Source organism: Oncorhynchus mykiss, chromosome 27 (assembly GCF_013265735.2).
Source record: "Oncorhynchus mykiss isolate Arlee chromosome 27, USDA_OmykA_1.1, whole genome shotgun sequence".
Classification (NCBI taxonomy): domain Eukaryota; kingdom Metazoa; phylum Chordata; class Actinopteri; order Salmoniformes; family Salmonidae; genus Oncorhynchus; species Oncorhynchus mykiss.
The window spans coordinates 7,511,578-7,571,046 of record NC_048591.1 but is presented as its reverse complement, the minus strand read 5'-3'; the positions used below and the strand labels follow the sequence as shown (position 1 = coordinate 7,571,046).

The 59,469-nt window shown below is 44.4% G+C and overlaps 2 protein-coding genes across 8 annotated transcripts; one reads left to right on the top strand and one right to left on the bottom strand.

Annotated features, from left to right (window-relative positions):
* Positions 1-3,201: 3,201 nt before the first annotated feature.
* On the top strand, positions 3,202-39,466 carry LOC110507447 (sodium channel subunit beta-4). 2 transcript variants are annotated; one of them, XM_021587448.2, is made up of 6 exons: positions 3,897-4,057; positions 31,740-31,903; positions 32,127-32,346; positions 33,004-33,133; positions 33,357-33,423; positions 33,797-39,466. In XM_021587448.2, exons 1-5 carry the CDS (start codon positions 3,964-3,966, stop codon positions 33,403-33,405), a joined length of 657 nt encoding a protein of 218 aa, XP_021443123.1. In that variant the 5' UTR covers positions 3,897-3,963; the 3' UTR covers positions 33,406-33,423; positions 33,797-39,466. The 2 variants fall into 2 exon arrangements, with proteins under 2 accessions (XP_021443122.1, XP_021443123.1); XM_021587447.2 differs by lacking the exon at positions 33,357-33,423 and having other exon boundaries at positions 3,202-4,057.
* A 137-nt stretch (positions 39,467-39,603) lies between these two features.
* On the bottom strand, positions 39,604-55,223 carry LOC110507446 (transmembrane protease serine 4). Of its 6 annotated transcripts, none has more exons than XM_036964695.1 (13): positions 54,934-55,223; positions 48,598-48,652; positions 48,298-48,441; positions 47,771-47,923; positions 46,655-46,781; positions 46,375-46,494; positions 45,453-45,496; positions 44,504-44,666; positions 44,120-44,286; positions 43,622-43,717; positions 43,337-43,479; positions 40,872-41,021; positions 39,604-40,698 (listed from the first exon to the last, which is right to left on the bottom strand). In XM_036964695.1, the coding sequence occupies exons 3-13, from the start codon at positions 48,422-48,424 to the stop codon at positions 40,687-40,689; spliced, it is 1,302 nt and encodes a 433-aa protein (XP_036820590.1). In that variant the 5' UTR covers positions 48,425-48,441; positions 48,598-48,652; positions 54,934-55,223; the 3' UTR covers positions 39,604-40,686. The 6 variants fall into 6 exon arrangements, with proteins under 6 accessions (XP_036820590.1, XP_036820587.1, XP_036820589.1 ...); XM_036964692.1 differs by lacking the exon at positions 54,934-55,223 and adding an exon at positions 52,314-52,810; XM_036964694.1 differs by lacking the exon at positions 54,934-55,223 and adding an exon at positions 50,029-50,214.
* Between the last annotated feature and the right edge of the window lie 4,246 nt (positions 55,224-59,469).

Genomic DNA, 59,469 nt, shown 5'->3' with positions numbered 1-59,469 from the left:
CAGAGACCGAGAGGGACGGAATGATCGAGAGAGACTAAGGAGCGTGAATGCTAGGTCAGGGCTGAGCATTCTATATGCGTAAATGTCTCTGAAGACTTTCCCTCCTCTGTCTCCCCTCCAGCTGTCCTCCAATCATGTCCTCCCTCGCTTCCCCTCCCCTCCCCTCTGCATCCGTCCGCTGCCCAACCCTCTCCTCCTCTCTCACTCTACCAAAGAGTGTTGCTTCATCATGCTCCCCTCAGTCACAGTAGTAGAGGGAAGCAATCCCTTTCTTGTCCGTCCCACCACCTTGTTGTTCCGTCCATAGAATTACAGACAGTCATTTCCTAGGATCACTATGGTTCCCTCTCCTCAGCACCCAGTGCTTTACTCTTCGCTCAGTCTCCAGGTGAGGGGCATCTGTCAGCGATTTGGTGCAGAGTTATAGCGGAGTCAGGCGCAGGGCACAGGTATTGAGTAACACAACTGAGTTTTCTCAAAGAATCAAGCAAAATTCCAAATAGGAACATACAAAATACACTCGCACAAAACACAACCACTAACGACAATAAACAGTCACGGACAGAACAGAAATGTATGCCAGAGGGTTAAATAAGGAACGTGATATGAGAATGGAAACCAGGTGTGTGTGTAATACAGACAAAACAAAACGAAACATGGATCGGTGGTGACTAGAAAGCCGGTGACGTCGACCGCCGAACGCTGCCCGAACAAGGAGAAGGGCCGACTTCGGTGGAAGTCGTGACAGCATCTCTATGCGTTTCTTTCTCATACTCCATAGGGCTCCATTGTGTGCTTCAGAAATCCAAATGTTACGTTTGTCCCGTTTAAGTCCAGCGACAGCGCACAATGACAGAGTTCTGAATCCCGGGAACTCTGTGTTGTTTTCCTTGCTCCAAGTCATGAGAGCTATAGATACTAGGGCACGTATCATCCACTATAGCCACTCTCTTCACTGTCCGTTCCCCCAAATATACTCCCTAAACTGTTTTCATTTATACCCTATCGCCATTCCAACCATCCCGCCACACGCCATGGTCTCACCTATCCAGTCTCGACCGCCCGACTCCCCTCCCTCCCTCCCTTCCTCTCTCCCATATCTCATATCTCTCTGAGTTGATAGCAGTCACACCCGCCCTCCCGTCCTCTGCCCAGCGCTATACTGCAGACTACATAATGGGAGTTGCTTCCCTTCCCAATTCCCCCCGCCCCTCTTCCTCAACACACATGATGCTGCAATATCTAGCCCAAGGTCACATCGTCCTGAATTCAGAAGGACTGCGTGTGTGTGTATACACGTGTACGTGCACATGTGTTTTATGTGTGTGTGGTGGGAAGGTGCAGACTCATGAATCCGTCAATCCCACCAGGAACGTGTCACTTCTACAGCACTGTCACTGCCTCAGTGAAGATGCCCCTATCAAACCACTCATGAAGCTCCTTACGTCCGTCATCAGTGAAAACTATTTCATTGTGGTGAACATGGTGGTTTTATTTATATGGGACAATTAATAATTCAAGAAGATGATCCACTGCTGATGTGCTAATGTAATGTGTTATGTGAGGACTGTGCGAGTGTTTTCATAATAATCAATTCAATTAACACACACACAGTTATATTCATTATTGCTGTGAATTCTGCTCTATTATTGGACTGCTCCTGGCAAAGTTTCCTCTATATATTAATCATCGAAAGATTTATTTACAAACTCATTATGGAGTCACCTTCCCCGGGAGACCCCTACATTGCGCGCTACACACACGCAAGCACGGAAGCATGCACGCAAGCACACGTGCACTGACAAACTCACACACACACACACTTCCCATGCCAGGGTGAAAGCTGTTCTCAGATCAAGGTTGACATCATGTTGAATGACAAGCATCAATCACCTCATATAGAGCAGCTCTCACACACACACAGACACGCACACACACACACACACACACACACACACCCCTTTACACACTCAAGACTAGTAGTTGGAAGGACTGGTGGAGTGTACGGGAGTGCCTTTATCAAAGTGAGGATGTTCGGATGCAATATTACTCAATATTTAGTGTTTTTGTTGGCCCCATTTACATGACCTTTGACCCTTGCCCCTCTGGATTCTGTCATGTGAACCCTCAAAGGTCAATTACAGTGACTTTTTTTAAGGGGTCTCTGTACCTCTCACTGTGCCGCACCCCTCATCTCCACACCCCTCTCACACACCCACACCCCTCATCTCACACACCCTCCCCAGGAATCAAGCACCCAGTGCCATGGGAATGGGTGACCCGACACCTACTCCCACTCAACCGGTGACAGGTGGTGGAGGTCACGCATTCAGGGCCCTCAATCATATGGGTGACAGGGTGGGGGTGGGAGAGAGGCAGAGCGCGAGGCATGGGCAGTCAAGTTCAAAGCAACATGTACAGGACATTCTGTGCGTGCACACGGAAATCAGTCAACGTGATTGCGATTACGACAGCCTTTCTTAAACGTTGGTTATTTTAGTGGTATTTTCTGATTTCCTCATTATTTGGAGAGTTTGTTGATAGAGTGAAACGCGTTTGTGATAAAGTATCGCCAATGCTGCTGCAGAAACAACAGATGCGACAGAGATGTTTTAGCAGGACTATGAAGACCCATACAATCTGAACATGTGTCAATAACGTCCTGGTACTGTGCATGCATGCACATCAATTATCTGGCGTGGCATCTGATCTGGTAGTTGAGCTCAGTGACTTCACTGGTCACAGCCTGCTTTGCAGGAACCCCTCGGTTTTTAAAACTCACAGAGAGAAAAAATGAACTATCTTTGTTCGAAATCCAACTGGATTGAACAAGAACTGATGGAATGGTACATGTAGGGGGAATTAGATGAGTCATGGAAGGGTACATGAAGGGGGAATTAGATGAGTCATGGAGACAAAACACAAGTGTGTGTGGCTAGGTGAAATAAAAACAGCTTTCAAGGAAAAGTCATTATTCTAAAATATATATGGAAAGTTGATGGAAAGTGATGGGAGGTGATCCAGGATGGAGGGGGGTATAGATGGCAGTGTACCCAGAGAAACCCTCCTAAACCCGGCAACGGGCGCAGTGATAGACAGGGTGGGTTGCAGGACCCTCTAGTGTGAGATAGCCCCCAGATGCAATCAGGCTGAAGGTCCCCATTCAACTCCTCTCCTCTCCCATCCCTCCCCCTCCCCTCTTTCCCTCCTACTCGCTCACTCTGTCCTCCATGCCTCTGCTGCAGTGGCTCTCCCTCCCCGCTCATTCCTCCCTGTGCCGGCTAGGGAGACACATACCGCCTGCTGCCTGCTGCCTGTCTGCCTGAGCTCCAGGCTCTGCTGTCCTCGCCGCTCCCTCCCCCCACATGCAGCTCTCCGTAAGGGGCAACGCTGACATCCCCCGACTGCCTCCACAGCTCCATTGCTCTGCGGTGCAGATGCTCGCTCTCTCTGAGTGAGTTTTTTTCCCTCTCCTCTGCTTGCTCTAGCTCTCAGGCTGAGGGATTCAGCAGATAATCAGTGTGTCGGCGAGTGAGAGTGAGCGACTGAAGCAAAGAGAGAGAGAGAGTCTGGATCAGGTGCAGGAGCCTTCCCTTCGTCTGTCTCTTTCTGTTACTCTCTCTTTCAGTCTGCCTTCAGCCTGGCACATACAGAAGGGTAGACAGGACTCATAATCCAGAAATAAGCCATCAATTCACTCTACTTCTCTGGGACTCACCGCAAAGGAGGGAGAAGAGGAGGGAGACACTCACAGCAGGACTTTGCAGACTGACAAGTCTTGCGTTTTTATTTCTTTGCTCGCTCTGCGTCCCACCTCACCCTGCCCCTCCCCTCTATCCCACCCGCACCCCTGCTTGCTCCAGCCAACACACACACACACCCAAAGTGTGTATCCAGGGGAGGACTGACAGACATACAGATAAACAGACGGACTGACAGATTGCCAGACGGACCCAGTAGGATATGGAGTCCAAAGGAAGCGGCAGGTTCACTATGTCCAGGTGTTTGCGTTCAGGAGACACCGTCCATGCCAGTGTTGTCGTCACACTTCTGCTCGGTGAGTCCAAAAGCTGACTTTATACTGGCATTTTTCGTCTCCTCTCTCTAACTCTCTCTTGCTCTATCCCTTTATCTCTCTCTCTCTCTCTCTCTCTCGCTCTCTCTCTCTCTCTCTCTCTCTCTCTCTCTGCACCCGTCTCCCTCCATCTACCCCTGGGGTGCCAGCCAAATCACTGCAGGTTCTGCCGAGCTTGCAGAAATGTGTCCGACGCCGGAGGACAGGGTTGCATGCTCATTTACTTGTTGCTTGTAAGGCGGGGGTTTATTTGCTTACACGGTTCATACTTTTCTATATCGGGAGACCCAGAGTCATGTGTTTTAGCCAGGTCAGGGCAGCAAGTGCTGCATCTTGCTATTTCACTAAGAGAGTGAGTGGAGGGGATGAATTTGAGATAGCAAGGCGTAGATCCAGAGTCAATAAGAGGATGCCGGTAACAATGGATCCTGTTTAGAGCAAGTGGAATTATGGGCACTGCCAATGGACCCTGCCAAGTCAATGAGTGTCATAATGTCCAATGTTTACATGTTTAGGGGGGAATGGAGGGAATGGTCCATGGGACAAGACAACATTCATCTATATGAGGCAGTGGGATGGAATTTGTCATGTGAGGAACACAGTGTAGTTTTCAAAAGGCAGCCCTTTACGCTGTCTTCTCATCAGAGGAACCAGCGATGCAGATTCAACTACGCACTTCATTCTGTCACGGTACATTTACACATATCACTTAATCAGGGACATATTTTTCTTATACAGCTGACTGGATGAAGTGTAAGGTCTTACTACAGTGAGGGAAGTGTATAGGAATATATGGAGGAATATCTTATTTTGGGGGAAAATATATTTTGGGGAAAATACATTTTTTGAGGGGGAAAATATATTTAAATAGATATTTTTTAAAGTCAGATAATGAGCAGGCTGGATCAATACCTACTCAAATCATAGGATATCCATCCATTCTCATTCTCCTCAGTTTTCGTCCTGCAATCTGTTTATTATCCTTTTAACGTGTTTTGTTTAGCTATGTACAGACTAGTATGACCACTTAACAATGACCCAACAACCACATGGTACCCTACATTTGTATGTCTGGGTGATGTGGTATATTATGATACACGTTGCTCTATAGGTTTGCTTTGTAGTAGAGTACCTGACTGCTTTCAACACATAGTGCTGTACAATCTACAGTAATACAATATAGTTACTCAAGCTTGAGACCAACTAAACCCCATGTATTTGAGAATCCACACATGATCATATCAGTTTGTTAACGCTAATTGTTAGCACCTACTGTAATATGGACACAATTCTTAGTGGGGTAACCCTAAGACTCCTCAGCATCTTTTGAGGTGAGTGCCTTATTGGCACTGACATCAACCCACCAATCAAACAAGAGCAAGGTCACAAGATTGCACAAAACATCTTAAAGCAAGTTTTTGAATCTAAATTAGCATACGATTCTAAGGAGGCTAACACAGCAGAGAGCTACCGATAATAAATAGGCTTTTCATTTGCATATTTTTTTGAGATGGAATGTGACATGATATTAGATTAGATTATAGGACGTCCCTGTTAAGTAGCCTCTCTTGTCTGTGTGTATCCACGGCCAGTTTTCTCTGGATTCTCTGCCCGGCGGCTCTCCTTGGCTCTGCGTCAGGGGGGGGGGGGGGGGGGGGCGAAGGGTTAATGTGCATGTTCGTATATAAACCCCTAGCGTATGGTGGATGGTTTAACCTCCAACAAAAAAGATTGGGTTCCAGGCCTATAGTAGGGCAAGCCAACACCCCCCCGAGCCATCCATCAGAGACCAGGGAAGGATTTATAATGTTGTTGGCATGTTTGTGTGCCTGTATGTCCCATATAATATCATTAGATCCTATGGTCATTCTACATTGGCAGAGTGGATAGAGAGACTACTAGACTACAGTATGAGAGATGTTCGCTGGTAGACTTGTTCTTTACATCAGGTGATGGATAGAAGGTCAGGGAATTAGGACATCCTAGTTGCACATCAGAATGTAGCCAAACACAAAACACAAAAACATGAGGCTTGAAGATGCGCTCTCAAACTTTAGTATAATTTCAGCCAGTAGTTTTGAAAGTGGTGCTCATGAGCCAACTCTGGTCCCCGTTTTGTGTGTACTACGTCCTCCAATTGTGTACTATGTCATCCATTTCATATGATACATTACGTCCTGAATTTCTTTTTAAGTTTTTTTTTGCAATTTGTATTAAGTTACAAATCCAATTTGTACTATATGTTACAAATTTGTTGCGCTTAATTAAAGATGCAATATCTAACTTTTTGGGCGACCTGACCAAATTCAGAAAGAAATGTGAGATTTGTCATTCTCGTTGAAAGCAAGTCTAAGAAGTGGTAGATCTGTTCTATGTGTGCTATTCCTATGCTTCTTGTTCTTAAGTTTAGTTTTTTGCGTCTTTTACTTTCGGTTCTGTACACCAGCTTGAAACAGCTGAAACATTTTTGGAGGGGATTATTGAACAAATATTTCACAGCAGTTTAGATGGTACTTTGATTGTGTCACAACGTGACCCTTTTGGGTGTATATCGTGGCTCCTCCCCTCTCCCACTCTCTCTCCCACCTCAGGTTTTACAACGGTCATAAGTTCCTGGTAGAAACTCTCTTTGCTGCCATGGAATATTGAGAGGAAAGAAACCTCTGGGAGACTAAAGAGCTTCTCTGGCCAAAACTCCCATGGTCCGTGGGTATTTTATGTCAAAGATGTTTTATTTTGTGACATCAGGAAGTAGGAGGCAGTAGGACAAGATAACGAGATAATCTCTGGAAGTGTACCTTCCTCAGTTATTAGTTTTCTACCTGAATGTTGTGTAAAATATATGATTCAATATGAAACTATTTGTGAGAAGATGTAATGTGATGTTGTCCTTTTAAACAAGATAATTGTTTAGGTATAAAGTTTTAACTAGCCAGTGGCCACGCCCCCGTGACGCCAGACATTACATTAGGCATCATGGTACAGCCCCATCTTCTATAAAACCAACTTCCGACAACATTTACATTAGACAGCGTGCCACCGCTGACAAACTACAAGACCAGAAAAGATTGAAGCGGTGGCTACATGTTGGAATGGTTAAGAAAATTTACAAACTAAAGTCAGAGAACATCAAGACAGAGTCCCCACGTTGAAATGACTACAACACGATAGACCATGAGACCAGAAAAGTATGGAGTGGTAGCTACATGTCAAATGGTTACGAACTACAACTCTACAGGCCGAGGAGACCATACAGCATGTAGCGTTGGTACACGGCTGGAAATTGTGAAACTCTAAACCATTTCCACAGCAGGAGTAAATCTTAGACGAGGCCTTTTCAGTCTGTAGCTGGAAATGTACATAGCCTAGGACGAAGAATACGACAACCGCCAAAACACCTATTCTCTGCGACAACATGGGTATGCCTGACGTATCCATTAGGAACGCAACCAGAGACTTTTCTGTCGACTCTCTCCAGCAGATGGACCGGCGACCACAGAGAGAGACAACAAGACATACGCACGTAAATATGTCAATTGCAATTTATTTTCGAATGAGCGGTTGTTCATATTTAAAGTATTAGCCATTTCTATGGGTGTAGATATCAGCTATGAGTCTCCAACACTTGAGCATTCCACACCCCCTTTCCTTTGTCTACCAAGCCGTCATATCGGTTTCGTCCACTAGGGACTTTTCCTCGGGTCATGTTTAGTACCCAATGCATAACTAATGGTGTGTTTATCATGCATTTCTGTGATTGATTAAGTTCGTTAGAAAATAAATAATTAAGCCAATTTGTATGTCGCTGATTCATGATTCTATGCTAGGGTTCGTTCAGATATCTAAGGGTTTGCGACATTCAGTAATGAGACTGATGAAGTACAATTCATTAATAAGCGACTGTTTTGATAATATATGAAAATATCTGAAGAGTTGTATTTGGGTAAATGACACAATACAAACAACATTTTTTCTGTGGTGCCCCGACATTCTATTCAATTAAAGTTACATGATTAGTTTAATCACGTAATTAAATTACACATAGAGGGGGAAAAAAATCACCTTTATTTAACCAGGTAGGCCAGCGATTGGTAAGCTGCTCTGACTGCTGATGCTTATAGTTAGTGAGTTAGATATAAGTCTCCAACTTCAGTGATGTTTGCAATTCGTTCCAGTCATTGGCAGCAGAGAACTAGAAGGAAAGGCAGCCAAAGTAGGTGTTGGATTTGGGGATGACTAGTGAAATATATCTGCTGGAATGCGTGCTACTGGTGGGTGTTGCTATGGTGACCAGTGAGCTGAGATAAGACGGAGCTTTACCTAGCAAAGACTTATAGATGACCTGGAGCCAGTGGGTTTGGCGATGAATATGTAGCGAGGACCAGCCAACGAGAGCATACAGGTCGCAGTGGTGGGTAGTATGTTGTGAAATAGGATGCCGATTCTAGATTTAACTTTGGATTGGAGATGCTTAATGTGAGTCTGGAAGGAGAGTTTACAGTCTAGGCAGAAACCTAGGTATTTATAGCTGTCCACATACTCTAAGTTGGAACCGTCCAGAGTAGTGATGCTAGTCAGTTGGGCAGTTGTGGGCAGCGATCGGTTGAAGAGCATGCATTTTGTTTTACTAACATTTAAGAGCAGTTGGAGGCCACGGAAGGAGTGTTGTATGGCGTTGAAGCTCGTTTGGAGGTGTGTTAACACAGTGTCCAAAGAAGTGCCAGATGTATACCGAATAGTGTCATCTGCTTAGTGGTGGATCAAAGAATCACCCGCAGCAAGAGCAACGTCATTGATATAAACAGAGAAAAGAGTCGACCCAAGAATTGAACCCTGTGGCACCCCATAGAGACTGCCAGAGGTACGGACAACAGGCCTTCCGATTTTACACACTGAACTCTATCTGAGAAATAGTTAGTTAACCAGGCGAGGCAGTCATTAGAGAAACCAAGGCTGTTGAGTCTACCAATAAGAATACTTTGATTGACAGAGCCTTGGCCAGGTCGATGAAGGCAACTGCACAGTACTGTCTTTTATCAATGGTGGTTATGATATCGTTTAGGACCTTGAGTGTGGCTGAGGTGCACCCGTGACCAGCTAGGAAACCAGATTGCATAGCGGAGAAGTGGGAGGTGGGATACAAAATGGTTGGTGATCTGTTTGTTCACTTGACTTTCGAAGACTTTAGAAACGCAGGGCAGGATGGTATAGGTCTGTAACAGTTTGAGTCTAGACGGGGATGTCAGCGACCGCTTTCCAATTGATTTGATTCAGGTCTGGACTGGACTTTGGTCTGGACTTTGACGTCATTTCCGGTCACGACTTGCAGACTTGTTTTTGAGTTGCTGTGCGTTTTGTTGCCAACCTGTTTTGCTACCTGACAAATTTACGGTTTTTACTTTTTAATTACCGTTTATATTTTTGTTTTTTCCTACTCAACTTTTTCACTCCGGACGCTTTATCTGGACACGGTTCGTCAGGACCTCCAACAGCCGAAGCTAAGTAGTAACATTAACATGATGCCTTCTAATTGCAGTCGCTGTACTCGCCTTACGGCGAGGATAGCTGTGCTACAAGCCCAGCTTCAGACGCAATCGCTAGGCAAGGGTAATTTCAGTGTAGGAAAGGATGAAACAGCGTCTGTGCCACCAGTAAGTACAGATAGTAGTATAAATCCCCTGGCACAGTCCCCGCAGCCGGACAACTTTCTCACGGTTTCTGGAGGGAAATGCTGTAGGAACGCTCAACCGGTGTCGCTCATTCAGCCGACAGAAACTTTCAACCGGTTTTCCCCATTAAGCAGCGGGTCGGAGTCAGAGGCCGAGTCTTCTCTGGTCTCTACTCCTCCCGTTACGGGGTCTGAGACGCCGAAGCTTCCCACCATTAGCTCTGACAAATTGAAAACTCTAGTCATTGGCGACTCCATTACCCGCAGTATTAGACTTGAGAATCATCCAGCGATCATACACTGTTTACCGGGGGGCAGGGCTACCGACGTTAAGGCTAATCTGAAGATGGTGCTGGCTAAAGCTAAAACTGGCGAGTGTAGAGAGTATAGAGATATTGTTATCCACGTCGGCACCAACGATGTTAGGATGAAACAGTCAAGAGATCACCAAGCGCAACATAGCTTCTGCGTGTAAATCAGCTAGAAAGATGTGTCGGCATCGAGTAATTGTCTCTGGCCCCCTCCCAGTTAGGGGGAGTGATGAGCTCTACAGCAGAGTCTCACAACTCAATCGCTGGTTGAAAACTGTTTTCTGCCCCTCCCAAAAGATAGAATTTGTAGATAATTGGCCCTCTTTCTGGGACTCACCCACAAACAGGACCAAGCCTGACCTGCTGAGGAGTGACGGACTCCATCCTAGCTGGAGGGGTGCTCTCATTTTATCTACCAACATAGACAGGGCTCTAACTCCTCTAGCTCCACAATGAAATAGGGTGCAGGCCAGGCAGCAGGCTGTTAGCCAGCCTGCCAGCATAGTGGAGTCTGCCACTAGCACAGTCAGTGTAGTCAGCTCAGCTATCACCATTGAGACCGTGTCTGTGCCTCGACCTAGGTTGGGCAAAACTAAACATGGCAGTGTTCGCCTTAGCAATCTCACTAGGATAAAGACCACCTCCATTCCTGTCATTATTGAAAGAGATCATGATACCTCACATCTCAAAATAGGGCTACTTAATGTTAGATCGCTTACTTCAAAGGCAATTATAGTCAATGAACTAATCACTGATCATAATCTTGATGTGATTGGCCTGACTGAAACATGGCTTAAGCCTGATGAATTTACTGTGTTAAATGAGGCCTCACCTCCTGGCTACACTAGTGACCATATCCCCCGTGCATCCCGCAAAGGCGGAGGTGTTGCTAACATTTACGATAGCAAATTTCAATTTACAAAAAAAAAAATGACGTTTTCGTCTTTTGAGCTTCTAGTCATGAAATCTATGCAGCCTACTCAATCACTTTTTATAGCTACTGTTTACAGGCCTCCTGGGCCATATACAGCGTTCCTCACTGAGTTCCCTGAATTCCTATCGGACCTTGTAGTCATAGCGGATAATATTCTAATCTTTGGTGACTTTAATATTCACATGGAAAAGTCCACAGACCCACTCCAAAAGGCTTTCGGAGCCATCATCGACTCAGTGGGTTTTGTCCAACATGTCTCTGGACCCACTCACTGTCACAGTCATACGCTGGACCTAGTTTTGTCCCATGGAATAAATGTTGTGGATCTTAATGTTTTTCCTCATAATCCTGGACTATCGGACCACCATTTTATTACGTTTGCAATTGCAACAAATAATCTGCTCAGACCCCAACCAAGGATCATCAAAAGTCGTGCTATAAATTCACAGACAACACAAAGATTCCTTGATGTCCTTCCAGACTCCTTCTGCCTACCCAAGGACGCTAGAGGACAAAAATCAGTTAACCACCTAACTGAGGAACTCAACTTAACCTTGCGCAATACCCTAGATGCTGTTGCACCCCTAAAAACTAAAAACATTTCTCATAAGAAACTAGCTCCCTGGTACACAGAAAATACCCGAGCTCTGAAGCAAGCTTCCAGAAAATTGGAACGGAAATGGCGCCACACCAAACTGGAAGTCTTCCGACTAGCTTGGAAAGACAGTACTGTGCAGTACCGAAGAGCCCTTACTGCTGCTCGATCATCCTATTTTTCTAACTTAATTGAGGAAAATAAGAACAATCCGAAATTCCTTTTTGATACTGTCGCAAAGCTAACTAAAAAGCAGCATTCCCCAAGAGAGGATGACTTTCACTTTAGCAGTGATAAATTCATGAACTTCTTTGAGGAAAAGATTATGATTATTAGAAAGCAAATTACGGACTCTTCCTTAAATCTGCGTATTCCTTCAAAGCTCAGTTGTCCTGAGTCTGCACAACTCTGCCAGGACCTAGGATCAAGAGAGACACTCAAGTGTTTTAGTACTATATCTCTTGACACAATGATGAAAATAATCATGGCCTCTAAACCTTCAAGCTGCATACTGGACCCTATTCCAACTAAACTACTGAAAGAGCTGCTTCCTGTGCTTGGCCCTCCTATGTTGAACATAATAAACAGCTCTCTATCCACCGGATGTGTACCAAACTCACTAAAAGTGGCAGTAATAAAGCCTCTCTTGAAAAAGCCAAACCTTGACCCAGAAAATATAAAAAACTATCGGCCTATATCGAATCTTCCATTCCTCTCAAAAATTTTAGAAAAGGCTGTTGCGCAACAACTCACTGCCTTCCTGAAGACAAACAATGTATACGAAATGCTTCAGTCTGGTTTTAGACCCCATCATAGCACTGAGACGGCACTTGTGAAGGTGGTAAATTACATTTTAATGGCATCGGACCGAGGCTCTGCATCTGTCCTCGTGCTCCTAGACCTTAGTGCTGCTTTTGATACCATCGATCACCACATTCTTTTGGAGAGATTGGAAACCCAAATTGGTCTACACGGACAAGTTCTGGCCTGGTTTAGATCTTATCTGTCGGAAAGATATCAGTTTGTCTCTGTGAATGGTCTGTCCTCTGACAAATCAACTGTAAATTTCGGTGTTCCTCAAGGTTCCGTTTTAGGACCACTATTGTTTTCACTATATATTTTACCTCTTGGGGATGTTATTCAAAAACATAATGTTAACTTTCACTGCTATGCGGATGACACACAGCTGTACATTTCAATTAAACATGGTGAAGCCCCAAAATTGCCCTTGCTAGAAGAATGTGTTTCAGACATAAGGAAGTGGATGGCTGCAAACTTTCTACTTTTAAACTCGGACAAAACAGAGATGCTTGTTCTAGGTCCCAAGAAACAAAGAGATCTTCTGTTGAATCTGACAATTAATCTTAATGGTTGTACAGTCGTCTCAAATAAAACTGTGAAGGACCTCGGCGTTACTCTGGACCCTGATCTCTCTTTTGAAGAACATATCAAGACCATTTCAAGGACAGCTTTTTTCCATCTACGTAACATTGCAAAAATCAGGAACTTTCTGTCCAAAAATGATGCAGAAAAATTAATCCATGCTTTTGTCACTTCCAGGTTAGACTACTGCAATGCTCTACTTTCCGGCTACCCGGATAAAGCACTAAATAAACTTCAGTTAGTGCTAAATACGGCTGCTAGAATCCTGACTAGAACCAAAAAATTTGATCATATTACTCCAGTGCTAGCCTCTCTACACTGGCTTCCTGTCAAAGCAAGGGCTGATTTCAAGGTTTTACTGCTAACCTACAAAGCATTACATGGGCTTGCTCCTATCTATCTCTCTGATTTGGTCCTGCCGTACATACCTACACGTACGCTACGGTCACAAGACGCAGGCCTCCTAATTGTCCCTAGAATTTTTAAGCAAACAGCTGGAGGCAGGGCTTTCTCCTATAGAGCTCCATTTTTATGGAACGGTCTGCCTACCCATGTCAGAGACGCAAACTCGGTCTTAACCTTTAAGTCTCTACTGAAGACTCATCTCTTCAGTGGGTCATATGATTGAGTGTAGTCTGGCCCAGGAGTGGGAGGGTGAACGGAAAGGCTCTGGAGCAACGAACCACCCTTGCTGTCTCTGCCTGGCCGGTTCCCCTCTTTCCACTGGGATTCTCTGCCTCTAACCCTATTACAGGGGCTGAGTCACTGGCTTTACTGGGGCTCTCTCATGCCGTCCCTGGAGGGGGTGCGTCACCTGAGTGGGTTGAGTCACTGATGTGGTCATCCTGTCTGGGTTGCCCCCCCCCCCCCCCCCTTAAGTTGTGCCGTGGCGGAGGTCTTTGTGGGCTATACTCAGCCTTGTCTCAGGATGGTATGTTGGTGGTTGAAGATATCCCTCTAGTGGTGTGGGGGCTGTGCTTTGGCAAAGTGGGTGGGGTTATATCCTTCCTGTTTGGCCCTGTCCGGGGGTGTCCTCGGAGTGGGCCACAGTGTCTCCTGACCCCTCCTGTCTCAGCCTCCAGTATTTATGCTGCAGTAGTTTATGTGTCGGGGGGCTAGGGTCAGTTTGTTATATCTGGAGTACTTCTCCTGTCCTATTCGGTGTCCTGTGTGAATCTAAGTGTGCGTTCTCTAATTCTCTCCTTCTCTCTTTCTCTCTCTCGGAGGACCTGAGCCCTAGGACCATGCCCCAGGACTACCTGACATGATGACTCCTTGCTGTCCCCAGTCCACCTGACTGTGCTGCTGCTCCAGTTTCAACTATTCTGCCTTATTATTATTCGACCATGCTGGTCATTTATGAACATTTGAACATCTTGACCATGTTTTGTTATAATCTCCACCCGGCACAGCCAGAAGAGGACTGGCCATCCCACATATGCTCTCTCTAATTCTCTCTTTCTTTCTCTCTCTCGGAGGACCTGAGCCCTAGGACCATGCCCCAGGAATACCTGACATGATGACTCCTTGCTGTCCCCAGTCCACCTGACTGTGCTGCTGCTCCAGTTTCAACTATTCTGCCTTATTATTATTCGACCATGCTGGTCATTTATGAACATTTGAACATCTTGACCATGTTTTGTTATAATCTCCACCCGGCACAGCCAGAAGAGGACTGGCCACCCCACATAGCCTGGTTCCTCTCTAGGTTTCTTCCTAGGTTTTGGCCTTTCTAGGGAGTTTTTCCTAGCCACCGTGCTTCTTCACCTGCATTGCTTGCTGTTTGGGGTTTTAGGCTGGGTTTCTGTACAGCACTTTGAGATATCAGCTGATGTACGAAGGGCTATATAAAATAAATTTGATTGATTGATTTGATAATGTACACTCTTCACATTTAATGGTAGTCAACGTCACGACAACTATCTCCATTCTGAATGCTTGTTTTGTCACATAAACTGAAATTATGCAAACTATTCAAATTTTTGCAACGAGGAAATGGCAGGGCAATTTCTGCATATTGCACCTTTAAGATCCCGGAGTGCATCTTTACGAAGGGCTGTGCAGTCCTGATGAAAAACCAAGCCCCTTCTCATCTGTGTGTTTGTTTGCACTAGAAGTGAGAGAGCAGGGGTGAAATAGCCAACATCTTTTCTGGCATTACCAACTTCATCTATTTTTCTTGTAAGTCTAATGGAGAAAAACAACTCTCAGCCTCAGAAAGACCAATGGGTAATTAACGTAGGGTAGAGTGGGGTAAGTTGAGCTATTTTTTTACATTGGGGATCACAATGTCAAGGGAAATGTTGTATTCTTTTTAACTAACATATTTACATATAGTTCAGGATGTGTGTGTATCCCTGGGAATAATCAGAATTTGTGTAAATATAACAGTTATGATTACATACAGTTGAAGTTGGAAGTTTACATACGCTTAGGTTGGAGTCATTAAAACTCATTTTTCAACCACTTCACAAATGTCTTGTTAACAAACTATAGTTATGGCAAGTCGGTTAAGACATCCACTTTGTGCATGACACAAGTCATTTTTTCAACAATTGTTTACAGACAGATTATTTCACATATAATTCACTGTATCACAATTCCAGTGGGTCAGAAGTTTACATACACTAAGTTGACTGTGTCTTTAAACAGTTTGGAAAATTCCAGAAAATTATGTCATGGCTTTAGAAGCTTCTTGACATCATTTGAGTCAACAGGACTAGTGCCTCTTTGCTTGACATCATGGAAAAATCAAAGGAAATCAGCCAAGACCTCAGAAAAAAAATTGTAGACCTCCACAAGTCTGGTTCATCCTTGGTAGCAATGTCCAAATGCCTGAAAGTACCACGTTCATCTGTACAATAGTACTCAAGAATAACACCATGGGACCACGCAGCAGTCTTACGGCTCAGGAAGGAGATGTGATCTGTCTCCTAGAGATTAACATACTTTTGTGCGAAAAGTGCAAATCAATCCCAGAACAACAGCAAATGACCTCCAGATTCTGGAGGAAACAGGTACAAAAGTATCTATATCCACAGTAAAATAAGTCCTTTATCAACATAACCTGAAATGCAGCTCAGCAAGGAAGAAGCCACTGCTCAAAAACCACCATAAAAAAGCCAGACTACGGTTTGCAACTGCACATAGGGACAAAGATCGTACTTTTTGGAGAAATTGCCTTTGGTCTGATTAAATAAAATTAGAACTGTTTGGTCATAATGACCATTGTTTTGTTTGGAGTTAAAAGGAAACCGAAGAACACCATCCCAACCGTGATTCACGGGGGTGGCACCATCATGTTGTGGGGGTGCTTTGTTGCAGGAGGGACTGGTGCTCTTCACAAAATAGATGGCATCATGATGAAGGAAAATGATGTGGATATATTGAAGCAACATCTCAAGACATCAGTCAGGAAGTTAAAGCTTGGTCGCAAATGGGTCTTCCAAATGAACAATAACCCCAAGCATACTTCCAAAGTTGTGACAAAATGGCTTAACGACAACAAAGTCCAAAGGTATTGGAGTGGACATCACAAAGCCTTGTTCTCAATCCAATAGAAAATTTGTGGGCAAAACAGGAAAAGCGTGTGCGAGCAAGGAGGCCTACAAACCTGACTCACTTACACCAGCTCTGTCAGGAGGAATGGGCCAAAATTCACCTAATTTATTGTGGGAAGCTTGTGGAAGGCTCCCCAAAACTTTTGACCCAAGTTATACAATTTAAAGGCAATGCTACCAAATACTAATTGAGTGTATGTAAACTTCTGACCCACTGGGAATGTGATGAAATAATAAAAGCTGAAACAAATATTTCTCTCTACTATTATTCTGACATTTCACATTCTTAAAATAAAGTGGTGATCATAACTGACCTAAGACAGGGAATGTTTTCTAGGATTAAATGTCAGGAATTGTGAAAAACTGAGTTTAAATGTATTTGACTAAGGTGCATGTGGCTACTTTGAAGAATCTCAAATTTAAAATATATTTTGATTTGTTAACACTTTTGTGGTGACATGATTCCATATGTGTTATTTCATAGCTGTGATGTCTTCGCTATCATTCTAAAATGTAGAACCTTTGACTGGTACCGTATGTATATGATGGTGTGTAATTTATTTATTTATTTTTTATTTCACCTTTATTTACCCAGGTAGGCTAGTTGAGAACAGGTTCTCATTTGCAACTGCGACCTGGCCAAGATAGAGCAAAGCAGTGCGACACAAACAACAACACAGAGTTACACATGGAATAAACAAAACATACAGTCAATAACACAGTAGAAAAATAAGTATATATACAATGTGAGCAAATGAGGTGAGATAAGGGAGGTAAAGGCAAAAAAGGCCATGGTGGCGAGGTAAATACAATATAGCAAGAAAAAAACTGGAATGGTATATTTGCAGTGGAAGAATGTGCAAAGTAGAAATAGAAATAATGGGGTGCAAAGGAGCAAAATAAATAAATAAATACAGTTGGGGGAAGAGGTAGTTGTTTGGGCTAAATTACAGCTGCTCTGACTTTTTGTGCTTAAAGCTAGCGAGGGAGATTAGTGTTTCCAGCTTCAGAGATTTTTGCAGTTCGTTCCAGTCATTGGCAGCAGAGAACTGGAAGGAAAGATGACCAAAGGAGGAATTGACTTTGGGGGTGACCAGTGAGATATACCTGCTGGAGTGTGTGCTACGAGTGGATGCTGCTGTATTACTGTATTGACAGTATGGAGAGTGTAGGAATGGAAAAGGTGTGAATAGCAGTAGTTATATAGGATAAGCCTAGACCAGAATACAGTATATACATTTGAAGTGGGTAAAATAGTATGGAAATATTATTAAAGTGTCCAGTGTTCAATAACTATATGTAATTTATATAGGGCAGCAGTCTCTAAGGTGCAAGGTAGAGTACCGGTTGGTAGCCGGCTAGTAACAGTGACTAAAGTTCAGGGCAGGGTACAGGGTGGATGCCAAGGGGCAAGTTGAGCCAATGGCTACCATACCCCATACAAATTATTATTATATTTTGTCAGTTTTATGCATAATATGCATGGTATTTTTGCAATAGATAGTGCATTTTTTTTCAAGATAGTGCATTTTGTATTGGTACAGAACAGACATGTCCTATGTATGCATGTGTAAAACAAACAGCGGTTTAGCCCCTCTTGAGGTTCATGAGAGTGCAGCCAAGGAAAGGAGAGAAGGGAAGAAGAGCATATAGGGATACATTGACAAAAAAATAAAACAAACATACCTGGACGAAAGAGCGGCTATGATAGAGTAGCAGAGGCACATAAGGTCTTATCTGATGACATGGAGTCTGAGCTTGCTAAACATATCAAGAATTTTTCAGACCAGTTTCATCGTCTATTCTACTTCGGTTCAACGTAATTTCATTGAAATGACATGGAAACAACAATGATGGCACTGAACGACAAAGATGGCGCTGAAGTGGATGGCTGACGTTTTGCTCCTGACTAATTGTGCTATTTTGTTAGTTTTTTTGCGTTGTTTGTAACTTAATTTTTTCCTTATTTTGTACATTATGTTGCTGCTACCGTCTCTTATGACCAAAAATAACTTATGGACATCAGAACAGTGATTATTCACAACGAACTGGAAGAAGCTTTTTCCTTTAACGAGTCCGACGAGAAGGATATATTGCTCTCCCGGGAACAGGCCCAAATCCCTGTCATTTGGGTGAAGAAAAGATGGAGGATTAAAGGACGCAGATCGGGCTGCCTTCGGAGAATCCGTAGGCGAACGAGTAAACTCCCACTTCCTTCCGTTGTACTTGCTAACATTCAATCATTGGAAGAAAAAAAAATGATGACCAACGATTACGATTATCCTACCAGCGGGACATTAAGAACTGCCAATATCTTATTTTTTACCGAGTCGTGGCTGAACGACGACATGGAAAATATAAAGCTGCCGGGATTTTCCATGCACCGGCAGAGCAGAGATGCTACTTCTCATAAGACGAGGGGTGTGGGTGTGTGTGTCTTCTTGTCAATAACAGCTGGTGCGCAATGTCTAATATTAAATAAGTCTCAAGGTATTGCTCGCCTGAGGTAGAGTATCTTATGATAAGCTGTAGACCACACTGTCTACCAAGCGAGTTCTCATCTATATTATTAGTAGCCATCTATTTACCACCACAGAACAATGCTGGCACTAAGACCGCACTTAACCAACTCTATAGGGCCATAAGCAAACAACAAAATGCTCATCCAGAATCGGTGCTCTTAGTGACCAGGAACTTTAAAGCAAACAAACTTAAATCAGTTTCATCAAATTTTTACCAGCATGTCACGTGCAACCAGAGGGAAAAAAACTGCACCACCTTTACTCCACACACAGAGATGGATACAAATGTGGATGCTACGCTACAGAACTGTTTTTTTAGCACAGACTGGAATATGTTCCGGGATTCATCCAATGGCATTGAGGAGTATACCACCTCAGTCACCGGCTTCATCAATAAGTACATCGACGACATCGGCCCCACAGTGACCATACGTACATATCCCAACCAGAAGCCATGGATTACAGGCAACATCCACATTGAGCTAAAGGCTGGAGCTGCCGCTTTCAAAGAGCGAGACACTAATCCGGCTATGCCCTCAAACAAACCATCAAACAAGCAAAGCGTCAATACAGGATTAAGATTGAATCCTACTACACCGGCTCTTACGCTCATCGGATGTGGCAGGGCTTGACAACTATTACGGACTACAAAGGGAAACCCAGACGTGAGCTGCCCAGTGACACGAGCCTACCAGACGAGCTAAATGCTTTTTATGCTCGCTTTCAGGCAAGCAACACTGAGGCATGCACGAGAACATCAGCTGTTCTGGATGACTGTGTGACAACACTCTCGGTAGCTGATGTGAGCAAAACCTTTAAACAGGTCAACATTCACAAAGCCACGGGGCCAGATGGATTACCAGGGCGTGTACTCAAAGCATGCGCAGAACAACTGGCAAGTGTCTTCACTGACATTTTCAACCTCTCCCTGACTGAGTCTGTAATACCTACATGTTTCATGCAGACCACCATAGCCCCTGTGCCCAAGGAAGCGAAGGTAAACTGCCTAAATGATTACCGCCCCATAGCCCTTACGTTGGTAGCCATGAAGTGCTTTGAAACGCTGGTCATGGCTCACATCAACAGCATCCTCCCAGATACCCTAGACCCACTCCAATTCGCAGACCACCCCAACAGATCCACAGATGACGCAATCTCAATCGCACTCCACACTGCCCTTTCCCACCTGGACAAAAGGAACACCTATGTGACAATGTTGTTCATTGACTACAGCTCAGCATAGTCACTATGGTTTTGGTACTATGGTGACAACACCATAGTGCCCACGAAGTGCACCACTAAGCTAAGGACCCCGGGACTAAACAACTCAGATCCACAGACAAACTTTGAAAGTTTCTTCAAGTGTAGTCACAAAAGCCACCAAGCACTATGATGAAACTGACTGCCACGAGGACCGCCACAACAAAGGAAGGCCAAGAGTTACCTATGCTGCAGAGGATACTTCCATTAGAGTTACCAGCCCAAATAAATGCTTTGCAGATTTCCAGTAACAGACACATCTCAACATCAACTGTTCAGAGGACACTGCGTGAATCAAGCCTTTATGGTCGAATTTCTGTAAAGAAACCACTACTAAAGGACACCTATAAGAAGAAGAGACTTGCTTGGTCCAAGAAACATGAGCAGTGGTCATTAGACCGGTGGAACTCTGTCCTTTGGTCTGATGAGTCCAAATTTGAGATTTTTGGTTCCAACCACCGTGTCTTTGGGAGATGCAGAGTAGGTGAATGGATTATCTTGGCATGTGTGGTTCTCACCTTGAAGCATGGAGGAGTTGTGATGGTGTGGGGGTTGCTTTGCTAGTGACACTGTCAGTGATTTATTTAGAATTCAAGGCACACTTAACCAGCATGACTACAACAGCATTCTGCATCTATACGCCATCCCATCTGGTTTACACTTCGTGGGACTTTCATTTATTTTTCAACAAGACAATGACCCAAAACACACCTCCAGGCTGTGTAAGGGCTATTTAACCAAGATGGAGGGAGAGTGATGGAGTGCTGCCTCCACAATCACCCAACCTCAACCCAATTGAGATGGTTTGGGATGAAATGGACCGCAGAGTGAAGGAAAAGCAGCCAACAAGTGCTCAGTATATGTGGGTAATTCTTCACAACTGATGGAAAACCATTCCTCATGAATCTTGTTGAGTGAATGCCAAGAGTGTGCAAAAATGTCATCAAGGCAAAGGATGGCTACTTTGAAGAATCTAAAATATATATTATATTTTAATTTCTTTAAACACTTTTTTGGTTACTACATAATTCCATATGTGTTATTTCATAGTTTTGATGTCTTCACTATTATTCTACAATGTAGAAAATAGTACAAATAAAGAAAAACCCTTGAATGAGTAGGTGTGTCCAAACTTTTGACTGGTTCTGTATGTATTTATATTCTGACATTGGTCCTATTGATATTTACTAATTCATTCATTTCAATGTTTTGTTTTGTACTGTGCGTACTGTTTTGTTCTGTGGAGCTGGCATCCCAAGCATTTCGCTGCACCTGCGATAGCATCTGCTAAATATCTGCACGTGACCAAGAACATTGGATTTGATTAGATTATTATTTTTTTTTAATTCTAAGCGTGTATTTTTAACTTGAAGCTCCATTCAGCTCCTCTTATATGAAAGTCAAGTTTACAGGATCAGACTGGGTGGATATGTGGTTGGGTCTGCGATCAGATAACGTTGACCACTACCAAGGCATTGAATTCCTGGAGGGGGTAGTGATGCTTTATCTCTGAAATAGCCATGTAAACTACCCCGGTGGATATCTGTTGGATGTCTGTCGCGTAGCTAAAAATACAGTTGATTTTAAGCCGTTCAAATCATGTACACACACATGACGTCCTATAAATACCTGGGCTTTATTGACTCCTGAGATAATGCACTGGCATGCCAAGTCTTGGGAGGTCAAGACTTTGATCATGTATTATGGTGTAGCATTTGACTCTAGGGGTTACAATGGGGGAAGGGGGGGGGTTCAGGGTGGGGGGTCATTTCTCTTCCTAGCTGCACCTGTCCTCTTAGCCCCACTATAACTAAGGGTCTGGCCTTTTTAGAGGTTCTTTGGTACGGCTTGTGATGATGGCCTTTTAAAGTTGTCGTGAATGGAAATGGCATTGGGAAGGGATGTATTTGTGTGTGTGTGTGTGTGTGCGCGTGTGTGTGCGTTCGTGTCCGTGTGTCTGTGAGCGCGTGAATGCTTGCGTGTAGGTTAACAATTGTGTGTAAATGTTTGTTTGCATTTAAGTGCTGAGGCATGTGCATTTAATGATCGCTGTGTGTGACAAGTGTGACGCGGGTGTTATAGAAAGGGTGTCCTGGTTATGAGCTCGTGACATCTTGTTGATCCACAGATTAGTCTGGACTGTGCCACGGTCATGGGGCGGGCCGGCAGCACCAGGTGTTCAACCCGTACTCGTCTTAAGCTACCCTTGCTAATACCTACATTCACACCCCGATCTGATGTCATAACCTCTTCAGACACACGCCACCCTTACAGGCCGAATAGTTACTATAGCCCTGCCAAAACCGTAAGAATCCCCACCCCTCCCCACACACACACACACACACACACACACACACTCACACACACACACACACAGGCAGGCAAGCACAGGTAGAGTGAGAGCGAGTGACACACGGTTTTGAATGTCATCAACCCTCACCCACATACAGATATGTACTCCCCAGACCACACACAGACACTCAGCACTCCTCCCCTGTGTAGTGTTACTGCACCGTGCTGACGGCCTGTACATAGCAATGTGTTGTAATACTAACACCATGTGCGGGCATCGTTTGCGACATTGAAGTACATGGATTAGCGTGTAACAATAGACTCCTTGCTGTGATCCGTTGTTATAATGTGAGACCGAAACACTGCAGTGGCACTTGTTTTTGTATTGCACACCTGCTGAGGGGATGATTTGAATTGCTGTACTAAAATCACCGGTGGTTGGGCCATTTAGATTAACTGGAGGATTATGTATGTCAAGGTTGTGAGGGCATGTTTGACGACTTCATGAATTAAGGTACATTGGGAGAATAAGTTAGATTGTAATTTATTTGAACTAGGACTGCATCAATGTTTTTCTTGGATATTTCCTAAAAACCAGTCCAAATTAACCAGAAAGACATTTATAGCAGTTCAATTTTCCTTTTGTATGAAGGGTACGTTCTAGTAATCGTCAAGAGATTTCCCATGTAGGTTACAAGGGAAATGAGTTATGCCTGTAAATTGAGAGCCTGAATGCAGCACATAGAAGGTATACACCGAAGGGTCACGGCTGAGGAGTTGATTGAAGGCAGATGTTTGAATGAATTCCCATCCCTGGGGTTGGTGGGCGCTTGCTATGTTGTATGGGTCTATTGTGGACTTGAATTTGTGTGTCTTCCTGTTTTGAAATAAGTTGAACAATGCCTCATGTGTGCTAACACAGTATGGCACAGTCCCACTGGAATTGGAAACCATTTCTAAAGATAACGATAAAGGATGATGCTCAACAAAAAATGCTTAGATAAATTATCTCTATAATGGCATCCAGAACCATTATGCTCCGCGTTCCGTGTTCTATGATTAAGTTAGATCACAGTTAAAGGTAGACTTGGCAACCTCGATTGACTCTTCCCAAAGTGGCAATGCCCAAAGGGAGGGCACATATTGGGAAATTAGAGAAATCCAAATTCTGTTCTTGTTCTAATGGGAGTCTGATGTCATTATGTGGTGCTGCTGTTTCGGTTCGTTTCTTCGTTTCCTTGTCTTTCGCCAGTGTAGCTGAAGCAATGTCACCCACAGTGATCCAAGAATAATGTCCTCCACTCTGCACTGTGCTTTGGTGTGCTGTAGCTGAGGGGAGCAGTATGCCTGTAAGAGGGCCAGAGAGAGAGAGAGAGAGAGAGAGAGAGGCCTGCTGCACAGGCTGAGTGTACTTATTGTACTTCACTGCTCTACTCAGGCTGAGATTTAGGCTCATTCTCAGGTCTACGGAGTGACTCACAGGTTTCTGTCCGACTGCGTTATAAAACCGCCGGATGCGTTTCTGTATGCCTACTCCTGTAGTCACTAAGCGGAGGGCTGAAGGGACCAGCGCCAGGCTAAGGCCAGGCGGCCACTAGTAAATGCGCATGGAGAGGAAGATGGAGGAAGAGAGGGTCAGAGAAATTGAATGAGAGAGGCTTAACTTAGTGAAGAAGTAGAAACGTGAAGGGGGAAGTAGGAGAGGGATGGAGAGACTACAGAAACAGATGCCTTGTACCAGAGCTTAGTTACTTTAGGAGCTCCCATGAAAGAACGGATAAATAAAAGTTTGAGTGGAAATAGTCTTCCCCAGTGTCTGACCAAGCCTGTAGAGACACGTGGCGGGCACTCCTGCCACAAAGAAGAGGGAGACGAGGGGAGGAGAGACTAGAGGAAAAGGGAGAACCAAGGGCAGATTAATTATTAACCGACTGAGTTTTTAATGCAATGTGAAGGGATGCATAGGGCAGGGGTGAGGAGAGGAGGAACAGCTAGATAGAGATTCTGAGTGATGGTGGCTCCGAGGTCAAAGAGGCAGGAGAGGCAGAATGGTTGAGATGGGGAAGAGAGGGGAAGGGACAGGTGGAGTCCATTACTCAACTAAGAATGATAAATAGGGGATAGCGAAGTCAACGGAGGGCGGTGAGATCTCACACGTGAGCTCCTCCTCATGTTCTTTTGAGAGTGCATCAGTCCAATGGCCACTTCCTGGGTTGTGAACAGGCAGTTCAGATGGGGAGGTTTTTGAGAAGGGTGTCCTTTCTTTATTCCCAACTTCCTTGGAATAGAAATTACAACAGAAGTTTGAATGGAGCATCTGACAGGAAGTTCCAGGTCAGCAGTTACTTTATATCAGTGATCAGTCCCCGGACGAGAGATAAATGCCAAAAGGATGAGACTAGGAATATAATCCGGCCTTGTACCCACACAAACCTCTGCCTTTGTGGCTCATTTTTGGAATAACTGATCTAACTTTAGTAACTGGTATTTCCGCTTGGTTATCGGATGTGTGTCTTTGTGTGTGTGTGTGTGTCTGTGTGTGGGTGGGGAAGGGGAAGGGGAGGTCGAGGATAGCTGTTCTTGATTTAATCTGAGATTAGCATGAGGTATCACAGCTGTGATGCATTCACAAGGGCCTCTAAGGGAATCAGGAGAGGACAGAGGGGCTACGAGTTTGGGTTGCTAGTCTAGACATGTAACTTAGAGGACAAACAAGTAAACACCTCACAGAGACGCAGACAGGCAAGTTTAAGTATTTAGACGCACACACACACACACACACACACCACATGCTTAAAAATGTGCTTAGTCATGTTATGAGCACCACAGTAGACACTAGCTCTTAAACTTCAAGGCAAATAACACGTATCAGGTGAGCAGAAATATTCTTCATTCAATGGATATCACAGGGTTGTAAAACAGTAATGTAAAACTCTCAGACTACGGTAACAGCAGTGTCACCACAATTTCAAGTTGACTGCATCAACAGACTAAACAGTATGCTGAGTCATGGCTAATGGATGAGGAGTCAAGCCTTTTCTATAAAGTCCACGGGAGACCTCTCTCTCTCTCGCTCTCTCTCTCACTCTCTGTCTCTGTCTCTTTCTCTGTGTGTGTGTGTGTGTGTGTGTGTGTGTGTGTGTGTGTGTGTGTGTGTGTGTGTGTGTGTGTGTGTGCGTACGTGCGTGCGTACGTGCGTGCGTGTGTGCCTGCGACAAAGTGATGGGAGGTGATAATTTGCCAGGCAGCAGGCAGGTAGTTGAGACTGGTGAGCAGAAAAGTGGTTCTTTAAAATCAAAACCACTGAGAGATTAGTCCTGTCCTGCCCTCCAGGGACCCACAGCACACGCACACACACGTGACTGACCGGCCGTGCTGTCCCCAACCTAGCTAGCCCAGCACTGCTGGCATCACCCAGCTTATAGCTGCCTCAGAGCCCTTGAGGGCCAACATCAACAACACCACAATACCACTATGAATTGTGTAAAGATGAGGAGTAGATGAGCAGGGAGTATGGGACAAAGAGGAGGGAAGTAGAGTGCTAGTAAGAGAGAGAGAGAGAGAGAGAGAGAGAAGGAGGCAGAGAGAGAAACAGAATATATTGAGCCGCTGCAGCATTACTCTGCTGCATTACAGAGAGAGAGAGAGAGAGAGAGAGAAAGGGAGGTAGGGATATATTGCGATGCTGACCAGGGAAGTGTGCGGGTATGCAAGTGTTTGTGTGTACCGAATGTCTATGCATGTGCGTCCCTAGAAGTAGGTAAGGGAGATTACCAGGGAAGGCAAACGTGAAGTAGTACAAAATAGGGAGGTTAGTTTGTTTTGCATCCGCCAGCTTCCTCTCAGGTACCCCTCGCTCATTCTCCCTCTGCTTCCATTAGTCATTTCCCTCTGCTGAAGTGTGATTGATGCTAGCCTCTGTCATTCTCAACCTCTGTCATTCTTAGCCACAGCGGCCCAGTAAAAAGAACAATCTGCCAAGATGTGACAGTGGATTGGATGGGTATAAACTATATGCCAATAGCTCCAACTAGCCCTTTAGGTGGAATTCACATCATATTGATTACACAATGCGGATGACAGGGTTAGAGTTCAGATGCAATTTAAATAGAGTCTAGGGACTAGGTGTTAGGGGCTAGGGGTTAGGAGCTAGGGGTAGATTTCAGATGGGATATTCATAAAGTATGATCTAATGTGGTAATTGCCTCAGTTAATCGGTGCAATTAATGATCTGTTGAATTGTTAATTGTTTTTCTTAGCAAGTTGCTTTAAAATAGCTGATCAATCACAGCCAAGGACAACTCTTTTAATAAAACAACCTTTTTCAGTCAATATGTTGTCATTTGAGGCTGTATTGCCATTCATTGGAACAGCATATTTTCTGTTGATCTGCAATAAATTACAGTATACTGAACAAAAATATAAACGCAACATGCAACAATTCTACTGAGTTACAGGTCATGTAAGGAAATCAGTCCATTGAAATAAATTAAGTAGGCCCTAATCTATGGGATTCACATGACTGGGCAGAGGCGCAGTCATGGGTGGGCCTGGGAGGGCATATGCCCACACACTGGGGAGCCAGGCCCAGCCAATCAGAGTGACTTTTTCCCTAAAAAAGGGCTTAATTACAGACAGAAATACTCCTCGGTTTCATCAGCTGTCTGTGTGGCTGGTCTCAAATGATCCCACAGGTGAAGAAGCCGGAGGTAAAGGTCCTGGGCTCGTGTGGATTCACGTGCTCTGCGGTTGTGAGGCCAGTTGGACATACTGCCAAATTCTCTAAAATGATGTTGGATGTGGCTTATGGTAGAGAAATTAACATGAAATTATCTAAACAACAGCTCTGGTGGACGTTCCTGCAGTCAGAATGCCAATTGCAATTTCCCTCAAAACTGCACATTTTAGAGTGGCCTTTTATTGTCCCCAGCACAAGGTGCACCTGTGTAATGATCATGCTGTTTAATCAGCTTCTTGATATGCCACACCCGTCAGGTGGATGGATTATCTTGGCAAAGGAGAAATGCTCACTAACAGGGATGTAAACAAATTTCTGCACAACATTTAAGAGGAATACGCTTTCTGTGCATATGGAATATTTCTGGGATATTTCATTTTAGCTTATGAAACATGGGATCCAACACTTTACATGTTGCAAAACAAAAACAGACAGGGTTGGCTTACAATCAAATGATTATTGACAACATAAACTATTTTTCCCCTCTGCATACATTCATTTTGCCCAATAAATAACTTCTTTGTCTTTCAAATACATTGTCATCAGCTGTTGTGTGGTTGTGGCCAGTAGTTGAGGTCAGGAGTTATGGTCTGTAGTTGTGTTATCAGTAATTGTGCACAGTAGTTGTGTGGTCAGTAGCTGTGTGGTTGTGGTCAGTAGTTGAGTGGTTCAGTAATTGTGTGGTCACTAGTTGCGTGGTTGGTCAGTGATTGTGGTCAGTAGTTTTGGTCAGGAGTTGTAGTCAGTAGTTGTGTGGTTCAGTAGCTGTAGTTGTGCTCAGTAGTGGCCAGTAGTTGTGGTCAGTAGTTTTAGTCAGTGGTTATGGTCAGTGGTGATCAGTAGTTATGGTCAGTAGTTATGTGATTGTGGTCAGGAGTTGTGGTCAGGAGTTATGGTCAGTATTTGAGGTTAGTAGTTGTGGTCAGTAGTTACGGTCTGTAGTTGTGGTCAGTTAGTTGTATTCAGTAGTTATGGTCAGTAGTGGCCAGTAGTTGTGTGGATATGGTCAGTAGTTGTGTGGTTGTGGTCAGTAATTGTGGTCAGTAGTTGTGGTCAATAGTTGTGTGGTTGTGGTCAGTGTCTAAACTGCAGTTGTTACGTGTGAAAACGTAACGTGCGATGAGAAGTGACCGGGTGAAATATGAAGTGAGTGAACGGCAACAGCTTCGCTCTATCCAATCAGAGCAGAAGGATCAACGTACAGCCCACCATTCTCTTTACAGAGAGGCAAACTATCCAGGTATTTATAGCACGGTGCACGATCCTGAGAATGAGGACGAAGCTAGTGAGCATTAGAGATCTTCACCAAATCATTGCAGGTCGCATTAGAAATCTTAACGCAAGCTGTTCGGTCCAAAACAGATTCACAAATCATGGGAATTTGTCGTGCTATGTAGATGTTGTCTCCCTCCGAGGCTCATGTTGCTAGGCAACAGTTGCCTTAGCAGGCCTGCTCCCTCCATGGCTAAAGCCAGTTTGAGAAACATGCTAGCAAACATTTGTGCTATGAAACTCAATTAATACTGCACTCTGACCCACACAACTTCTTTGCTAGATTCATAATAGTGTTGTTAGTCAAAGAGAGGAAAGTTAATTTCAAAATGTGATGTAGTTGTATTGATATTTACAGCTGTTGTTGGTAAGTAATGAATCTGCTAGCTTCTGACATTACTGCATCTTTAATAAAAGCAGTCGATGGGTTACTAAAAGAGCTCTACCTATTGATTGGTAGAAGCTATTCCTGTTCTGCTTTCAGATTTCAAAATCAGAGAGGTAGAGGAAGATTTAATATGCTCTAAGTTTTGTCTGACTTGTTGGTGGAGTGGTCAAAATGGTTGTTGTTTGGAAAAAGTTGGGGGAAATGTATTTTTATTTTATTTATTTTATTTCACCTTTATTTAACCAGGTAGGCAAGTTGAGAACAAGTTCTCATTTACAATTGCGACCTGGCCAAGATAAAGCAAAGCAGTATTAATGCAGTTACTAAAACAGCTGTATCGATAGATTGGTAACAGATCATTATGTTCCAATTTCAGATTTGAAAGCAATTGTTGTCTTGGCAAAGTGGCCGACGGTGGCTGATTTGTGTCAAAAATTGCACTATAAACTGGATGGTTCGAGTCCTGAGTATTGATTGGCTGACAGTCATGGTATATCAGACAGTATACCACGGGTATGACAAAACATGTATTTCTACTGCTCTAATAATAGCAATAAGGCATCTCGGGTGTTTGTGGTATATGGTCAATATACCACGGCTAAGGGCTGTATCCAGGCGCTCCGTGTTGCGTCGTGCATAAGAACAGCCCTTAGTTGTGGTATATTGGCCATACCACACCCCCTCGTAATTGTTGCATTTACAGTGAATGGAACGTTGAAAGTGATGATGTCACAATGAGGCCTTTAGAATGGTGAGGAAATCTTTTGAAAGTGGATGGAGGACAAAAGAAAAGACAAAACGTTTCGTAGCTTAAAAAGTATCAAATATATCGTAACGTTTTATACAAGCAACTCAGTCCAGACCAGTCTGCACGTTTTGAAGTTTGAATTACATTTCTAGATGAAATGGTGTAAGAGGAATAGTGTGCTAATGAAAAAAATATAATGAGAAGAAAGTATGCAGATGATTTAGCGTGGGGACTCTTGCTTGGCATGCCCCATTAGCTAGCTGAAACAAGCCATCTGCATTCATGCTCCTAGTCGTTGTTGCTAGCTATCTGACTGATCAGAGTAACAACAATTACAGAGCCTTTTTCATTTTTGTCGTGGCGTTGCCAACCCACTAGCCTGGGTGCAAGTCTGTTTCTGCTAACATTCCACTCCTTGCACTCCGTCTCATGTGCCATGTGTGGAGTGGAATGTTAGCAGAAAAAGACTGGTACCCAGGCTACCAACCCAGCCTTCTATTGGCAATTATCATCACATCACAGTGTGTTAACATACCATAGTATTGGCCAAGTACAAACACATTCATTTCATTAATTACCAGCCCCTGGTAACGCAGGGGCTGGGCTGAGCTGGGGTAATTGGCTGATGGGATTGCTTGGTTCTCCTGATCTGGTCTATTGCCATGTTGAGCAAGGCTGGTGTGACTGCAGTACTATAGTCTTCAGTCATTTACCGTCCAAACAACACACTCACGCGCACCAGGGTTGTTTACAGGCCCATACACTCAGCACACACACTCACTATCTCTTTCCCAGAATGAAATATTGAGATGGGACGAGAGGATTTAAAAATAGCCCCTGTGCAGTCCTCTCAGCGCTGACGCCAAGCCGCGTGGTGAGAATACCACCGCCCGCCGTGCCGCACCGTACTGCACTGCATGGCCCACAGGACCAGACAGAAAACAACCGGGCCCTGTCTCTTTTTCCTCCTCCACTCTCTTATCGCTCTCTTTCTCTCCCTCTCTCTCTGTCCCTCCTCCTTATACCCACCCACACACCCATCCGTCCATTATTTCTCTCATTTTGCTTTCCCACTCTTTCACTCGCTCTCCCTTGAAAACGTACTTGAATAGGCTACTTGATTTGGATGCAGTGGAATAGAAAGGACTCCGATATTTTGGAGATCACGCCGATGCTGTGATTGGGAGGCATGTTGACTCGTGATGGACACACACTCAAACACACAAACAAACACACGAGGGCTATATTGGCCTAGGTTGACCAGCCAGGTCACCCGTTACACAAATCAGTATTGGACGTCCGTCCATGTCTAAGGACATTGAGCGACGACGTGGAAACCGGCCGCTAGGGGCAACAGTGAGCGCTGAGGGTTTTGATTTGATTTGATTTGCTAGGGGATAGCAGTTGGGCGTAAGCATCTGCCTCAGATTTCACATTGCAAGTTGAAATTCGGCAATAGAAAGTTATTTTTGAGATTTTTGCTTTAAGCCTTATACCACCGAACCTTAACCCTTACCTTAACCATTCAGAGTTAATGCCCAACCTTAAGATTTCAGAGTTCATGCCTTTACTTAACCTTAAATATTTTGATATTTGACGTTTGCAACAACTTTGAATTTTGAGAAACATCGATGAACATCTAATTCTGACATGAGACTGTGAGAGCTAGTTGAGGTGTGTATGTATGTACACACCTGTGTGTACTGTGCCCCAGTGTCAGCTGGGTAAGTGATAATACTAACAGCCATCTAACAGCCAGGCCACTATAAAAATAGCTGGAGATAAGAGAGGAACGGTCATGTAGGCTACTGCTGTTGGTGAAAAACAAATGATGTCCTCATTCTTTCTCTTCCTCGTTCTCTCTTTCTCTCTCTGTCGAGCATTTCAATTTCTGTCTTCCAGTGTGCCAAATCATTGAATCCCAAATTGTTTACTTACAAATCTAATCATATTCTCTCTCTCTCTCCTTCCCTCCCTCCTCCGTCCCTTCCAGGTGTATGGTGTGCTTCAGCGCTGGAGGTGTCAGTGGGGAAGGTGCCCTTCATGGAAGCGATGAACGGCAGCACGGTGCTGTTACCCTGCATCTACTCCAGCTGCATCGGCATCAAGAACCTGTACTTCAACTGGCAATACAACGACAACGGCACCATGGCGAAGGCACGACACCGACTGACACAGTCATCTCCTTCACTAACACCCCCTCAATGAGCAACGTGACATCCCACTCCTGTCTCAACATCTCTCCCCCTCGCCCCTGTTCTCCACCTCATTCCTCCTCTCTCTCGCTTCCTCCTGTTCTCCTTATCCCTCTTCCACTCCCTCCTCTTCTCCCTCTCCTTCTCCCCTCACCCCCCCACCCCCCCTCCCTATTCCTCTCCAGCTGTGTGAGGCGGTGATCCCTATAGAAGGTGTGGAACCACGGGTGCAGGTGTACCAGGAGCGGATAGAGTTTGTCGGCAGCAGCAAGCACAACAACATCTCCATCCTGCTGTTCAACGTGACCTTCGAGGACGAGGGCGAGTACACCTGTTTCGCCCGGAACCCCAAGGAGAAGAACCGCAACCATAGCGCCGTCTTCACCCTGTTCGTGGTGGATGAACGTAAGACACGGCACAGTCCCTGACTGCATACGACGTACCCATTGACGACATTTCCCTACTTTAGGTTTTAGGCCACCCGGTCACCAGTCTTTTTGATGTCTTCTAGTGGAAGTAGGGGCACATGTCGGCTTCATTTGTCATGTGTCCAAGTTCCAACATTGTGTAATGGCTCAAGAATACTCTGACATCTGTTCCATGGTCAAGTGTTACGTTGCAGCATGGTCTATTTATTGTCCAACCGGATGTGTTGCTTGTGGTGTGTACCCAGTATGCACTAGAATCAATTCCTTGGAGGTAAAAAGCTACATGGAGATGTATCCTCATCTCCTCGTGAGCGGATCACTCGATCTCCCAGCGCTGTGGTTGTGAGACTGATCCACACCTCCTCTGTTCTTCCCTCCTTCTCTCTCATCGTCGCCTGGTAAAAGACGTTTGCCCGTTTGTTTTTCTTGAGTGTTTTACAGATACACCAGCTCTTTGATGCACGATGTCAAAGATGTGCATCAAATGACCTCTTCATATTCTCCTAGATAGAACGTACACCTGACTATCATTATAGGGAAACAGCTGAATACTCATCTTATTGAACCCTCTCTTCCTCTCACCATTCCTCCCTCCCTTCCACCCTCTCTCTTGTTATCCACCTCCTCTCCCCAGTGAAAGTGGTTGACAATACCGTAACCACCATCATCGTGTCTGTCGTTGGCGGAGTCATCGGGTTGATCATTGTTGTCATGGTGACAAAGACTGTGGTGCTCCTCATCCTAAAAAAGTCTGCAGAGAAGAAGTAAGTGATTCAAAGCTCAGGTGTATAAGAGATGGCAGTGTATGCAGTTAGTATGTATTATATGAGTATGTGCAGCTGCAGCCTGGGAGCAGCACAGGAGCAGCCACAGAGTGGCACCCATTGAGCTGTTTGGGAGTTAAGTGCCTTGCTCAAGGGCATCTGAGATATTAATGCCAGCAACCCTCTGGTTGCCAGCTCACCCCCTTCACATTTTTCCCGTCAGCGCTGGGATTCGAACCGACAGCTCTTCGGCTACCGCCTCCCCCCTTTGAAACTGTCATGGAACATTGGTATGCATGCCTTTATCAACATTTCTTTACTTGCCTTTAGTTCTTCACACTGACTCTGACCTTCTCTCTTTTCCTGTCTCTCTCTATTTGTGATGCGCACCTCTGCGTCATCTCTCTCTCTCTCTGTGTCTCTCTCTGTGTCTCTCTCTCTCTGTGTGTCTCTCTCTCTCTGTCTCTGTCTCTGTCTCTCTCTCTGTGTGTGTCTCTCTCTGTGTCTCTCTGTCTTTCTCCCTCTCCCTCTCCCTCTCCCTCTCCCTCTCTCTCTCTCTCTCTCTCTCTCTCTCTCTCTCTCTCTCCCTATCTCTCTCTCTCTCTTTCTCTCTCTCTTCCTCTTTCTCTTTCTCTTTCTCTTTCTCTTCCTCTCCTATCACAGTAAAGAGTGCCTTGTGAGCTCAGGACAGGACAACACAGAAAATGGACTCAGCGCAGCCAAAGCGGACAACAAAGCCACACCAAAGGCATGAAACATGTGCACCTATGTATATGTACATATATGTCTGTACATGTATATATGTACACATGAAAATATATTGAACAGGCATAGAAAGAAAGCTATTATCAATGAACTGTTTTATCTTTATCTAATGACAAAAGTATAACATAAACCAATGTGAAATAGTATGTCAAATGTATATTTTAAATTGTGCTAGAGATTTTGGGGAACATGATAACTGATCAGGGCTGGCTCAGACACTCCAATGACACACCCTAAAGATTGTGTATCCGATTCAGAGTTTATTGAGGTATTTATCTGAATCGCGCGAAAGCCTACTTTCCGAACATTTCTGGAATCAACATCAATGTCTCACCAGTTACTCATTCATGTACACTATGTAAAAACATCTGGTTGACGTTTATTGGGATGAATCTTGTCCTGGGGGCAGAGCTGAGCGGTTTCCGCTAGATTTAAGATTAGGGTTAGGCATAAGGTTAACAGTGTGGTTAAGGTTAGGGTTAAGGTTAAGGTTAGGTTTAAAACAGAAGAGGATGGACTCATTGTAATGCCTGGAATGGATGGAATGGAATGGAGTCAAACGTGGTTTCCATATGTTTAATGTGTTTGACACCTTTCCATCATTCCATTCCAGTCATCACAATGAGCCTGTCCTCCTATAGCTCCTCCCACCAGCCTCCTCTGGTTTATAATCTGATTTTTACTTTGTGGCTAAACCAGCTAGTGACCACCCTGCAGAGCTGCCTCCAGGACAAGATTCATCCCAATAAACACACACACACACACACACACACACACACACACACACACAAACACACACACACACACACACACACACACACACACACACACACACACGCACACACACAGTAACTCACACACTGCCAAGTTCTACGAACTGCCATATTGTATACTCTACAACAGCACAATATATTCTGACCATCTCTGCAGCTCTTTTGATTACGAGACATATTTATGGTAGCCTACTGCCCGATAGAGATTCTTTGTACTCTCTGCGCACCTTGTACAGGGGGCAAACAGCTTCCCTTCTTTAACCATAGTGAACCTTCACAGTCCATTTTTGACAGAAAGGCAATGCCTTGAAAGCTGATCCGGAACTAATTCCATACAGTATCAATTGTGCCTATTCAATAGGATATACAGTAACTAAAAGATCTTCACCACTATGATGAACGACTGCTACGGTTACTAAGGTCAAGACTCTTCATTAGATCTGCGTACAGAGTACAAATACTGTCCTTTGGACGGCAACGCAGTGGGCTGGGTTATGAGCACAATGTCACTGCGGAGGAAAGGAATGTGATAAAGGAGAAGAGGAAGAAGGGAGTCATTGGAGTGTATATTAGATCCAGGCCGGAACTGGTTTGATTCATTTTTGCATTAGATGAAACACAGGTGCCTGTACTCACTTCCTGCTCCCTTCGCTTTTAGGGAGCCTTAAAACCGCCATGAAAAACACACAGAAAAAAAAAAAAGATTTAAAAAACACCGAAAATATCAAAAAGATCCAGAACTAAAGTAAAGACAATTCCCGCCTAACCCATTTCCCTGTAGAAATGAATGAACATTTATGATGCTGCTTCTAACAAATAACCAATGCATTTTTCTTAGCATGTGAATGTTGTTTATATATATGCGACACGTCCATACCACAGGAAAGACTGCTCTCTAGTGTTCTGTCATCACCTGGCCTGCATGCATAGTGGATCTGTAGGCCACTTGCAGTTATCTTCACATCCACTTCATTCGATGCAAACCCCCATAGCACTAACATGTTAATGTGGCGACGAGCCTATAACAGGATAATGCCCTCCATCTTCAGTACAGCAAAACATTGCACCATTGACTCGGATGCCAACTACCAAGCTGGCTCATCATCGTTACCCCCTTGACCTTGTGTAGCCTACACTGTCCCGTATTCAAATCAATTGCCATATGAACCGAAAGGCCCACTACTGGTATGCATGAGTTTGAGCTGCAGAATGTAGCTACTACAAAGGTTCGTTGTCCGTAATCAAAGCATTCCTTTATGACTCCGGCCCCTCAAGACTGAACGTCATATTGCCTCGATGGGAAACATGCAATTCTCAAAGCGAGCATCTCAAACCAGGCCAAGCCATAACTCATCTGTTGAAATGTATTTATCTCATTTTCAACCTGTTTCTAAAGCAAATGGGTTACTTGTACATCCATATTTGTTCAAATTCAGAGGTGCCACTTGAAGTGACGACCACACCTTTATACGTCTAGGTGTGTGTAAAGCATCATTGTAGTTGCAGAGCTCAGACCCATACATGAATGTCCACTTCGTAGGGTTTACTCATCTGAGATGGAAATTTAGTAGGCCCCTCCATCTCCGTCTCCTCGTCCTGAGACAGTAAAATGTACAGGGCTTTAGGGAGAGAGTGTTGCTGTAGACTTAGGAAGGGTGTTAATAGGAACCTTACTCGTGTAGAGTATCCTTATGAACATCTAGACTGTGGTTGATATGAGGAGTAGAGAGCGATGTGCTTGTAGACTCTGTAGGGAAGGTGATGTTTGCCCCGGTTGATTATAACCGTATTGTGTGTGGCGATAGATAACAAGTTAGATCTGGACAACTAGTCTGTCTAGGGATAATCCATTCTAGACCTCCCTCCTTCTATTCCCTCACCATGTTGAGGTTGCATCGTAGGAAAGGTCTCCCTCATCACTTGACCTGCAGTACCTTTTTTTTTAATTTACCAGAGGCCCCGGTGACATGGAGAGCCAGGGAATGCTTTTAGACCGAGTGCTGCCATACTCACTTCCATCCCATGGTTGTGATTTGAATCCTATAGGGTCATTTAGTGGATGTAGTCGTGGCACTGGACTTACGTTTGCCATGTAGTGTCTTAGCTTTAGAGAGCATAAGGTGACACACATGATATTGCGGCATCGTTCCAGCAGGTTCTTGCAGAATCACCTTGTTCACCCTTTACCGTCTCTGCCGTTTCTGTATTCTACTCATACATGACCTGTGTTTAACGGAAGCAATACGACTGGCAACTTTCATGTGCTGTTGTGGTGGTAAAACAGATGATGCAATAGCCAACTCATGAAACTAGATACTGGGTACGGAGGTGTGCTACCTGCTTTATGCACTGATGTACCAACTGTTTGCAGTGATGTGGTCCATGGTGGCACTCCTGTCCATTGTATTACCCCGTTGAAAACCAGTGACACACAGAGACACACAGAGACACACAGAGACACACACATACACAAACACACACACACACACACTCTCTCTCTCTCTCTATTGGTTCCATGTAGTCAGTGAACCATTACTTCTTTGACATTGGGGAAAAGCACACAAAGCCTGCTTCTGGGAGAAAAGCAATACTATTCAGTTGATCCTTGTCTGTCAGTGTCTTTGTATAATCAAGCCCTCCGTTGAGGTATTCGGAAGGATCATGTCGATGAAGAAAATGATTCATAAGGCTAGTTATTGTATCCGTATCTTGTTGTTTGCAGATTCATTGTCCCTTCTGTAACTTTAATCAGATCTGACAATGTACAAAAATACCATTAGTATTTCTTGTGTGTTACGAAGTACAGAGTTGTCCTTCACTGTTCACTGCTTCAGTATCTCTAGGAGAACAGTATCTGTTCAAGCCCCTCAGTATGAACAGTTCCACAAGCTCTGAGCTCAACTAGCCAAGTCTGAACTGAGATCAACCAGCTCTGAGCTCGACTACCCATGTCTGAACTGAGATCAACCAGTTCTGAGCTCGACTACCCATGTCTGAACTGAGATCAACCAGCTCTGAGCTCGACTAGCCATGTCTGAACTGAGATCAACCAGCTCTGAGCTCGACTAGCCATGTCTGAGCTGAGATCCACAAGCTCTGAGCTCAACTGGCCATGTCTGAGCTGAGATCCACAAGCTCTGAGCCTGATTGTGCACGTCTGAGCTGCGGGGCGCAGCAGTGAGCATGCCCAGTGTAGTGATCCTCTAGAGGCAGTCGCATAGCTGCAGTGATGCATTGTGGGCCACATGTTATGATGGACTAAAAGCTGCAATCAGCTCAAGCCTGCGTCGTCGCGGCAGATCCACACGACTCACCCTGTGAACCAACGTCTCAGGCAACACAGACTAACAGCATGGCTGGTAGTATTACGAGTATTACTTACAGCACACTGCCTATTATTAGGCACCATTTGATAGAATCCCATCACACTTGCACAACCATGAAATGAAACAAATGTCATGTGTCTGTTAGTTTTGATACCTTGTGCACATTATGACAGTACACAGAAATACAGCAAGCCTGATGATTCACTGTTTTACGACTACAGCAAAAACCCGGAAAATGATACAGAGCTATATCTCACGTTCAATGTTATCAAAATACTTATCTAGCATGGGAAATCCAATCAACGCAAATACATGCCATGAATTCTCTGCAGCTCAAATAAGAATACTCCAATTTGCTAATAATGCATTGTACATTGCCACAAGGTATATGTGTTCAATATAAAGATCTACAATGAAAGTCGGGACACAAATATAAATATATCCAGTCATAACATTGTCTGCTTCTTATATAACAGATGTATTAATCATCTGATTTGATACTAATATGGGTTTCCTGTGGCCCACTGCCAGAGCGACTCCTACTCACACTGCCAAGCCAAGAGTTTGTGAAGTCTGCTCTCTGCTTCCCACATTCCAGTGCAGAGAACACCTCCTGCTCCAACCTGCAGTATACTGTACAGTACAGGTCCTCTGGCCAAACTGCATTTTAAAACTCCTTTTCTAAGTTTTAGCCCACCAAGGCCAAGCAAACAAATAAGCAAAATAAAGTTGTATCTATTTTCATCCTTATCACAATGGGTGTGCATTTGTAGCCAACTGAAGCTACCCACAGCACAGTCTACTCTATAGTCAAATAGATAGGAATTTACTCTGAGCTCATAAGGTAGCCAGGTTACTGCCTGTTAGGATCACTACACACACACACACAGGTTTACACAGTTTTCACCCATGATCCTCTACTCCACGGAGCTGTTCAGGGTTCTGAGGAGGGGCTGTTTTCGCTCCCTCACTGGCCTCACCCACAGGATGACTGTCTGTGGGTAGCAGTCCCTAGATGGCCAGGCTCGAATGGTCTCAAGTGGCAGTATCATCCTGATGTCTAAGTACAGCGCATTTGCTCTTTCTTATTGGGGTTTAACGAGTGCTGTGCTTCCATAATGTCTTGCTAAATTGTAACGACCGCTGTCAAGCCCAAGCTGAGCATGAGGGCTAATGTGGCTCGTGCAGAGGAAAACAGCTCGCCCTCTCACCCACCAAAACACACACACGCTTACTGTGAGGCAGTCACTGACTGACCTGACTCAACCCCCTCAGGTCTCTGAGGTGATGCTTCCTTTAAGAACTATAAAGTGAATGTGCAACACACCCCTCCTACTCCTGTTTCTGTAATAGTGTCTAACGTTCTCCCCTCTCATTAACTATGCACCCCAATTGTTTTTTTCCCTCTGGAATTGTAGAGAAGAGAAAAAAAAGTATATATACAGGAAATAAAGGTTTGCATAAAAGGAGTCACTGTTGTGGATGTGTCCGTCTGTTGCTGTGTGAGCCTGTGGATGAACTTTATTGTTACTACGGTCTTGTAACTTCCCCACGTAACATCCTGGAAGACACAGTAGAATCAGACACTGCCGAGACATCCCATCACTCAAAGTTCATCCCAATCCAAATCTGATCATTTATTGAACACAGGCATCCCCTTTATCAAACGTACCAACAAATACAGACACATTTCTATCTTACACAGACAACCATTTCTACATAGTAAACAATATTTAAAGAAAACACTCAAATGTTCACAATGTCTAAAAAAAAAATACACGCTATTAAATCAGAACCGTGTACATGTAGTGCAAGTAAGGATTATTCCGATTGCCCAATGGAAATCTGTCGGCACATAGTGAATAGGTCTGACCACCTGAAAGTGTAAAAGTGAATCCATGACGGTATGTACAGTACGGCTAACGCCCCCTCCAATGACACATAATATGAAGAAAGGTTCACGTCACCGCACCGTACTTGAGGATCATTTAACATGAGGTAAAATGCGATTTTCAACTGCATGACAAAACTTCATCACCAATATATTTTCATGAAGACATTTCACCCATGGAAAGTTGGGTGAACATGTTGAACATTGTGCAATGCATGTCAATAAGCACATAAAGATGTGGTCACATGACGACTTTACATTTATAAAACGTGGTCAAGTACAGTTGGTGTATGGCTGCCTTCTCGCAACCTCATTGACAAAAAGAAAGCAGAGGCACTTGGTGAGAGTCCTGTCTCAAAAGTACTCAGCCATGTGGAAAGCCCAGGCTTCGTCCCAAACGGCCCACTACTCCCTCGATAGTGCACTACTTTGAACCATGGTGCTCTGATCAAGAGTAGTGCACTATAAAGGCAATAGGGTGCCATTTCGGACGCAGCCCTAGACCGACTGTCGTCTCCAGCGACATTGTTACACTACCACGTCAGTGGTCCCTGAGGCACCGAAAATGGCACATGTCACACTGTAAACAACCTGTTATAGAACCTGTTACATTTATACAATAAGTTAAATTTGTGTGTGTGTGTGTGTGTGTGTTATGTATTCTTGTAGGTGTTTTAAATTGCACTTCGAAGAGGATTCCTCTTCTATTCCCATAACAGAGCTCCATGTAGATCCACTGAAATCCATTCAGGTGGCCCAACCCAATAGAGCATTGGCTTTTGGTCATGTTTTGAGGCGTCAAGGGTTTTTCTAGAACAATAAAGTACACATGGTCAAACCATTGCATAGTGTACGATACACTATTATTAGTCTTGGTTTTCAGGGCAGCAGCATACAACATCTAGACTTTACATAGTACAAAGTAAAATGAAACACTCTTAAAATGCACTAGCTCCTTGCCTCTCCTGTGTGAGCGTACATACCTCCATGACAGTGTGGATCCAGTTGAGCATATCGTCCACGTTGCAGTAGACCCCTGGTTGACCCTCTCTGGCACAGCCGATCCCCCAACTCACCACCCCCACCAGCTGCCATTGTTCTGACAGGTACACTAGAGGACCACCACTGTCTCCCTACAACACATGACCCAACAGTGGCATTAAGTACACTGGAATTAGGCACTATACACGTATGTCAAAGGCCACATTTGAGGTTGGATATTCTATACTCAATAAAATGTTATAAGGTCATCCCATTTGGTTTTTTTACATGACAAGGCATTGAATTTATTCACGCCAAAAGCTACCTTAGTTCTCTTCTGTTTTTTCTCAAACCAAACATTCTACTTTACAGTGGCTTGTGAAAGTAATTGTATCACTTGATTTACACAACATGACTACCACTTTGAAGATGCTAAATATATTTTTTGTGAAACAAAACTTGAACGTGCATAACTATTCACCCCCCAATGTCAATACTTTGTAGAGCCACCTTTTGCAGCAATTCCAGCTGCAAGTCTCTTGGGGTATGTCTATTAGCTTGGCACATCTAGCCACTGGGACTTTGGCCCATTCTTCGAGGCAAAACTGCTCCAGCTCCTTCAAGTTGGATGGGTTCCGCTGGTGTACAGTAATCTTTAAGTCATACCACGGATTCTCAATTGGCTTGAGGTCTGGGCTTTGACTAGGCCATTCCAAGACATTTAAATGTTTCCCCTTAAAACCACTCGACTGTTGATTTAGCTGTATGCTTATGGTCATTGTCCTGCTGGAAGGTGAACCTCCGTCCCAGTCTCAGATCTCTGGAAGACTGAAACAGGTTTCCCTCAATAATATCCCTGTATTTAGCGCCATCCATCATTCCTTCAATTCTGACCAGTTTTCAAGTGCCTGCCGATGAAAAACAACCCCACAGTATGATGCTGCCACCACCATGTTTCACTGTGGGGATGTTGTTCTCGGGTGATGAGAGGTGTTGGGTTTGGGCCTCCCGGGTGGCGCAGTGGTTAAGGGCGCTGTACTGCAGCGCCAGCTGTGCCATCAGAGACCCTGGGTTTGCGCCCAGGCTCTGTCGTAACCGGCCGCGACTGGGATGTCCGTTGGGCAAAGCACAATTGGCCTAGCATCGTCCGGGTTAGGGAGGGCTTGGTCGGTAGGGATGTCCTTGTCTCATCGCACACCAGCGACTCTTTTTATTTAAATTTTTATTTATCCGTTATTTTACCAGGTAAGTTGACTGAGAACACGTTCTCATTTGCAGCAACGACCTGGGGAATAGTTACAGGGGAGAGGAGGGGGATGAATGAGCCAATTGTAAACTTGGGATTTCTTGTGGCGGGCTGGGCGCAGTGCGCACTAACCAAGGTTGCCAGGTGCACAGTGTTTCCTCCGACACATTGGTGTCGGGGTTGGATGCGCGCTGTGTTAAGAAGCAGTGCGGAAGAAGCAGTGCGGCTGGGTTGGGTTGTGTATCGGAGGACGCATGACTTTCAACCTTCGTCTCTCCCGTACGGGAGTTGTAGCGATGAGACAAGATAGTAACTACTACAACAAATGGACATGACAAAATTGGGGAGAAAAAGGGGTAAAATTCACACAAAAAAAAGAGAGGTGTTGGGAATCCGTGGCAGACATATCATTTTCCTTGATAGCCAAAAAGCACAATTTTAGTCTCATATTCTTCCATATATTTGAGGAGTCATGCCATTTGACGAACACCAAACGTGTTTGTTTCTTTTTTTCTTTAAGCAATGGCTTTTTTCTGGCCACTCTTCTATAAAAGCCCAGCTCTGTGGAGTGTACGGCTTAAAGTGGTCCGAGCTTTGCAGTTCCTTCAGGGTTATCTTTGGTCTCTTTGTTGCCTCAGATTAATGCCCTCCATGCCTGGTCCGTTAGTTTTGGTTGGTGGCCCTCTCTTGGCAGGTTTATTGTGGTGCCATATTCTTTCCATTTTTTAAATAACGGATTTTAATGGTGCTTTGTGGGATGTTCAAAGTTTCGGATATATTTGTATAACCCAACCCTGATCTGTACTTCTCCAGAACTTTGTCCCTGACCTTGCTTGGTAGTGCCCCTTGCTTAGTGGTGTTGAAGACTCTGGGGCTTTTCAGATCAGGTGTATATATACTAAGATCATGTGACACTTAAATAAAGTCCACCTGTGTTCAATCTAACTAATTATGTGACTTCTGAAGGTAATCGGTTGCACCAGATCTTGTTTAGGGGCTTCATAGCAAAGGGGGTGAAGACATTTGCACGCACCACTTTTCCGTTTTTTTTTTTTTTTTTTTGAAACAAGTAATATTTTTCATTGCACTTCACCAATTTGGACTATTTTGTGTATGTCCATTATATGAAATCCAAATAAAAATACATTTAAATTACAGTTTGTATATGCAACAAAATGGGAAAAACACCAAGGGGATGAATACTTTTGTAAGGCACTGTACCTGACATGCATCCACTTTGCCCTCCAGGTAACCCGCGCAAAGCATTCTGGGAGTAATTGAGTCACCGTAGACAGTGGGACTAGAGCACTGATCACTGTCTATAAGGGGAAGGATTGCCTTCTGGAGGACAGGAGACACTTTACCTGAGGGGAGAGAAAAGGTGACAGAGGGATGAGAAGGAGAAGAGGGGAAATCGACTATTAACATTTTAGTACATGTGCTTGTTGGATAGAGATGAAGAGGGTGAGAGAAAGGGAAGGGTAGTTTTGTTTGTTGTATGTTCACCCTTGTCATGGAGGTAGCCCCAGCCCGTCACCGTCATAGAGTCTCCTGCCTTCAGGCCCAGGTTCTTAGGGGGCAAACACACGGGCCGACGAGAGTCTGGTGGAGGAAACATAACTTTATTGACATCTACTTCCTCAAATATACGTCAGACTACAATCTAAATATACAGTATTTCCCTAGAGGGATGTCCAATGTTGCAACTCACTGAAATAGACAGTTTGATAAATTGGCCACTAGAGGTCAGAATCTACCCTGAATGCATTCTCTCTTCCCAGAATCTGCTTTTACAAATACATATTTCCATATCATTGTGTAGTGCTGTAGCATTCATTTTTGAGAGGGCTGAGAAATGTTCCTCATGGGAAGTCATTCAAAACCAGAATAGGTGGAGATGGGGCTTCTCCTATGTCTAGCCTTTGCGAAAACTAGGAACTGTCCAGCAAATTCAGTGCCACAGTCTGTGTGTTGCTAAAATGTAACGTTGGGGAAGTGACATACTTCCTACAGTGATGGGTTTGGTCAGCCTCATCATGGCCAGGTCGTAGTCGTTGCTGGCTGCATTGTAGTCTCCGTTCAGTATGATCCTGTCTACATATGAGCCTCCCAGGGTGCCCATGTAAGTCCTCCCAGACACCACCTGCCAGCGACTCAGCTCCTTCTTACTACTGTAGGACCAGGAGAGAGAAGAGGTACAGGGGTTAACAGCCGGGCCTCGGTCTCTATCACCAGATACTTAAGCCTATTATACAATTGCAGACCTTGTGGGAGTTTCCACGTTGGATGGTCAGAGTTACATGTGTTATGTCTGTTTAAGCTAGTTGTAGATATTCACACATATTCTACAGTGTATATAGTTTGTATTGGATGTGCAGTGGTACTGACCCAGAGAAGCAGTGTGCTGCTGTGATGACCCAGCGTGATGACACCAGTGACCCTCCGCAGGTGTGTTGTCCGTTCTGCTGAAGGCTCACCTGCCACGGCCAGTCTTCTATAGACGCATCCACACCCCCCACGACACGGTCCGATTGCCCCCGCTCTCCACAGTCTGACACACACACACACAGGGGAAAGAGAGTTTATTTATCCGTCATTTTACCAGGTAAGTTGACTGAGAACACGTTCTCGTTTGCAGCAACGACCTGGGGAATAGTTACAGGGGAGAGGAGGGGGATTAATGAGCCATTGTAAACCAGGGATTATTAGGTGACCGTGATGGTTTGAGGGCCAGATTGGGAATTTAGCCAGGACACCGGGGTTAACACCCCTACTCTTATGATAAGTGCCATGGGATCTTTAATGACCTCAGAGAGTCAGGAAACCCGTTTAACGTCCCATCCGAAAGACGGCACCCTACACAGGGCAGTGTCCCAATCACTGCCCTGGGACATTGGGATATTTTTTTAGATCAGAGGAAAGAGTGCCTCCTACTGGCCCTCCAACACCACTTAGTTCCACTGTTAGTTCCACTGACAGTTAGTTCCACTGAAGAGTTTTGTAAAGTGCTAAGGCACACAAAGGTAGTTTGACGAGTAAATGTAGAATTAGTGCTGGAAGCGAACTCAAAGTAGCCCTTTGGTAGTTAGCGTTGCTACCTGTCAGTTAAATGACACACTCAAGCTACCACTGACCCATTAAAGTGGCTTGTTGCCTGGATCCTGTCCAGTTTGCCTGCATTCTCCAGTCTCAGTCTTTCTGTCTCTCTCCCTTGTATAATTCAACTCCTAGAGAACTTGGATGACTTTCCCAATGAGTAGTCAGAGGAGGAGTCTAATAGTGGGGCATAGGGAGGTGACCGAGTGTGAGGTGGGGTATTTACCGGAGCAGAACTTACCGGAGCAGGTCAGGGAGATCACGGATTCTGAGTTACACACTTGGCTGGAATCAAACAGAGAGGGGAATTCAACACACAGTACATACACATGGTATAAAGACATTGCGTATGCTGTGTGCAAAGAAACACACCCAGAACACAATTACCAAACATTATAGGTACACAAAGAGTCTGATTCCAGAGTTAATCTTCAGTGTTGGTTCAGATTCTGCCAGACATAAAATACTCGTACTTCTTGTTTCCTCTAATTACAGAAACAAGGATGGGGGGGGGGTTGAACAGAAACTCCAAAATTGTTTGTGTCAGAAAAACAGAAAGTAGGACAGTCAGAGACACACATCGAGAGAGAAAGATGTCGCAGGAGGTGCACATCACAAGTAGAGAGACAAAAAAATAAAAAGAGTTACAGGCGGAGAAAAAAAAAGAGGACAACTGATCTGTTTTTCCAGTGCCTGGTGCTGTTTTAGAGTATACAGACAGGGCGGTGCCATCCCATCTGTCATCAGTGGCAGTCATGCATTCCATTCGTCATGTCACAACTGCCTGAGCCTAAACTGCCATGTTACTACAAACAGTGGCAGTAGGATGGGAGGGAACCAACACAAACACTGCACAGTAAACCGTGTGACAGTGATCCAGACATGGTCAACATAGTCATGTACTTACGAGTATCATAAAACAAGAACAGACAGAAGTACCCAAAGTGGGTAACATTTATTTTGACTTGTTTCAATTCTCCATTTACTGCACCGATCAAGATAATTATCCAACCATATTGATACCGAGACACTGTACACATTTTTTTACTGATCCATTTCGGTTCCCCTTTTCATAGCTGGAAAGTGTCCGAGTGAATATCAGAATACAATAGACAGTAACACCACAGTTACAGGCTCAATATGACCCATCTTCTAATACTTACCGGTCAATGACAGTCTGGTAAAAGGGGGTGGTTTCAGCTGCGACCCTGACCCCTGAGAACGGTCCTGTCTTCAGGGACGAGGACAAGTTCTGCACAGAGATACTACTACTGTTGGGTTTACTGTGGGAACGAGTGGAGACAGAGAGACATTTTCAATACATTTAAGAGAAGCACAATATGTTAAGGGGGAAACTGTAGCTAAGCTGCTGAGTGAGTGAGTGAGTGAGTGAGTGAGTGAGTGAGTGAGTGAGTGAGTGAGTGAGTGAGTGAGTGAACCCACTAGGTGTAGCCCAGCTGTTGACAGGCTTTCTCTGTGTGCTGCTGGGTCCAGTCCTCACTACACACACTCCTCCATCCTGTCCCGGCACTGTAGATCTGGAGAACACTCTGCTCAGAGACCAGACGCACTGCACAGAGAGAGAGAGAGAGAGAGAGAGAATGAGAGAGAGACACAGAGTGAGAGAGAGACACACAGAGAGAGAGAGACACACAGAGAGAGAGAGACACACACAGAGAGAGAGAGAGAGACAGAGAGAGAGAGAGAGAGAGAGCAAGAGACAGAGAGAGAGAGAGAGCGAGAGACACACAGAGAGAGAGCGAGAGACACACAGAGAGAGAGAGCGAGAGACACACAGAGAGAGAGAGCGAGAGACACACAGCGAGAGAGAGCGAGAGACACACAGAGAGAGAGCGAGAGACACAGAGAGAGAGAGAGAGAGCGAGAGACACAGAGAGAGCGAGAGACACAGAGAGAGAGAGAGAGCGAGAGACACAGAGAGAGAGAGAGAGAGAGAGCGCGAGAGACACAGAGAGAGCGAGAGACACAGAGAGAGCGAGAGACACAGAGAGAGCGAGAGACACAGAGAGAGCGAGAGACACAGAGAGCGAGAGACACAGAGAGAGAGGGAGAGAGAGAGAGCGAGAGACAGAGAGAGAGAGAGCGAGAGACACAGAGAGCGAGAGTGAGGGACACAGAGAGAGAGAGAGAGAGAGAGAGAGAGACACACACACAGAGAGAGAGAGAGAGCGAGAGACACACAGAGAGAGAGACACAGAGAGAGAGAGCGAGAGACACAGAGAGAGAGAGCGAGAGACAGAGAGAGAGAGCGAGAGACACAGAGAGAGAGAGCGAGAGACACAGAGAGAGAGAGCGAGAGAGCGAGAGACACAGAGAGAGAGAGAGAGAGAGAGAGAGAGAGAGAGAGAGAGAGACAGAGAGAGGGAGAGAGGATGCAGAGGTGCGCATCACAGAGAGAGAGAGACAGGAAAAGGAAAGAGACCGAGAGAGAAAAAAAGAGAGAATAAGAATGAGATTGAACGTATAGAAGTGACAGAGACAGATGTATAAAGATATATAGATGGAGTGGTGTGTGTGTGTGTGTGTGTGCGTGTTTACCTGGGAAGGTAGTGTTGACCGTCATGCTGGCCACACAGGTGAGCTCGTCCTCTCCTCCTGAACAGTCCACCATCCCATCACATGCTTTGTCCAGGGAAATGAACTTCACCGACCGGGAGCAGAAGAAGTACTTACTGTTGATCAGCTGCGCGACTGAGGACAGAAAGGAAAGGCGAAAGAGGGATGAAAGGAGGAGAGAGTAGAGAAGACAGGTTATTAAAAAAAAAAAAGAAGTTTGCTGACTTTTAAAAAAAGTTTGTGGAATCAAATTCCATAATGTTGCTATGGTTTCATTGTGAATCACTGAGTATTTGTACAGGGGAGAAGTACTAGTATGTCTTGTGTTACCTAAGGGGGAGGAGAGGGTGTAGAGGTGGGTTTGCGTCCCAAATGGCAACCTATGCCCAACATAGTGCACTACTTTTGACCGCACTACTCTTGATCCTTATGGGCCCTGTTCAAAAGCAGTGCACTATGCAGGGTGCCGTCTGGGATGCAGAGATGATGGGTTTCGAAGCTGGACTCACTGAAGTAGCCAGCCGTGGCCAGGATCCCTAGCACTACCAGTACCATCAACACAGTGATCAGGACCCTATTCCTCGACGAGGACTTCTCTTTCTGGGAGTTCAGAGCCGTCATGGGCTTTCGTTTCATACCAGGCCGTACTTCAACTGGGGGAGAGGAAGACGGAACAATCAGGATTTTGTAGCTATTTAAACACATAGACACATGCAACTAAAGCATAATTGGACAGTAAATTATTGCATATTAAGTAATACTTGTACAATATGATTGCAAAATTAATCAATTCCACTACAATGGCTTACCTTGTTGCCTAGGATTTAATGGTATATTGCTTTCTTCAGCAAGGCAGGTGTCAGTCTGGCGAGAGAGAGACGACAGAATGAGACAAATGGCATTATACTGTGCTCGGTGCAGAACGTGGGACATTGTGTAAGAGTTTGTGAGGTTCTAGGGCCTAGAGAGGGGAGGCACGACAGATTGGCTCAAGAACACACGCACACGGAACAGCGTGCCTCCCATCAAAGTTGTTTGTGACTGTCATGCCTAATGCTGTGAGCACAGTTCCCAGGCCCGTCTGACACAAAGACAGAGATAGTTGTATGACACATCCTCAGGTGTGGTACTCTGCTCAATGTGTAGTTGCCTTATGCGGAGTTATTCCACTCCATTAAAGGACAATAGATCTTGAATGGTGGATCATGCTATAAACACAGCATTCTAATCATGCACGCTATAAACCACTTAATTCAAGTTATGTCATTGACAGCTCTGCCCCCCCCAGCTTTCACATTCAAGTGTACAGCAAGCACAAGTACCAGCCATCATAACTGTCATGAGTCATAGCTTCAGTGAACGAAACCTGCTCACTGGTGAAACAGCCATCTGGACCAAAAACAACAACATCCCAAAATACCAGTGACTCGTGTCTCAAACAGTCTGTTAGGTATCTACAGTATCGGCTATTCTGTCCGATCTCGCCAACCGGTCCACAAATACCATACAAATCTGTCACTAATACATTCCATGCACAGTCTACGGACTGTCTGACACACTCACCAACTGCGAACCCAAGCCGCAGATATGGAGGGTTATACTGTATGGAGGGACAAGATACTTGGTGGCTATAGTGAGGGACTGGGCTCTTAGGTGGCTGGGTAACAACTGCTGTTGGTCTTCTGTAGTTAAAGCTCTCAGTGCTTTTGTTTACAGATTTACCATTACAGAAACAAAACATGTTAAAGTTTGTTAAATATAACCCAAAATCAAACGCTTGTCTGTATGTGTTGAGGTGAAGCAATACCGTAGTGAGACATTCTCAAAGGGTATTTTAAAATAAATGAATAAATATATGTCCCGTAATTTCACTTTAACAATTCAGTTGCGAGTGAAATCCCTTCATCTGCGTGAAGTCTTCCTGTCTATTCTCCATGGAGACAGTGTGGTCTAATATTGGAAACTAAAATAGAGGGTTCTAGCAACACAGAGGAGAAGAATAGCCAAACAACCACAACTTCGGAGAAAAGGGGAAGTGAGATATACATATACTGTTCATTTAACTGACTACAATCTGAAACAGTTAAAGACACTCCCCTGGGGTCCCATTTTGTTGTTTGCCCTAGCACTACACAGCTGATTCAAATAACCAACTCATCATCAGCGTTGATTTTGGGGGGGGGGGGGGGGGGGGGGGAATCAGCTATATGGTGCTAAAGCAACAAAAAAACAAGACCTACTGTAAAAATGTTTTACCGGACTGGCTTTTCAAATACGGCTTGACGTGTAGCCTACACCTTTTGTTGGAAGCAGTAACTCCCCATTGCTGACTTATATGTATCTAGGCAAGGGTCGATAACTCGCTAACTGCTGCTTTGCGGTCTGATCTGAAAAACGCGTTCACTCGCCGGTGATTGAAACGCCGCTCGCGGGCTACACCCACCAATTTAAATCTTCCCCATTGCGCTCTGGCTCTGCCTGCCACAAAATCAAAGACTCAATCTTGCAAAGTTAGACTTGTTCTGGTTTGGTGCATTGAAGGGTGTCTGATATAATGTTGATTCGATCACCGGGGGAAAAAAAGTTGATCTATAATATAGTGCAAACTAATAAGGCGAACTCAGTGAAGTTCAATCGCTTGGGTCTGTTTCTGCGCTACATGGCATTTCCTCTGTGCGGTGGTCCTGCAGGAGGTTCGCGGCCGCGAACGCGCGAAATTTAGAGGGAACAGTGCTCACTGTACGTAAGTGTTAATTTGAATCACACACAGAGAGAGAGAGAGGGAAAGAAAGATCCTGTATGATTTGCATGAGTCATGGAGATGCTGCTGGTTGGTGGAACTCTCCACGTAGATGTAGGAACTAATCTAGGTCAACTAATCTAGGTCAATATGAGAGAGAGAGAGAGAGAGAGAGAGAGAGTATGCAAATGTCTATGCATGTGTGAGGGAGGGAGACAGAGGTGTGTTCAGGTCGTTTGGCACATGCAGAATAGTAAACAATGGGACTAGACCCAGTTTGCATTGAGAAAGCATCTTGGGAAGCAGAACTGGCTCACAGAAGGTTTAACCGATAAAATCAATTGGCATGTTTCACTTTAGTGTATAAAAAGGTGCTCTCTCTTCATTGTGGATTGTATTTTAGAGTGCCAGCAGTTTACCACCTTACATACCACTGCTGGCTTGCTTCTGAAGCTTAGCAGGGTCGGTCGTGGTTGTACCCTGGATGGGAGACCAGATGCTGCTGGAAGTGGTGTCGGAGGGCCAGAAGGATGCACCCTTTCCTCTGGTCTAAAAAATAATAATTTCCCAATGCCCCAGGGCAGTGATTGGGGACATTGCCCTGTGCAGGGGGCTGTCTTTTGGATGGGACGTGAAACAGGTATCCTGGCTAAATTCCCAATCTGGCCCTCATACGGTCACCTAATGATCCCCAGCTTACAATTGGCTCATTCATCCCACTCCTCTCCCCAGTAACTATTGAGGTTGTTGCTGTAAATGAGAATGTGTTCTCAGTCAACTTACCTGGTAAAAGCAACAAAAATAAATATATATTTTTTTTAAACCAAGAAAGACCTTTAGAGTAGCTAGACTTGAGTTGTAATCAAAGGCAGGGTTCTCCAACAACACATATTTGCATGATCACACACAGGCATACATACACACACAAACGCACACCAGTTTCCTACACAAACTGAACACTGGTCACTTAGCATTTCTGCCACCAACGACAGATGTGTACAATCACAAGAACCCTAATCTGTCTATTTCCCACTTTTACACTACCGGTCCAAAGTTTTAGAACACCTACTCATTCAAGGGTTTGTCTTTTTTTGTTGTTGCTATTTTCTACATTTTAGAATAATAGTGAAGACATCAAAACATCACCTTTTCCATATTGACTGACCTTCACGTCTTAAAGTCATGATGGACTGTTGTTTCTCTTTGCTTATTTGAGATGTCCGTGCCATAATATGGACTTAGTCTTTTACCAGATAGGGCCATCTTCTATATACCACCCCTTACCTTGTCACAACACAACCGATTGGCTCAAACGCTTTAAGAAGGAAAGTAATTCTACAAATGAACTTTTAACAATATTTTGGTTACTACACGATTCCATATGTGTTATTTCATAGTTTTGATGTCTTCACCATTAATCTACAATGTAAAACCGTTGAATGAGAAGGTGTTATAAAACCTTTGACCAGCAGTGTAGAACTCACAAAAATGTGATATTGTCAGCAGAAACACAGTAATACTAACATGGTAACACTTTCAAATGCACTTGAGGATCGCTTGCTTTTGCAAGGGACTATTTGCATGTATAACAATTGTTCACTAAACACAGGTAAACATGGGCATGGTATCCCATATGTTTTCCCTAAAGTCCCATCACTGTGATCCTGTAAACCACTGCTGTACGAGTCCACAGTAAGAGCTGAGTGACAGGTGACCGATACTACTCCACAAGTGAATAGCCTGATCCCCTATTTTCCCCAGACTGTAGTCTCCATCTCTACTCACATCCATGGTGCAGAAGTCCCCTCTCAGCTGGCCCAGATCACAGGGTACAGAGGATGCACTGCCCTTCGGTCTCTGGAGCAAGTAGAACTCCCTTCAACAGTCTCTCCCTTCCCCTTCGCCTTGTGCCTTCTCTCCCTCTGCTTCTGAAGTTCTACCTCTCGCAACTCTGTGCCGGTCCGTACGGTTCTTCTCTCTCCCTGTCTTTCTCTCTCTCGTCCTTCTCCTACCCTATTCGTTGTCTCTCAATTCACAGGCAGTGGTACTTAATCTATCATGCAGGCCGCCTAACTTGTCCGGCTGCGGTGAAAATCTGCTGCTGTATTAATGACTGCCGGTGTGTTTCTGTGTGTATCCGTGCTGCTGAAATCCACATGGACTTGTTGTGGATGACCCAGCCCCTGCTGACAAAACAACACCAAACTAGTATCTGTAATAGGACACCTAATGCCTTGGTCTATCTACCTGCATACTTTCTCTCTCTCTCTTTGTCTCTCTCTCTCTTTCTCTCTCTCTCTCTCTCCGTCTCTCTCTCGCTCTCTCTCTCTCTCTCTCTCTCCTCCCACAAACAGCCTTTCCTGATTCGGTGGATCCTTGTAGCTCTAGCGCTGTCCTTTTCAGTTCTTCTACCTCTCGTTCATGAATGTATGAGAAAAAAACACACACACAGGAACAGTCACACGAGCACAGACTGACAAACACGCACGCACGCACGCACGCTCGCACACACACACCATTCAGGTCAGGTCGTGGGCCAGTCCTGTCTTGTTGGTATCAGTTGGAGCGCCAGTCTGGCGTTGCTCGCTGAGCCAGAGGACATATGCTTCTTAACCCAGGAATGGGATACGTGATCACAATAATATTTTGGGGACAGAAACTGTCTATACTGTAACTCCTCTTTTTTGAAACCCTCCTCACTAGGGGTTTTGACAGTCATATTGCTAAAAGCTTGCTACAATACCCACTACCCCACCCCCCACCCCTCAGGCTATATGTGGTACATGGAGGAAATTCCTGTAAATGTTTGGATTGTGCCAGTGGAGTAAAGGATCGGGCAGTTTCCTTGTACTGGATTCTCAACATTTCTTTCCTTCCAGTCAATGGTCAAAAATACAGTAGGTCCACTTCTCTTTGATTTCAACTAACGGCCCCATGACATACTGTTAGTGATTCATAACTCAATAACCTACTTTCCTATGTGCCAGATTTGAACCATGCTGAATTGCTAGACATTTTCGAGCTAGTAACAAATGATCTCTTACTTCAATAAAGATCTGTGGCTTTGTAGCAAATCTTATTAAAAAAGGATAGAGTAGTTATACCGGAGGTATACAATGTAGTCAAGTAGTCAACACAGTAAAAACAGTCTATGCACGTGCAAATTGCCTGGTTTACTTTGCAGAACCTATGTGGTTTTGTGTTGTCCGAGCACTATATATATATATATATAAGAGAGAGAGAGAAGGGGGACAGGATAAAATAGATTGGTCCTCTGTTGAGAACAGAAGCTGATTGTAATCTATGATGATCCAAATTGTTAAGGGCTATGACCCCTGACCCTCTCACCACGCTACTTCTTCCCTCTTCAGAATGAGGAAGTGATGCAGTTGCCGAGATTTCTATTGGTTTTAAAGTTCACTAGGGCATGGCCTCCTTTAATGAGCCTGACTCCCTGCCAAGATATCTATTGAATAATACATTCATAATATTATTTTTATTGAACCTTTATTTAACTAGACTAGTCAGTTAAGAACAAATTCTTATTTGCAATGACGGCCTAACCCGGGCCAAATCCTTACCCGGACCACACTGGTCAAATTGTGCGCCGCCCTATGTCAGCAATAGATAACAAATGGGTGATACACAGTACAGTGTAATCAACATATTGCCATTAATTGTCCAGGTTATTGTCACCCACCAATGTGACTGAAATGTTCAGACGCTGAAAAAGAGAGTGTGGAAGGAGGGAGACCGAGATAGTGAGTGAGGGATTCGTAAAACAAACGTGTGAAGGAAGAAAATAGAGATTTGAACTACAGCAATGACACAATCTGTCAAACTATAGCTCCTTTCACTGTCAAAAATCCCCTCCTCTCCATCACAACAGACACACTTTCCATGAGGTTGATTCGTGGGGCGTTGGGGGTGCATTTTTCAAGGACACTATGTACGCATAGTCTGTACTGGACTGTCTGAGAGGGGTTAAATATTAACCATACTGATACAGCTGAACTAATGTTACCCTCGGTGCTCAAGTTAAATCTGTGGAGTTGTTTATTGTTGTATCCCAATAAACACAATGCCTAACCTTGAGTATCTCACAAACAGTATTTTGGATCTCATTGCAAGTTCATTTTGAAAGGGGGTATTGACCAACCTATTACTGCGGATAATATTAGCGATCTGGCCTGGCTTCTGTTAAACAGACACACCAAACTTGATGAGGTTCAACAACCGTTTAACCCCTTGGATGCTGTGTAACAGCTTGTTCAATCTCAAGACTGTCATGTAGAAAGAAGGTCAAGTCTGCACAAGCAATGGTGCCCCCCACGTGATTTCGTGACACTAGCATACTCAACAATACAATGTGACAACATTAACATGACCAAAATGTGTCACTTACATGAGGTTAACCAGTCCCTTTTGCCTGTCAGTCCTTTACCCTCAGTCCTGATCAGGTGGTCTCTGGTTGTTGGGGTCAGTGTTTGCCTGGTGGTCTTCAGCGATCAACCTGGATGCTTATAGTAAGACTGCGGAGGTAGGTGTGAGCTTTGAGTATGGTTGCCTTTCCCTCTGTCCCTACACTGTTAAATACACACGTTTTCAATCCCAGAATCTAGCCTCTCTTCCTGCTTCCTTCCCTCTCTCTCGGTTTGAAGTGTTGCTCAAGCCTGCCTCCCTAGGGAGCAGACTTCACAATATTAATTTAATGTGATCCCACTTCTCTCTCTCTCTCCCCTCTGTTTTTTTTTTTTTTTTGGCTTGGTTGAATGAGAACGAGTCCAGGGAAATGATTAACATATTCAGACTAGTTTCTGGTCAGTATGTTGTGTCGCCTCACTCACACATTACCCTAACTCCAGCCACTTTAATAATGGGAATTGATGGGAAATGATGTAAATATATCACTAGCCACTTTAAACAATGCTACCTTATATAAATGTTACTTACCCTACATTATTCATCTCATATGCATACGTATATACTGTACTCTATATCATCGACGGTATCCTTATGTAATACATGTATCACTAGCCACTTTATACTATACTATGCCACTTTGTTTACATACTCATCTCATTTGTACATACTGTACCCGATACCATCTACTGTATCTTGCCTATGCTGCTCTGTACCATCACTCATTCATATATCCTTATGTACATATTCTTTATCCCCTTACACTGTGTACAAGACAGTAGTTTTGGAATTGTTAGTTAGATTACTTGTTATTACTGCATTGTCGGAACTAGAAGCACAAGCATTTCGCTACACTCGCATTAACATCTGCTAACCATGTGTATGTGACAAATAAAATTTGATTTGATTTGATTTGATTTACCCACCACCTGTGTCTGTGTGCTAGAGGTATTCAATATAAGGGGTATTCAATATAAGGGGTATTCAATATAAGGGGTATTCAATATAAGGGAACAGTTCATGTTATTCATGTTATTTAACATCAAGGCTAAAATAGATAACATAGGACTTTGTGTGTTATATACGGTGCATTCGGAAACTATTCAGACCCCTTCCCCTTTTCCACATTTTGTTACGTTACAGCCTTATTCTAAAAATGTATTATAGTTTTTTTTTCTCATCAATCTACACACTATTTCCCATAATGACAACATGAAAACAGGTTTTTAGACATTTTTGCACATTTATTAAAGATGAAAAAAAACATACCTTATTTACATAAGTATTCAGACCCTTTGCTATGAGACTCGAAACTGAGCTCCGGTGCATCCTGTTTCCATTGATCGTCCTTGAGATGTTTCTACAACTTCATTGGAGTCCACCTGTGGTAAATTCAATTGATTGGATGATTTGGAAAGGAACACACCTGTCTATATAAGGTCCCACAGTTGACAGTGCATGTCAGAGCAAAACCAAGCCATGAGGTTGAGACAGGATTATGTCATGACAGCACACTGGAGTCTGCCAAAAGGCACCTAAATGACTCTCAGTCCATGAGAAACAAGATTCTCTGGTCTGATGAAGCCAAGATTGAACTATTTGGCCTGAATTCCAAGAGCGACGTCTGAAGGAAACCTGGCACCGTCCCTACGGTGAAGCATGGTGGTGGCAGCATCATGATGTGGGGATGTTTTTCAGGGACTGGGAGACTAGTCCGGATCGAGGGAAAGATGAATGGAGCAATATACAGAGAGATCCTTCATGAAAACCTGCTCCAGAGTGCTCAGGACCTGGGGTGAAGGTTCACCTTCCAACAGGGCAATGACCCTAAGCACACACCTAAGACAATGCAGGAGTGGCTTTGGGACAAGTCTCAATGTCCTTGAATGGCCCAGCCAGAGGCCGGACTTGAACCCTTTCGAATATCTCTGGAGAGACCTGAAAATAGCTGCACAGTGACGCTTTTCATCCAACCTTACAGAGCTTGAAAGGATCTGCAGAGAAGAATGGGAGAAATCAAATCAAATCAAAATTTGTCACATGCGCCGAATACAACAACCTTACTGTGAAATGCTTTCTTACAAGCCCTTAACCAACAGTGGAGTTCAAGAAGAGTTAAGAAAACATTTACCAAATAGACTAAAGTAAAAAATTGTAATAAAAAGTAACACAATAACATAACAATAACGAGGCTATATACAAGGGGTGCCGGTACCGAGTCAGTGTGCGGGGGTACAGGTTAGTTGAGATAATTGGTAGGTAGGGGTGAAGTGATTATTTATAGATAATAAACAGCGGGTAGCAGCAGTGTACAAAACAAATGGGGGGGATCAATGTAAGTAGTCCAGTGGCCGTTTAATTAATTGTTAAGCATTCTTATTGGTTGGGTGTAGACGCTGTTAAGTAGCCTTCTGGTCCTAGACGCTCTGGTACCGCTTGCCATGTGATAGCAAAGAAAACAGTCTATGACTTGGGTGACTGGAGTCTCTGACGATTTTATGGGCTTTCCTCTGACGCCGCCTACTATATAGGTCCTGGATGGCAGGAAGCTTGGCCCCAGTGACGTACTGGGCCGTACGCACTACCCTCTGTAGCGCCTTACGGTCAGATGTTGAGCTGTTGAAATACCAGACGGTGATGCAACCGGTCAGGATGCCCTCGATGGAGCAGCTGTAGAATGTTTTGAGGACCCGGGGAGCCATGCCAAATCTTTAGTCTCCTGAGGGGGAAAAGGTTTTGTCGTGCCCTCTTCACGACTGTCTTGGTGTGTTTGGACCATGATAATTCTCAAACTCAAAGGAACTTGAAACTCTCAACCCGCTGCACTACAGCCCTGTTGATGTTAATGGGGGTCTGTCCGGCCTGCCTTTTTAGTCCACGATCATCTCCTTTGTCTTGCTCACATTGAGGGAGAGGTTGTTGTCCTGGCACGACACTGCCAGTTCTCTGAACTCCTTCCCTATAGGCTGTCTCATCGTTGTTGGTGATCAGGCCTACCACTGTTGTGTTGTCAGCAAACTTAATGATGGTGTTGGAGTTGTTCTTGGCCACGCAGTCTTGGGTGAACAGGGAGTACAGGAGGGGATTAAGTACACACCCCTGAGGGGCCCCAGTGTTGAGAAACTAACCAAATACAGGTGTGCCAAGCTTGTAGCGTCATACCCAAGAAGACTTGAGGATGTAATCGCTGCCAAAAATGCTTCAACAAAGTACTGAGTAAAGGGTCAATACTTATGTAAATGTCATATTTCATTTTTTTATTTTAAAACATTTGCAAACATTTCTACAAACCTGTTTTTGATTTTTCATTATGGGGTATTGTGTGTAGACTGATGAGGGGGGGGGGGGGACTATTTAATTCATTTTAGAATAAGGCTGTAACGTAACAAAATGTGGAAAAAGATCTGAATACTTTCCAAATGCACTGTATGTTGTGTGTCTTTTCTTAACTTACATTTCTTTAATTGTTGACGGGAACCAGTTCATAGAAATCATTCATCATACAACCTAGGTTTCATGTGTCTTTCAACCCACCTTTCTCCATTATTATTGTACGTCTTACCAAAACTTTTCCTTCCTGGTGTGATGTAAACCCCTATTGTCCCTTACTGGCAGCCTTACCCAGAAATGAGGCAGAAGGGGAAATGCTCTGACGATTAACATGTAGCCTAAGCTTCTTCCTGAGGGGAACTCTTCCCTCGTTCTCAAGCTCATCTCTTCACCCTTCCATCCCTCTTTTCTACATCTATGCTCCTACTGTGCCCGACTAAGCAGCTCATATTGGTAGAGACAGCTGTTACACGCAGTGATTGTAACGGATAATACAGATACACAAAGGCAATAAACATAAAATCATATGAGTGACTTTTTTCCAACTCTTTCCCATGATGTTGTGCAAGGATTACTCAATCATTTGGGCCGTGTCTGTTTGTGAGTAGTGATTCACATGCAGAAGGAAAAAGGTGATGATTACACAGCATAGAGGCTGATTCTCAAGAGCTTAATGGGTTTGGTGAGTCGGGGTTTGTGACACAAAGTTTCTGTGAAGACATAACTCAGAGTTAAAAAACAACATCTTAGGTAAAAACCAAGCTCATGAACACATGTATGAAATGTATTTGGGAGGCCCAAAATGCCTGTGTGTGTCTGTTCAGCATTGGAACCTAAAACCCTCTCCTCCTTGGGAAAACCCTCATACATACGTACGTTCCAATAATCTATCCTTTCTCCCCTTCGTGGGTTTGACAGGAAATGACAGGTATATGGAAACTCCCTTTAGCCCAGGCTTACGTCTATGCAATGCTTTTAACTTTGTGGGGCGTAGTGAACAATTGCACACTTCAGGAGAAAGGAGAGATTATTGGGATGCCATCATGGAAATTCCAGCATCAAATCACAGATGAACGTGCACAACACGCAGTTTCACTATCAGCAGACTGGGAGTCCCCCACTTACCGGTGGAAGGTATAGAGCTGAGTGTCAGGCCGACCACTGAAGCCTGTTGTCAACAGAGTGGGCA

What these genes read in the sequence shown, in the direction of transcription:
- LOC110507447 (XM_021587447.2), top strand. Translation starts at nt 3,964, where the DNA reads ATGGAGTCCAAAGGAAGCGGCAGGTTCACTATGTCCAGGTGTTTGCGT. An exon ending in TGTCGTCACACTTCTGCTCG is followed by an intron (nt 4,058 to 31,739) that starts GTGAGTCCAAAA and finishes CGTCCCTTCCAG; the next exon opens with GTGTATGGTGTGCTTCAGCG. An exon ending in CCTGTTCGTGGTGGATGAAC is followed by an intron (nt 32,347 to 33,003) that starts GTAAGACACGGC and finishes TCCTCTCCCCAG; the next exon opens with TGAAAGTGGTTGACAATACC.
- LOC110507446 (XM_036964691.1), bottom strand. Translation starts at nt 50,112, where the DNA reads ATGGGGAGTTACTGCTTCCAACAAAAG. An exon ending in ATTAAATCCTAGGCAACAAG is followed by an intron (nt 48,442 to 48,597) that starts GTAAGCCATTGT and finishes CCTCTCCCCCAG; the next exon opens with TTGAAGTACGGCCTGGTATG. An exon ending in GATCTCCCTGACCTGCTCCG is followed by an intron (nt 44,667 to 45,452) that starts GTAAGTTCTGCT and finishes TGTGTGTGTCAG; the next exon opens with ACTGTGGAGAGCGGGGGCAA.